The following is a 72,089-nucleotide window of genomic DNA, read 5'->3' as shown; positions in this document are numbered from 1 at the left end:
ACAAGGCACTGAATGATCTTGCAACACTGTACCTTTGTAAAATTTTGGGTGTTTTATGATCTGCCGTGCTTACTTTCATTTAAAGATGCAGGATATTTGTTGGTACTTCAAGTAATAAAGGCTACAGCAGAGGGCAGAGCTCTTTCTAACAAAGCCCCACAGGAAACCCTCATGTCTGTATCACCCTCTCTATATTTTAGTTATGCTTTCAAAGCTAGTTATGGTTTCAAAGTGAGTCCCTACCAGCACTTTCCACATTATGTACATATGTTTTAACAGTCACATAATTAGAAACATACCTAATATTTCTCTACCATTCTCTCTCTCTCTCTCTCTCTCTCTCTCTCTCTCTCTCTCTCTCTCAAGCTATAATTCTTCTTTCTTGACCTGCCTGATCTATCCTGATGCCCTACATCTGGTTGGAGACTTGTTGCTTGGTAGTTCACACTGCTGCTGGGAATAGTTCTGCATAGACAGCCCATGACCTATGAGACTGCTGGGAACTGCTCACATCTCAGGGAATTTTCCTTGCCACATTGCCCCAACCTTACTCAATGGGGATTGTATGTAAACTTTGTAATTTTTCTTTTGTGTATTTATATTTCAAATAAATAGAATTGAATCATGTACAGCAGTAAAATGCCATTGTGTGATTATTAACTCCAGTCTTTCATTTAAACTTCCCTGTTATAATATATGTTATATGTGATGGTGGCACAAGCACCACTGCACTAAAACAACAGAAAAATCCTTCTTCACCCCCTACTCACATGGAGTGCATGAAGCAGTAAGGGTTCAGCTGTCAACTTGCAAAAGATAAGCACCTAGGCCAGCAACGCTAAATTAGATTGCAAGGTCAGGCAGCAAAATGACAGCAGAGGGCTAGGCTCTGCAGCCAGAACGAGGTAAGCCATGATACGGGTGGAAGTAACAGCATGTTTTTCTCTGTATTCTCCTTACCAGAATCTGCTGTATGAAAGGACGCCTCATTCTGACTGCAGCTCGTCAGCCATGCCAAGACCACTCTCGCCACCTCCAGCATCTGACGATGACCCCCTTCTGCACCCCAGAGCAGCAGGAAAGTCTCTTTTTCCTCAGCCACTGAAGCTAGCAGAAGCAATGCTAGATATGGTATCCACAATGCTAAACACCATTCTTTGGGCAAACATTACTTTGTTTCAAAAATAATGTTACAAAATATTGTTACAAAATAATGACATTTTGTTACAAGATAATGACATACCTGTTTAGTGGCAACTAGGTCTCCTCGGTCCATACTAAAAATAAAACAGACTCAATTAAACCTGCTGTAACATATGTTTAATGTGTTGTTCTGTATTTTATGTCTTTTATTTTGTAACCTGTTTCTTGGGTCTTGCTTCCCTTGCCCTCATGTTCTCCTGCCTTTTCTATATGCCATGTTCTGATGTAGTCATGTTTATACTGTTCCCATTTTCACTTGGTTGGTTGTTGTTCATTTATGTTTATTGTGTGTGTTTTTGTTTCCATTTCCGTTACTTTGTGTTTTGTTCAGTGGTGGGAAGTAACGGAGTGTAGTATTTTCGTTTGTAATTATATGCGTATGACATGCATCGAGGTGAGAGGAAGGAAACAGGTAAGCAGACTGTTTACTCTCTTTTTAACAACGGCCACGCCGGCCACAACCTTCAAACACACAGAACAGCACACACTACCCCCAGAAATCCCTCCGCCTCTAAGCGGGCACTATTTAACATTAGTATATGTGCGCTGTACAATATACTACATCCTCCTTTCTTATAATAAAAAAAATCAAAAGCTTATCTTTAGCAGGGAAGATGTATAAGATGTAAAATGTAACTTGGCTGAAATAATATTTCAATGTGTATCAGTCTGGGTTACATTAAACTTAAACTGAAATGAACCATTGCATACCATTGCATTTCTACCATGCCCTCTTTATATATATATATATATTGGTTGTGGACATATACATATGTATATATATATATATATATATATATATATATATATATATATATATATATATATATATATATATATATATATATATACATATGTATATGTCCACAACCAATATATATATATATATATATATATATATATATATATATATATATATATATATATATACAACACAAGCCCAGTATTGTATGCACTCATTGGCTTAACACAGGAGCGACCGGGGTGCTGTCCGGGGTAGGAGCGACCGGGGTGCTGTCTATCTCATCCTCAAGACTCTCCGGTTCAGTGTACACCTGAATGTCGTTAGGTGTCTTCCTCAGGTGTCTCCTGTTGCGTCTGTACTGTTGTCCTGAAGATGTTACTATGTTGTAGGAACGCGGTTCAGCACGCGTCGCCATGACAACAGCAGGACGCCATCCTCGTTCATTTTGCATGTGAACAGTCCCACCTGACGGCAGCAACGGAAGTTTCTTTGTGCCTCTGTCGTAATAAGCACGCTGTCTTCTTTGGAGGTCCTGAAGAGTAGAATGTGCATTAGTTGGTACTGCAGGCTGGAGCACTGTGCTTGAGCTGGGTAAAGTGCTTCTCAGGACCCTGCCCATAAGCAGTTGTGCTGGAGAATAACCCATACCTGTGACAGGTGTGTTCCTGAGAGTTAGAAGAGCTAGAAATGGGTCAGTGTTGGTTTGTTTGGCTTTCTTCAACAGATCTTTAACAGTCTTCACAGTTCTCTCAGCCAGGCCATTTGACTGCAAACTTTCTCATTTCTTGGCTTGCAAAAGGCATATGGTCGCACACAATCTCTTTAGGTATACCCATTCTGGCAAATACCAATTTCATCTTGTTAAACAACTGTGTGTGTAATCTTGTCTCTGATGTTTAGTACTTCCGGGTATTTGGAAAAATAATCCACAACCAGAAGAAATGAGTGACCATCGATTTCGAATATGTCAGCTCCTACTTTCAGCCAAGGAAGCTCTGGGATTTCATGAGAGATCATCAGCTCCCTCTGATGGCGAGGCTGGAACTGCTGGCATGTTGCACATGACATTTTTTCAATGTCTCTTGTCATACCTGGCCAATACCAGTGTATAGAATAATTCTGTCTCCCGCAAACATTATTCCTTCTCTTACTGACACCGAGTGCCTAATAGGCCAGTACTGTATCACGTTTTTGTCAACTTGTTTTCTGTGATGTGGCCAAACGTGACTGTGAATGTCCAGCAATATTTGTAACATGACGACCTTTTGTGTCTCATGCTTTAACTGAATCAGTCTCTGGGCTCAGGGCCTCTGTTGGCTCAAGGGCATAGATCACTTTTTCGTCAAATATATCATCCTGTCTCTGTTGCTCATGTGTCGTTGCTCGTGAGAGTGTGTCTGCTATCAGTAGCTCTCTACCTGGCGTATAGATTACATTCAGGTCATAGTGTTGCAGCTGAAGTAGCATCTGCTGAAGTCTGGACGGAGATGTTCCAAGTGGCTTTCTTAAGATTGTTTCCAAAGGTTTGTGATCCGACTGCACATTAACCTTGACTCCATAGGCATACTGATGAAAACGTTTCACTGAAAACACGATAGCCAGAAGCTCCTTCTCTATCTGTGCATAGTTTTTCTTTGTGTCAGTTAAAGCTCTGGATGCATAGGCAATAGGATGTCCCTTTTGCATTAGACATGCACCTAAACCGTCCTTGGATGCATCTGCTTGTATCACGACAGCTTTCTTTGGGTCAAAGAATTTAAGAACCGTGGCTGTTACAAGACCATTTTTTAGTTTCTTTACAGCTTCCTCATGTTCATGTTACCATTGCCATACACTGTCCTTGATCAGCAGTTGTCTCAGTGGCGCTGTGGCTGTTGCTTCTCCGGGTATGTATTGTGCGAGATACTTGATCATCCCAAGCATGCGTTGCAGTGCAGGTCTGTCTGTGGGGGATGGCATGTCAACAACTGCCTTAACTTTTGCAGTGTCAACTTTGACACCCTCTGATGTTACAACATGACCCATGTATTTGATACTGTTTACCTTGTATTGGATCTTCTCTTTGTTGAATTTGACGTTAGCTTCTTTTGCTCTAATCATCACTTTTTGCAGAATTTTGTCATGTTCATTTTCTGTGGATGCAGCAATAATCATGTCATCAGCAATTATATGAACACCCGTGATGTCCCCAAATGTCTCACAGTCTCACTTCACTGGCCGACTTAATCCCAAATGGAAGGTGCTTAAACCTATAGCGTCCCCATGGCGTGTTGAAAGTGCACAATAGTGACGACTCCTTGTCAAGCTTTATTTACCAATAGCCGTCCTTCTCATCCAGCACCATGAAGATTTTCTTACCAGCAAGCTTGCACAACCCCTCATCTGCTGTGGGAATTGAGAATTCTGTCTCAAAATTGCCTTATTTAAGTTAGTAGGGTCTAGGCAAACCCTCAGATTCTTCTTGTCTTTCTTTTCAGTAATCACAAGACTATTGACCCATGTTGTTGGCTCAATCACTTGTTCAATAACATCAGTTTTTAGCAGGTCATCAAGTGTGTCTCTCAGTCTATCCATAACTGCCAGTGGTACAGTATTTCCTGCAGCCATGTATGACAGGAGTGACTGTAGGATCAATGTGAATGTGATGTTCTCCTGAGAACTCACCAAGTCCTTCAAAGACAGTTGCATATTGCTTTAGCAGCTCGTCTTTTGTAGTTGGGTACTTGACTGCGAGCGTATCAATGTCCATCCTTTTTATTAGACCTAATGCTTCACATGCATCCTTGCCTAGGATAGCTGTGTCTGAGTGGTTTGACACATAAAACAGCTGGTTGGATTTGGTTTGAGCATTGGAGCACTCCAGGGAGATTGTTCCTTCTGGTTTCAGTTTAACTCCACCGTACGCCACCAATACTGTATTTGTCGGTTTCAGTCACAGGTTTATTCCTTTTTTCACATTTGACTTTGCTCCTCAGTGTTTTGTACACCGCCTGTGGTAGTACATTTGTTTCTGCTCCTGTGTCTAACTTAAACTTAACACACATGTTTCCTACATCTATGTCTGCATACCAGGAATTGTCTCTTTTAGCGCTCATGTGGTCTATGTTCACTGTCCCAATGAAAAGTGAATCTATTTCTGAGCTCAAAATATGCATTTTTAACTTATGTGTTGCTTTTGTAGACTCACACATCTTTGCGTAATGATTGAGCTTACCACACTTTCGGCACGCGACTCCAAGTGCTGGGCAAAGCCATGGTTGATGTGATTTTCCACATTTCCTGCACACTTGACCCTTTAAGTTCTTGCTATCACTTTGTACCAATGGTTTTCTTCCTTGTTTCCACTGTTGGTTGTCTTTGGTCTTGTGCAGTGCATGTATTGCTCTTTCTTGTGTCGTAGTACTCATTGCTTGTATTTGTGCTTTGGCAGTCTCCGCTGCTCTGCAGATATCAATCGCTCTCTCAAGCATGAGATCAGACTCTCTTAACAGCCTTTCTTTGAGCCTTGTTTCATTTAAACTGAATACAATCTTGTCTCTGATCATGTCATTTTCTGATGCACCGAATACACAGTCCTTGCTTCTCAAGTCACATATTTCTCAATGGCAACTGACTCTGCCATGGGATGAGCCCAAAACTGATGTCTTTCAAACACAGTGTTTTTCTTTGGCTGGCAAAATGTTTTGAATGCATATAAAATATCATCCACATTTAGTTCTGCTTCATCCGCCTGTGCAATATTTAGCGTGTTGTATACATCGAGAGCATCCTCTCCGAGTGCATGCAGTAAGACCTGTACTTTAGCTTCCTTTTCAGCAGCACCACTACCAGTCATGTATATTTGGAAACGTTGTTCCCATCTTCTCCAGTTTTCGCTTATATTGGCCGTTAACACGAGCGGGGACAGTAGTTTAAACTGATCCATCTCTTTACCATTTCCAAGCGTAGCAGCCTGCTCGCTCCACGTTGGCTTAGCAATTAGCAAAAGTCCGTGTCTAACTTCGGCAAACAAAATCGGCGCACTGGACCACTTCTGACACCATGTAGTATTTTCGTTTGTAATTATATGCGTATGACATGCATTAAGGTGAGAGGAAGGAAACAGGTAAGCAGACTGTTTACTCTTTATTTAACAACGGCCACGCCGGCCACAACCTTCATCAGTCAAACACACAGAACAGAACACGCTACCCCCAGAAATCCCTCCGCCTCTAAGCGGGCACTATTTAACATTAGTATATGTGCGCTGTACAATAGTAAAAATACTTCGTTACTTTACTTATGTAAATTTTTCTGGTATCAGTACTTTACTTCACTATTTATTTTTCAGACAACTTTTTACTTTTACTCATTACATTTTTACACAAATATCTGTACTTTTTACTTCTTATATTTTCAAAACAGACTCGTTACTTTTAGTATTTTTCTTCTCATTGAGCGCTGTTTCCAGCCTATCATCCTATCATTGTGTGGCTTTTTCACCATGTGACTGGTGTACTGTATTATTTACTGGCTATCAGACATAGACTAAGGATAGCAGAGCTAACAATGAGCAGCACGCCTACAAAAGGAATGGCTAATGTTAATTCAGAGGGAGTCAACGATGTTAAAATAACTAACAGCGAGGACATTTATGAACACCCATGGCCATATATGAGGGAGATGTTTGAAATAATCGGTGTCGAAAAGGATTCCTGGCGAATGCGTTGCGAATTGTGTCAACCAGGGGTGGTTCTAGACCTTTTTTAGGGTGGCTTCAGCCCCTCTGTCTGTAATCTCAGCCACCCTAAAACTATAAGTATAACTTTTACTTTTATAAATAAACAATAAAAATTACGTTAAAATGCAGGAGATGTCATTGATGGGAAAGAAATTTATTTATCAGTTTGATCCAAGAGCGATTTTTTTTTTACTTTGCTTTTATTCCATACTTTTACAGTCTTTTACAGTGTTGTAGTCTTTCAAAAGTGTGTCTTCAGCTGTCTGCTTTATTTGAACGGAAAATCACAGGTATGCGCAGCGTGTACGCGCAGTCAGAGCTGGAGGCGTTTATCTATAATGTTAATCGGCGGAAAGGCGCAAACCAAAAGCAGTGAAATTTCACTATTCTTATTACCAGAGTTGTCATATAATATATAATACAGAACTCTTCTTGTTTTAAATTCTCACTGAGGGCTAAGCCCCCCTAAAGATGAAATCCTAGAACCGCCCCTAGTGTCAACCCAAAAAACACGAAGTGCTTAATTTAATTAACATAAATTTTGTCATTTGTAAAACATAACAATAATTTTGAGTTGTTTTCAAGGACAGAGCTGGAATCTCCCTACAGTTTGGGATAAGGCCTTGGTGATACACTTGGTATACATTATATTTCCAAAACCCCACCTTTCCTATAAGTGGTTGTTTTCTGATCTCATCCATACTGAACACCTTTGGGATGAACGTGAACGCTGACTCCACCCTACCTCACCTACATCAGTGCCTGCCTTTCGTAACACTCTTGTGGCTGATGAACACAAATATCCATCAGCACACTCCAAAATTTTATATACATATACATACACACACACACACACACACACACACACACACACACACACACACTATATATATATATATATATATATTGGTGTTGCAGAGGAGGAACACGGTGCTAATGTAAAGCCCGCTCATGTCGTGCATGACCTGTCAATGCCTGCTGAAAAATCCAGCATAAACCAGCATGAATTCCATGCTGGTCCAGGCTGGTTTTTACTGGTTCATGCTGGTCAGTGCTTGTATAGTGCTGGTATAGTGTTGGTATAGCTGGGTGGCCAGCATAGTCATGGTGTTATCAAGCAAAACGGGGCTGGTGTAGCTGTTTAACCAGTATGATCTTGCTGGAATGAGCTTTATGGGAACAACCTTTATTTTTGCTTGTGTATGTTTCTATGTAACACATTAATATAAGATTAAAACACAATATATTGGAATATATTTAATTGTAAGTGTGTTATTTCTTTTGCTCCCTCTTCTGGATAAAGAACTGAAATAACAAAGCTCAAAAAGCTTTGAATAACAAAGAATAAAAACATTTAAAAATCGTTTGTTAGGGATTAAAGTGTCTCCACAAATTAAATATATATATATATACACACACATACATATATGAAGAAAGCCATGTAAATGACAGGAATATCCAGAATGGATATACTTTATTAAAAAGTGAATTGCAATTCTCTAGAAAATTGTCTTGGTCTTTATTTAGCTATGAATATGCACTAAGAAATGTGATATGTAACAAACGGGATTTGTTGTGGTCTTGCTGGGATTATACTAGCATCATAGACAAGATATGTTTACCAGCACACCAGCATCCCAGGCTGGTCAGCCTGCACACCAGCATCCCAGGCTGGTCGGCCACACACCAGCATCCCAGGCTGGTCGACCAGCACACCAGCATCCCAGGCTGGTCGGCCAGCACACCAGCAACCAGCACCTAATGCTGGACCAGCATACCACCATCCCAAGTTGGTCCCAGCATGCAAAACATACCTTATGCTAGACCAGCATTGCTGGTTTTTTTAGAGGGGGAACCACCTCTCACTCAACATTGACCAGACCAAGGAGCTGGTGCTGGATTTCAGGAGACAGAGGAGTGAATACAAACCTATCACCATCAACAAGACACCTGTGGAGCGGGTGAGTAGCTTTAAGTTTCTCGGCATCGACATCGGAGAGGATCTAACCTGGGCCATACACACTGACGCAGTACTGAAGAAGGCACATCAACGCCTCTTCTTCCTGAGACGGCTGAGGAAGTTTGGAATGAGCCCCAGCATCCTCAGAACATTCTACACCTGCACTATAGAGAGCATCCTGACGGGCTCCATCACTGCCTGGTTTGGAAACAGCACCGCTGGTAACCGTAAAGCTCTGAAAAGGGTCGCCAGCCACATTGTTGGAGGTGAGCTTCCCTACCTCCAGGATATCTACACAAGGCGGTGTATAAGAAAGGCCCGGAGGATCATCAGTGACTCCAGCCAATCATCCCACAGACTGCTCTCTCTGCTCCCCTCAGGAAGTCGTCTCCGCAGCATCCGATCCTGCACCAGTCGACTGAGGGATAGCTTTTTCCTTCAGGCTATCAGACTAATTAACAGTCTGATACTAATACACCCTACCCCATACTTTCACAATATGGTATGCTACACACTGCACCTTAACTTCGGACTATCCACACTGGACTATACATTCACACTGCACTAGACACACTGGACTATACACACACACTGCATTTAATGACATAATCCATGTGTTACCACTAGATACCATCCGACGCACATCCATGTCACTTCTGTACCTGTACAATCTGTTTTGCACCTTATAGTATTTTATATATAATATATTTGCATATACAATCTGTACCTGTACAATCTGTTTTGCACCTTATAGTATTTTATATATAGTATATTTACATGCCCAATAGTACACTGTGTGTACTGACATGTATGAGCATATTGCACATGTTCATTTGCTGATTCCATTATCTGTTTGTTAATTGTACATATTGTACACACATTGTACCGGCTATATGTATGAGCATACTTTCTCCTGTGGATTTCATTGTTAATTGTTCATATTGTACACACATAATGCACTAACTATATGTATGAGTAAATTGCACATTTTCACATGTCAACTCATCTATATCTTTATCTGTATATCTGTACAACTGTTCTGCAATTTCTGGAGTTTGCTCCTAAGAATTTCACTCACCAAGGCACATGTGCTGTGGTGATGTGACAATAAAAAGTGACTTGACTTGAATATATCAACACCCCTGACTGCCACTGGAGATGCTCCCTCAACATCCTCCACCAAAAAGGTGGTGGTGATTGCTAATTCTGAAAGAGACTTACCCACAGTGGTACTGTACCTTCCCAAACATCTTATTTGGCATCAGACTCCACATGTGACAGATCCCCATCTTTTGGTTCTAGCTCCATCCAAAACAACCTCGATGATTCATCAGTGGCCTGATGTGGACCTGTGTTGGGCAAGATGCCCAGTTCCTCTTTATCAATTCAATTCTATTTATTTGTCCACTTCTATTTACAATTACATTGACTCAAAGCACTTTTACAGAAGTATTGAAATAGAAGAAAAAATGTAAGTTTAAAATTAAGTTACTATACAGTACTGTGCAAAAGTTTCAGGCATTTGTGAAAAAATGCTGTAAACAAAGAATGCTTTCAGAAATATAAATAATGATTATTTATTGTCAATTTACAAAATGCAAAATGACCAAAGAAAAGAAAAATTTAAATCAAATCAATATTTGGTGTTACTAACTTTTGCCTTCAAACCAGCATAAATTCTTATAGGTACACTTGCAAAATGTCAGGGATTTTGTAGGATATAGTCAGGTGTATGATCAACCAATTAAACCAAACAGGTGCTAATGATCATCAAGGTCACACATACAGTAGGTTGAAACCCAGTCATAAACTGAAACAGAAACAGCTGTGTAGGAGGCTTTTAACTGGGTGAGGAACAGACAAACTCTGCTACCAAGGTGAGGTTTTGAAAGACAGTTTCATGTCATAGCAAGATTGAGCACAGCAACAAGGTAGTTATACTGCATCAACAAGGTCTCTCCCACCCTGCTGAAAATTCTGGTCATTGCTGGTATAGTGCTGGTATAGCTGGGTGGCCAGCATGATCTTGCTGGAATGAGCTTTATGGGAACAACCTTTATTTTTGCTTGTGTATGTTTCTATTTAACACATTAATATAAGATTAAAACACAATATATTGGAATGTATTTAATTATAAGTGTGCTATTTCTTTTGCTCTCTCTTTTGAATAAAGAACTGAAATAACAAAGCTCAAAAAGCTTTGAATAACAAAGAATAAAAACATTTAAAAATTGTTCGTTTGGGATTAAAGTGTCTCCACAAATTAAATATAGTAATACCAACAAATAGTTTTTGAAAGATGTTCACGTGCACATGTTCCAGATCATCATATTTTTGCCACCATAATTAGGATTTTGTTTTGGGGTAAATAAAAAGCTTCCGCTTCTACACGACGAATCTGCTGATCACTGGGATTCAGAATGTTTGCATACATGAGGTACCTGGATGACGGCTGCACGAAGGAAACTTAATGCAGCAGATGAAAGACACATCAAGCAAATTACCCTTTGAAATTGGAAGATGTCCAGCAGTGCCATCAGCTCCCAGGTACACCCATCAACTGTCTGGAGAAGTCTGGCCAGAAGTGGTCTTCATGGAAGAGTTGCAGACAAAAAGCCATACAGTACCTCCGACGTGTGAACAAGGCCAAGTGACTCGAGTATGCACAAAAACATAGGAACTGGGGTGCAGAAAAATGGCAGCAGCAGCTCTGGACTGATGTGTCAAAGTTTGAAATATTTGGTTGTAACAGAAGGCAGGTTGTTCGTTGAAGGACTGGAGAGCGATACAATAATGAGTGTCTGCAGGAAACAGTGGAGCATGCTGGAGGTTCCTTGAACATTTGGGGCTGCATTTCTGCAAATGGAGTTGGAGATTTGGTCAGGATTATTGGTGTTCTCAATGCTGAGAAATACAGGCAGACACTTATCTAACATGCAATACCATCAGGGAGGAATATGATTGGCCCCAAATTTATTCTGCAGCAGGACAAAGACCCCAAACATACAGCCAAAGTCATTAAAAACTATCTTTAGCGTAATGAAGAACAGGAAGTACTGGAAGTGATGGCATGGCCCCCACAGAGCCCTGATCTCAACATCACTGAGTGTGTCTGGGATTACATGAAGAGACAAAAGGATGTGAGAAAGCCTGCATCCACAGAAGATCTGTGGTTAGTTCTCCAAGATGTTTGGAACAACCTACCAGCCGAGTTCCTTCAAAAACTGTGTGCAAGTGTACCATAGAAGTATTGCTGCTGTTTTTAAGGCAAAGTCTTTTTTGATTTTTAACACACTTTTACTTACATAGGTCATATTATACATGTAATCAGAGTGACTAAATAAATAGTTAAGTATAGATCATTTTAATAAATTAGATTAAATATAGAAATGAAAGTGTGAATAAATAACAAGGTAATACACAACTTATGTTTTAAGACAGAAAATGCAACCTGGAGCTCATCATCTTTTAGACAACAAAGTGCTTTTCTATGGCACCAGATTTTTCCAAACAATTTTTAGGTTTTTTTTTAGTTTATAAAACTGAAAATCAACTAAAATCCTGCACATTATCATTGCTGTTGATAAAACATTGTGGCTGTCTTTCTGTTCTATCTTGTTTCTCCCGCTTGTGTAAATTGCCATTTTTGCTTGGCCCACAATAAAATTTTAAAGTTGACATTCTGTGTATTTTAGTCCTAGAATAAAATTTTGCACTTAAAACGTCTATTAAAAATGTTAAAAACAGTTTGCAGGAGGTTACAAAGTGGTTTTAATTGGGAGCATTGTGTAAAAGTGTGAAAAATGGTGTCCCCCTGGACACAAAATAATCATTGCCAAATAAAATCATTGCCATGCAGGATTCTTCACTGTATATCTCCAAATCTCTTACTTAATGGTGGCTTGTACAGTACTCTGTACAAGGCCTACTCTCGCAGACGCTCTCATCCACATAGCAGAGGTCACAATCCCAATAACCTCATCTACCCTCCTCTGTTGTGTAAGTCTCAAACAGTAGTGGTAGGTGGGCTCTGGAATTGTCAGTCGGTAAAGAAAGCTGATTTTATCTCTGTTTTAACTTCCCATTACTCCTTTGATTTCCTGCTCTAACAGAAACCTGGATATCCCCACAGAACACTGCTACACCAGCTGCTTTATCCTCTGCCTATGCTTTCTCTCACTCACCACGAGAAACAGGCAGGGGTGGTGGTACAGGTTTATTGTTGTCAAAGAAATGGTGCTTTAAACCTTTACTCTTCTCTAATTTAACCATCTCTTCTTTTGAATTTCATGCCATTTCAGTTACCTCTCCTATCAACCTTGTTATCATTGTTGTCTACCGCCCTCCTGGTCCCCTAGGAGACTTCCTGGAAGAAATGGACTCACTGCTTAGTGCTTTCCCTTCAGATAGCTCCCCCCTGACAGTGCTTGGTGACTTCAACCTCCCCTCTGACAAGCTACATTCTTCTTCCCTCCTGTCTCTTCTCGACTCTTTCTCCCTCACACTCAACAGCTACATCCCCACACACAAAGGAGGCAATGTCCTGGACCTGGTTTTCACCCGTCCTTCTCCAGCTACAGATGTGACTGCTACCCCACTCCACGTCTCTGATCATCACCTGGTATCCTTCACCATCACTCTACCTATCTTACCTAAAACTACCTCTCACCCGATCGCTCTTACTCGTCGCAACATTCACTCTGTCTCAACTTCATCTGTAGCTTCTGGCACTCTTTCTTCCCTTCCTGATGCTAAGTCTTTTTCCTCACTACCCTTAGACTCAGCCACAGATACTTTCCTCTCATCTCTTTCCTCAACTATGGACTTCCTCTGCCCTATGTTCACTAAATGCAAGAAAACTTCTTGTTCTGCTCCTTGGCTTTCAGATGTGCTGCGCAACAATCGAAGAGAGCTAAGATCATCAGAGAAATCACAACTTGATGCAGATCTTGATTTTTACAGAACACTTCTTGTCAAGTTCTCCTCAGATGTGACTTCTGCCAAGACTTCCTTCTACAAGGAAAAGCTTGAAGCTTCCTCACATGACCCTCGGAAATTCCACAACATCATCTCTTCTCTGCTCAACCCCCCGGCTCCACCTTCTTCATCCTCCCTGACTGCAGAAGACTTTGCTTCTTTCTACCAGGAGAAGATTGAGGAAATCTGCCGGACCTTCACTTCAGCCCCGACTGCACTTACATCTCAGAGTATGGATTCCCCTACACCTTCGTTGTCACATTTTTCAACTGTGGCAGCAGAAGAGATTTTACAACTCATCCAGTCCTGCAATCCTACCACCTGCCCATTGGATCCACTCCCTACCACTATGCTCCAGACCATCTCACAAGACCTCTTGCCCTTCGTTTCCACTATCGTCAATAGATCCATAGCGTCATAGCCAAACTATCATCCGTCCTTATCCTCCTTGACCTTTCAGCAGCGTTTGATACGGTCAACCACAAGACTCTCTTATCCTGCCTCAAGAGTCTTGGGATTTGCGGATCAGCTTGGGAATGGTTTGCCTCCTACCTGGAAGGACGCTCATATCAAGTAACATGGAGGGGAGTGACATCTGCTCCACGCAGACTCTCCACTGGCGTCCCACAGGGCTCAGTACTTGGTCCTCTTCTTTTCTCCTTGTATACTCACTCTCTTGGTGAAGTTATTTCATCACATGGGTTCTCTTACCACTGCTATGCTGATGATACACAACTTATCTTCTCTTTCCCACCCTCAGATGCCACAGCTTCTGACCGGATCTCAGCATGTCTGGCAGAAATTTCATCATGGATGACTACTCATCAGTTAAAGCTCAATCCTAGCAAAACTGAACTGCTGTTCATCCCAGGTGATTCATCCCCAGGTCACGATCTTGCTATATCCTTGCACAACGATCTGATCTCCCCTTCAGCCACAGCTCGCAACCTTGGGGTAACCATGGACAATCAACTGTCCTTTTCCTCTCATGTTGCTAATGTGACTCGCTCATGTCGGTTTCTTCTCTACAACATTAGAAGGATTCGGCCATTTTTGTCCACACAGACTGCCCAGGTACTTGTTCAGTCTCTTGTCATTTCTAGACTGGATTACTGCAATGCACTGCTGGCAGGTCTACCTATGAACGCAATCCGTCCTCTGCAAATGATCCAAAATGCTGCTGCTCGGCTTGTTTTCAACCTGCCAAAGTTCTCGCATACCACCCCGCTGCTGCGATCCCTCCACTGGCTTCCGGTAGCTGCACGCATCCGGTTCAAAACACTGATGCTGGCCTACAAAGCCAAAAATGGACCAGCTCCCTCTTACCTCAAAGCCCTAATCATTCCTCGCACTGCACCCCGTAACCTCCGATCTACCAGCACTGCTCGACTGGTTCCACCATCTCTCAGGGTAAGAGGCAAGTATACTACAAGACTCTTCTCTGTACTGGCACCAAGGTGGTGGAATGAACTTCCCATAGAGGTCTGGACAGCCGAGTCACTGGCTATTTTCAAGCGGCGGTTGAAGACCTACTTATTCAGGAAACACTTCAACTAGCACTTCTTTCCTTATCCTTTGCATTTAAAAAAAAAAAAAAAAACCTTTGACACTTTTTCATTGTAACTTTGAACAAATGTTTTAAACTCATGGTATCTTAAGTATGTAACCTAGTGAACCAGCATTAATGTATTCAGTGTTAGAGATTTAAGCACTTATGTACGTCGCTCTGGATAAGGGCGTCTGCCAAATGCTGTAAATGTAAATGTAAATGTACTCTCCACTGTAGTCACTCTTCATTGCCCAGCCCAAGGACAGAGCACCAGGGTGAGTGGCGAGTTGCATGGATGAGGGGTTCTTCTAGCAGCCAGTTTAAAGATTCTGTGGTGATGGTTCTCTGTATCTTAAAAAGTCTCCACATTTTAAAAAGATAATTAGAAAGCTGGGTGGCACGGTGGCTAAGTGGGTAGCACGTTTGCCACACACCTCCAGGGTCAGGGTTCGATTCCCGCCTCCGCCTTGTGTGTGCGCACAGAGTTTGCATGTTCTCCCCGTGCCTCGGGGGTTTCCTCAGGGTACTCCAGTTTCCTCCCCCGGTCCAAAGAAATGCATGGTAGGTTAATTGGCATCTCTGTAAAATTGTCCGTAGTGTGTGAGTGAATGAGAGTGTGTGTGTGCGCCCTGCGATGGGTTGGCACTCCATCCAGGGTGTATCCTGCCTTGATGCCCGATGACGCTTGAGATAGGCACATGCTCCCCGTGACCCGAGATAGTTCGGATAAAGTGGTAGAAAATGAGTGAGTGAGAATTAGAAAGAGGTGGACTAATTTAGAGGTGGTCAAGTTTCGTGGGTTCATTGAAAACAAGGGTTTGTAGAGTCCTATGCCACCAAAAAATTTTAAAAATAGTACTTGTCACAGGTTTCCAACTAAAAAACATTGAACTAGTTAAATGTTGTGTCAATCATCTGTATGGTGTGGACTTTATCAGCAATCAGATCTGTGCTGAACTCTGAACTCAGCAATCAGATCTGTGTCTGGCGAGAGTTTGCGATGACCCATTAGTTCCTCAGGAGCTCTCGGTTGCACTATTATAAACTGTTGTAGAAAGGACATTATTTACATTTACATTATTTACTGTCCAGTGTCACCCAAATGAGGATGGGTTCCCTTTTTAGCCTGATTCTTCTCAAGGTTTCTTCCTCATATCATCTCAGGGAGTTTTTCCTTGTCGCCTTCACCTCGGGCTTGCTCATTAGGTATAGATATAGTATTTTGCATTTTATATGAAATTTTTAAAATTAATTTTAAACTTTAATTGTGTAGATTTATTTATTTTTATCCTTATGTTTTATTATTATTATATATTTATTTCTTTATTTCTCTATAATTCTGGTTAATTTGTGCCAAAGTGAAGATGCAAAGATGCCACTAGGTTGTTAATAATTAGCATGCATACCAACTCATGGGAACGTGAACCCCCAGCTTCAATCCCCTTCTTAACCTGTATACAGTGTTCAAAAAAAGAACCACCATGCTGTTCATTCGGGATGCTGCGACCACAAACTCATGCTCAACCATCTCTCCAACAGTGAGGCTATACTCCACACTAGCACTGGTCGTCACTCTTACACAGTGGTGTGATTGTGTCATAAAACCGAGTGCCCAGGGCCACCATGCTGTCCAGCTAGATGCTGACACTGATGCCTAGAGCTTTCTCTAAATCCAGATAAGTTGGTGTATTGAGATGTTAGAATAAATAAATAAATAAATAAATAAATAAATAAATAAATAAACAGAAGATAGATAACTGAAAAAAAATGTAGGTGTAACAAATGTGACAAGCAGGGTCACACACTACAAGCTCTGCCCAACATGAAATTAATAAACAAATTTATACAATTAATACAGTAGATATTCTTAGCTAACGTATATTTTTGCTTCCCAGGCAATGTTAATCTAGATTTTTTAATATATACTGGTAATGTTAGCATGCTTTTGATAGTTACTAGCCTAATTTGCTGCAGAAAATAGCCTAAGGTTATATTCAACCAGCACAACCTTTTTCAGTCTTCTTCAACCACCCTTTGTAAATGCAGTGTTACATCTAAGTAATGCATTGTGCATGAGAGAAACGGATAGCTAACTCTTAGTTGAACCAGCCCTAAATTATGATTTTAAATATATATTTTCTTTGTTAACAGGCAAAATGCTATTGCAAGTTCAATTCGGGGAAGAGCAGAAATTCGTCATTCCACAGACACAAGAATCCTTTACAGCCAAAACTGTACATTTTTTTTTTTTTTCAAGCTGTCTGAGCTGACATTCATAGCCTTCTTGAAAGAAGGTGAGTACATTAGGTTAAAGCCTATACATCATGCAATGACAAAGTAATACAGCTTTAACCTATTATGTTGTGATATCTAGTTAGGTCAATAATAATTTCTGTTGTGCATTATATTTTTAGTTACAAAAAAATACAAGAGGCAAACTTAAATATGAACTTTGATTCTTGTGAGAAGGGAATGCATGTTTTTTATTATTATTTTTTAAACAGCGTGTCTAAAATTCAACATAGCAGAAAGCAGGCAGCCAGACATTAAGGTGTATGACCAGTCAGACACAGAAGTTGACAGGTTTTTGAATAAATAGTGAAGGATTCACCTGGAACTCTGAGAATCAAGCTGGGCAATGGAGGACTTGGTATTCATTTAGACAATTCACAAATTAGTTCGTTTAGTTTAAAGGCCGGAATGAGAATATATATCGTCTTAAAATACCGGTAATGTTTTTTGCAATATGTTTTTGTACAAATTTCATAATGGACAGGTGCCTCACAATCATCATCATGCTCGAGTTCATCTGATGACACCGTCATCCTGAATTTCACGATGCGTGACCCTGTTGAAGAGGAAGCCGCTGCTGAAGGAATCCAGCCTAAAAGGCCATGCCACATAAACTATGAGGCAAAAGTGGTAAGTGGTGGAAATTGCTAAGTCCAAGTTACTTAAATTGTTAAGTCCAATCTGAATGTTGTTTCACCATGGGAAGTGTCCTTTAGATAACTATTTTTTCCATCATTATTACATATGGTTTTACAATAACAGAAAGCACATTTTATTCCTCCTATAGTTGATTGAAAAAAATCTTAGCATCTATCTATATCTAACTATCTACAACATCGGCATGGGGGAAACAAAGGAGACTCCTAGAGTTGCAGAGTTGCGGGCAAGAATGGTGCATTAATGTTTTCTTATGAAGTGTTTTCTTTGCAAAAGTGAAAAGTTTTGGAAGTCCAAACAAGCACTTTAAGGTAATTCATGGGCTATATACAGGCAGGACCCTTTTTCTGAAGTGTGCCATATTGCTTTCTCTGGTAAACATTTTTATGATGTTATACATGTTTCTGTTTTCTGACAAGTCAATGGGTTTGCAATGATGTTGTAATTCTTTAAATTCAATGACATTGAAATGCCTTTTTTTTCTTCAATAAATTTGTTATGAGAGCCATGATGGCTCCCTCTGCTGGTCTGCAGAGGACATTGCCGTACTTTCTCATCAGGACTCGACTTCCCACAATCCATTGCACCACCACCTGTTTGTAATCACCTGGGGTCTCATTTATAAAGCATGCGTACTCACAAAACCGGGGTGGAAACGTGCGTACGCCAGTTTTCGCGCAAAGGTTGTGATCTATAAAAAACAAACTTGACGGGAAAATGTGCGTACCTTTACGCAAACTTTGAGACGTGCGTACGCACATTCTGGAGACAAAGGGAATTGTCGACACAGATGGTGAGGTCGTGAACTGAAGTTAGATTGTAGAAAATTCATGTGAGAAGAACAATTATAAGAATTAATGACATTAAATTTTCACTCCATTTCATACGTTATATCCACATTATCATGAAGACTAAATGTTATTTGTGCCGATTGTTTTAGGCTATATACATCTAGTAAAATCCAAACGTAATTCAAAATGGATTAAAAATAAAATAATAATAATAATCAGCGCTACTCCATGCAGGGTGTATCCTGCCTTGATGCCCAGTGACGCATGAGGATAGGCACAGGCTTCCCGTGACCCGAGTAGTTCGGATAAGCTTTAGAAGATGAATGAATGAATGAATGAATGAATAATCAGCGCTGCCTTACAGTCACATTGTCCACAATGGGAGCGCAGGAGGAGATGGCGCGACTATAGAGAACTGCAGAGCACAGTGTAAAAACAAAATATTTTGTGGTATACTTAATATGGGTAGTCAATACATCAGGTTCCCCTACACTGTGTGAGAACAGGCCGAAATTAAAATGCAATTTTGCAGCAATGTCTGGCGCAATTGACTGCGCTCATGTTGCTATAAGGGCACCATCTGCAAATGAATTTGCTTATGTTAACAGAAAGCATGTGCATTCTATTAATGTGCAAATCATATGTGACTCCAACATGACCCTCACAAACATTGTGGCACGCTGGCCTGGTTCAACACATGATTCTTTTATCTTGACACATAACAGTGTAGGGAACAGACTAAATGCAGGCGCAGTAGCTACGTGATGACTGTCTTCTTGGTGAGTTTAGCAATATTAAAAAGTAGAAAATGTAACAATTTTGTTTTTAATATAATTATAACCTGCAGGCGACAATGGCTACCCCTGAGACGCTGGCTCCTCATCCCATTTTTTTGTGTTATTGTGCTTGATTTTATTTATTTATTATGCTTTATATATTTATATATTTATATATTGCAGACAGGGATTCCGGCAAGAATAGCTATGACGGCATAAGTAAAATGGAGAGCCAGAAGGTGACACAGACATGAGGGCTTCCTGGGATGTAATGCGTCCCACCACTCCACAGTTTGCAAACCTGAGCGACTTGCGATGGTGGGAAGGCGACAGCATCCAGACATCCCAGTTCATCAAACACTCTATGCCCATGAACCCTCCAGATCTGCTCTTTAGCTAAGAATAGCTATTCATAAAAAGCTAGACTAGACAAATGTGTTTTCAGCCTGGACTTAAACAGTGAGTCCCGAACACTGATTAATAGGCTGTTGCATAACTGTAGTGCTCTGTAAGAAAAAAGCTATGCTGTAGCCTATTGTACTGGAGGTACTACCAAATAGCTTGCACCTTTTGAAGTTCAAAGTAAGCATGAACAAGGTTCACTCAGGTAACTGTGGTGTGAGACCATTTTGTGCTTTATAGGTTATTAATAGTATTTTATAATCAAACTACAGTTTGATTGGGAGCCAATTCAATGTGGATAAAATAGGGGTGATATGTTCATATCTTCTGGTTCTAGTTAGGACTCTAGCTGCTGTGTTCTAGACAAACTTGAGTTTGTTTATGCTCCTACTGTAACATCCAAACAGTAAAGCATTGCAATAATTTAACTCAGCTGTAATAAATGCATGAACTTATCTTAGCAATATTTCTGAGATGAAAAAAGGCTGCCCTTGTGATATTATTTATGTGAACTTAAAATGAGTGTCAATAATCACACCAAGGTCTTTTACTGCGGAACATGATGAAATAGAAAGACCACGCAGAGTTACTCTGTAATCAGAGTAATAGTAAAAGCACTTCTATCTTGTCAGAATTAATCAGGAGGAATTTAGTAAGCGTCCACTGTCTGCTGTCGTTCACATAATCTTAAATCTTATTAAGCTGGTGTCTCACATCTGATAGCAATATCATGTTTACAAATAATTGCACTGGGGGGAAACATATAAATAAAGTGAGGGGTGTACTGACTTCTGTGAGACACTGTATATCATTTCATATGACAACAATAAAGAAATGACACTTTGCTACAATGTAAATTAGTGTGTGTACAGCTTGTATAACAGTGTAAACTTTCTGTCCCCTCAAAATAACTCAACACACAGCTCAGGTTTGTTGATTAATGTCTAAACTGCTGGCCACAAAAGTGAGTACACCCCTAAGTGAAAATATCTAAATTGGGCCCAAAGTGTCAATATTTTGTTTGGCCACCATTATTTTCCAGCACCACCTTAACCTTCTTGGGCATGGAGTTCACCAGAGCATCACGGGTGCCACTGGAGTCCTCTTCCACTCCTCCATGATGACATCACGTTGCTGGTGGATGTTAGAGACCTTGAGCTCCTCCACCTTCCGATTGAGGATGCCCCACAGATGCTCAATAGGGTTTAGGTCTGGAGACAGCTCAGATAGTCCATCACCTTTACCCTCAGCTTCTTTAGCAAGGCAGTGGTCATCCTGGAGGTGTGTTTGGGTTAGTTATGATGTTGGAATACTGCCCTGCAGCTCAGTCTCTGAAAGGAGGGGATCATGCTCTGCAGCACACTTGTTTGGGGCAAGTCGTGGCCTAATGGTTAGAGAGTCTGAATCCTAATCCTTAGGTTGTGGGTTCGAGTCTCGGGCCGGCCACGACTGAGGTGCCCTTGAGCAAGGAACCGAACCCCCAACTGCTCCCCGGGCACAGCAGCATAAATGGCTGCCCACTGGGTGTGTGTTCATGTTGTGTATGTGTTCACTGCTGTGTGTGTGCACTTTGGACGGGTCAAATGCGGAGAACGAATTCTGAGTATGGGTCACCATACTTAGCAGTATGTCACGTCACTTTTGTCTTTGTACTCCTAACCTGGTTGCCGCCACACACGATTGACACCATCTGAACCAAATAAGTATCTTGGTCTCATCAGACCACAGGACATGGTACCAGTAATCCATGTCCTAAGTCTGCTTGTCTTTCATCTTGTGCATCATCTTTAAAAGAGGCTTCCTCCTGGAATGACCATTTGATTCTAAACTTCTTTGGTCGACCATGGCGAGGCCTGTTCTGAGTGGAACCGGACCTGTTAAACCGCTGTAGGGTCTTGGTCACCATGCTGCAGCTCAGTTTCCGGGTCTTGGAATTCTTCTTAAAGCCAACGCCATCTTTATGTAGAACAACAATTCTTTTTTTCAGATCCTCAAAGATTTCTTTGCCATGAGGTGCCATGTTGATCTTCCAGTGACCAGTATGAGAGCGAAAATGAAAAGTGAGAGTGATAACACCAAATTTAACACACCTGCTCCCCATTTACACTTGAGACCTTGTAACACTAACAAGTCACATGACACCGGGGAGAGAAAATGGATAATTGGGCACAATTTGGACATTTTCACTTAGAAGTGTACTCACTTTTGTGGCTAGAGGTGAAGACATTAATGGCTGTGCGTTGAGTTATTTTGTGGGACAGCAAATTTACACTGTTATACGAGCTGTACACTACTTTACATTTTAGCAAAGTGTCATTTCTTCAGTGATGTAACATGAAAAGATATAATAAAATATTTATAGAAATGTGAAGAGTGTAATCACTTCTGTGAGATACTGTATATGGAGAAAAACAATGGGCCTAAAATAGAACCTTGTGGAGCACTAGCTTAGTATGTTTATAGTCAACATTTAGATCTACGAACTGATAGCATTAAGTAAAATAAGACCTGGGCCAGGAGAGTGCTGTTCCTTTAACACCAACAACATGTTCTAGCCCATCAAGTACACTAAGATCAAGTAACATCAGCAACCCTGATCAGAGGCATGAAACCCGGTCATATACACCTTTAACCAGTGCTGTCTATGTGCAATAATGAGGCCTAAATCTTGACTGATACGTTTCACGAAAATTATTCCCTTGTAGGTATGAGAATAACTGCTGAAAAGGTTTGATATTGGCCTGTAGTTGGGATGAGGTCAAGTTTTTTAATCGGAGATTTGATTACCGCTATCTTAAAAGACTTTGTCACATAGCCAGTGCTAAGGAAAGAATTTATTTCTCTTTGGCTCTCAACGAAGGCGGTCGCATTTTCTCTCCCTCTCCTCCCCCTTACTTTCTCTGCTTTGCTCCTCTCATCTTGTCTATTGTCTTATACTTTGAGAGACTCTCTCCACAATGCTCTCCGACCTAAAAATCTGAATATCATGGATTTGATAAACTGGTCTCTCAACGCAATTGTCACCATCTTCTCAACGAGAAGCTTGGGTTTGGGGGAACCTGACTGCCCTGCCGGAACGTTCGCAGCTGGCTATACAATGGATGTGTGGGAGAGGTGGCGGGTCTGGCGGCTTTTTCCGTGGAGGACTTTGAAAATATCTACCTATTCGGAACCATTAAAACAGGTTTTCTGCTGATTGGATTAGGCATTGCCCTGGTTTATGGAGAAATTCAGAAAACGGCAACAGCTGTCCAAAGCCTCACAAGGCTGCCTGTCATGATTGAAGCAGTTGGCAGAGCAGTCAGCACTGAGACTGGGACTATTAACCAAAATATGGATAACATTATAGAGAAGCTCACGGCTTTGGAAAGGCAAATGGATTGATTCAGAGACCAGAATGGACTAAAAGAGTAGTCGTGTAAATTGGAATGTGACTTGCCCCAAGACCAAACAATCCCAATCTTATCAGCTCCCCTCAACCAGCACTGGCCTCAGCCAAGGCCGTTGTTGGAACAACAACTCCCCCGGAAGAGCACTGCAGTGAGACGCTCTTGTGTTCCTCCCCCTACTTCCACAGACACCTGCTGATTGTTGACTCTGTCTGGGACCTGATCAAGGCTGTCTCCATGGCAATTTGCTGTATATCGCTATGACAATCTTGAGGACTGAGGCACTTAGATTTGATGCTGGAAGCAGCGACTCTGAAGGGTTACACATTCACATACGCAAATATATAAAGATATGCATTCACCCCCCACCCCACACCTTCACCACTTTGTAACGCCAGTCTGACAAGTGGGTCTGTGACCAGCACCGAGAATGGCTGCAGGACCATATGGCTGCTTGCCTGTGCTGGGTTAAATTCACCCCCCACTCCCCTCACCTGTTGCAAGTCATGTGTTTTTCATGACGTACTGATTATGTGCTTATGTTGCTGAGGTGTTTTCCTGTTCCCACACTGTACTCCCCATAGTCTGGGGGTTGTTTTTTTTCTACTCCCCTCCCTCATGTTATGCTGTATTTTTTTTTCAATCCCCTGTCTTCCTGTCCTGTCCCCCCTTGTCATATTGTATGTATTCTATGTATGGACAGGTTGATGGCTAATTTCGCTGGTACCTGTGACCAGTGACAATAAAGGCTACTACTACTACTACCATTATTGTTGAAATAGGTTGAGTAGCTAAGAATAATGTGGGTAAAGGATCCAGTATGCAGATGGATAATTTTGTAGACGAAATCAGTGAAATTAAGTCAGTCTCTTGAAGGGGAGTAAAACAGTCTAAGTGCTGAACAGAAATATTATATACAGCATTATCAATCAAATTGTTTGGTATTAACTTAATGGTCTATATTTTCTGCCTGATGTTCTAAATTTTTCCATTGAAATAATTCATGAAGTCACTATTGCTACAAATAGATAGGTGTTTTTATTCCTAGTTAATTTTACCACAGTATTAAATAAAACTTTAGGATTATTTTTGTTATCTTCAGTTAGGCTGGAGAAGTACACTGATCTGGCAGCGCTCAGAGAATTTTTGCAGCTATGAAGGCTTTCCTTCCATGATAATTGAAATACTGATAATTTAGTTTAATGCCATTTATGTTCTAATTTCCTAGATTATTGTTTTAAAGTTTGTGCGTGGTCACTGTTCCAGGGTGCTAATGTTTTCTCTTGTGTAATTGAATGTGTAATTACTTTCCTTATAAGTGGAGTTAGAATATCTAAGATGGTGCACCGGTCATTAATGATAATTCTGGAAGACTGTTGGTACCTCTTTCTGCAGTAACAGACGTAAATGTATGTTTCACATGGTGATGTGACAAATTGCAAATATTGCGTCCGAGGCACACTTTAAATGAAAACACATAATGGTCTGACATAGCTTCAGACTGAGGTATCTATCTCAGGCATCATCGGGCATCAAGGCAGGATACACCCTGGACGGAGTGCCAACCCATCGCAAGGCACACACACACTCTCATTCACTCACGCAATCACACACTACGGACAATTTTCCAGAGATGCAAATCAACCTACCATGCATGTCTTTGGACCGGGGGAGGAAACTGGAGTACCCGTAGGAAACCCCCGAGGCACAGGGAGAACATGCAAACTCTACACACACATGGAGGAGGCAGGAATCGAACCCCCAACCCTGGAGGTGTGAGGCAAACGTGCTAACCACTAAGCCATCATGCCCCCCGGTTTGGATTTTGTTTTTCCTTAATAATAAAAACCTTCCTTTTAAAGTGTTTACTTGTTATCTTTGACTAATATTTAAATTTGTTTGGTGATCAGAAACATTAAAGTGTGACAAACATGCAAAAAAATAAAAAAAATCAGGAAGGGACCAACACCTTTTCACATTACTGTATATAGCAGTGACAACGCACTGGCAATTTGGTAAGTTCTACCTGGCCGATACTGAATCACAAAGTCAAAAGAAGCCAATTTGGCTGCTTAGCTCTGCTTGGTTTACCCAAGCTTGGCTGTGGCCAAATGACTCAATGTATTGTTATTCTTGTACAATAAACTTACAGTGTGTCGTAACAAATATTGCCAGAACTTTTCAGCCATGGCCAACTTTATATAACCAATATAGCCAATTTTGAGACCTCCTTGAAGTTGGCACCCCATGAAAAGAAATAATCACCAAAACTATGCCATTCGTCTGTGCTGCGTTTGTGCTGATTTGTGCTGCAAAAACGAACGTTTGTGCTGGTTTGGTGTTTGAGATATTAAACATTATTTTTTTGACCGTGTGACGTCACTTTCCACCCCACATCGCCCAAATCGCTCAAAACCGGCTTAGTTTGTTTGTGCTCGATTTGTGCCCATTTGTGCCGTTAGAACAAACACTGTATCTGTTTTCCTTCCTGAGATATAACCAAAATATTTTCGGGAACTGTGACGTCACTCTCCACCCCAGTCTAAATCACAACTAGTTTCATTCGTTTGTGCTTGATTTGTGCCAGTTTGTGCCATTGAAATGAACGTCAAGTACAGTATACAGTATTTCCCCTTCTTAGAAATAACAAAAACAGTTTCGAGCTGTGACATCACTCTCACCCCGTGCCGTCCAAATCTCTCCAAACCGGTGGCTAATTTGCTTCCTTAAAAATAGCAAACAGAATAAAATAGCGGGTCTAAGGTGAGTAGAAGATTTTAATTTAAATCTTAATAGCCATCCTTCACCTCAGCACATTGACACAGAAAATGCACACATAGCTCACCCTATAGAAACTGTGTCTGTTCCCCGAGCAGTGAGATCCAAAAGTAAATACACGAGAAGTTCTCGAAATAATCTTACTGTAATTAGACCAGAAAAATGCCAAAGTAACAAACAAAAACAGTTCTTAAGGTTTGGACTTCTGAACACTAGATCTCTTGCACCCAAAGCACTTATTGTAAATGAAATGATCTTAGATAATAGCCTTACTGCACTCTGCCTCACCGAAACGTGGATTAAACCAAATGAATACATCAGTCTAAACGAGTCTACACCATCAGGATATATCTATAAGCACGAACCTCGTCTGACTGCTCGTGGAGGTGGTGTCGCCACTATCCTTAGTGATTACCTCACTGTTACCCAGAGAACACAGCATAGATTTAGTTCTTTTGAAGTGCTCGTCCTTAATGTTACACTATCGCACATGCACACGAAGAAATCCCTGATGTCTCTTGCTCTAGCGACCGTGTAAAGACCCCCATGGCCCTACACAGTTTTTCTTAGAAAATTCACAGATTTTCTCTCAGACCTATTAGTTAAATTTGACAAAACATTAATTGTAGGAGACTTTAACATTCATGTTGACGACACAAACGACGCTTTAGGACTCACATTTATGGACTTACTAAACTCACTTGGGCTCAAACAAAACATCACTAGTGCAACTCATCGACGTAACCACACACTAGATTTAATAATATCACACAGAATAGAAGTCACTGATATAGATATCATACCTCAAAGTGATGACATCACAGACCATTACCTCATAATGTACACACTACCTATAGAACAGACTAACTGTTTCTCACCACGTTATCGACTCGGTAGAACCATTATTTCGACCACCAAAGACAGATTCACAAATAACCTGCCTGATCTGTCTGGACTTCTTAATGTACCCTCAAACTCAAACAACCTAGATGCAATGACTAACAGCATAGACGCTATATTCACTAGCACATTAGACACTGTTGCCCCAGTCAGATTACAGAAGGTTAGAGATAAAACACTTGCACCATGGTATAATAGTCATACTCACACCCTCAAGAGGGAGACCCGTAACCTCGAACGGAAATGGAGAAAAACTAAATTAGAGGTGTTTAGAATTGCATATATGGACAGTATGTCCAGCTACAGACAGGCTCTAAAAGCTGCTAGGGCTGAGCACGTGAGCAAACTCATAGAAAATAACCAGAACAATCCCAGGTTTTTATTTAGCACAGTGGCTAGTTTAACAAAAAATCAGAAATCTGAACACACTATTCCATCACATTTCAGTAGTGAGGACTTTATGAGATTCTTCACTGATAAAATCGAAAGTATCAGGAATAAAATAGGTGACGCTCAACATATGAGAGCAACCAGTGACACAATCTCACCTAAAGCTTTGCACAGCTTTACAAGTACAGGACAGGAAGAGTTAGATTACTACAGCTAAATCAACAACATGTTCACTAGACCCCATCCCAACTAAACTACTGAAAGAAGTGTTACATAAAGCTGGTGAGCCTCTTCTTAATATCATTAACTCCTCGTTATCTTTAGGTTACGTCCCGAAGTCTTTTAAGTTGGCAGTTATTAGGCCACTCATCAAAAAACCTAACTTAGACCCTAATGAACTATCAAATTACAGACCTATCTCACACCTTCCATTTATGTCTAAAATACTTGAAAAGGTTGTGTCTGTTCAACTGAGCTCCTTCTTACAGGAGAGCAAAATCCTTGAAGAGTTTCAGTCAGGTTTCAGGCCCCATCATAGCACAGAAACTGCACTTGTTAAAGTTACAAACGACTTGTTCTTAGCTTCGGACCAAGACTGTATGTCACTATTAGTTCTACTTGACCTTAGTGCTACATTCGACACTATAGATCACAACATTCTTCTAGATCGCTTACAATATTACACAGGTATTCATGGTCAGACTTTAAGCTGGTTTAGATCCTACCTGTCTGACCGATACCATTTTGTAGAATTAAATGGTGAATCCTCCAGTTTACTACCAGTTAATTATGGGGTCCCTCAAGGATCAGTTCTAGGACCTCTGCTTTTCTCTATATACATGCTTCCATTAGGGAACATTATTAGAAGACATGGGATTAGTTTCCATTGTTATGCTGATGACACACAGTTATATATCTCATCAAAACCAGATGAAATAGCCACAGTGTCCAAATTAACTCAGTGCCTTAGAGAGATAAAAGACTGGATGAGCTGCATCTTTCTATTGTTAAACTCCGATAAGACAGAAATACTACTCATAGGTCCAAAAACCAGTGCACATAAACTCTCACAACTTAACTCCCATTTAGAGGGATGTACTGTTACTAGTAGCTCGACAGTGAAAGACCTCGGTGTTATATTAGACAGTAACTTGTCTTTTAAAAATCATATCGCCCATACTACCAAAACAGCCTTCTTCCACCTTAGAAACATTGCCAAGCTGAGAAACATCCTGTCTGTATCTGATGCTGAGAAACTAGTTCATGCGTTCATGACCTCTAGACTGGACTATTGTAATGCATTACTAGGTGGTTGTCCTGCATCTTTAATAAATAGGTTACAGTTAGTCCAAAATGCAGCTGCCAGAGTTCTCACTAGGACAAGAAAGTATGACCATATAACCCCAATTTTATCATCTCTACACTGGCTACCTGTTAAGTATAGAATTGACTACAAACTGCTGCTACTTACGTACAAGGCTCTTAATGGTTTAGCTCCCATGTATCTAACTAGTCTTCTAACACGTTACAATCCTTCACGCTCTCTGAGATCACAAAACTCAGGGCTTCTGGTAGTTCCCAGAATATCTAAGTCTACTAAAGGTGGTAGAGCATTTTCTTATTTAGCTCCCAAACTTTGGAATAGTCTTCCTGAAGGTATTCGGGGCGCAGACACACTTTCCCAGTTTAAATGTAGATTAAAAACTCATCTCTTTAGTCAGGCGTACACATAATACATCCCATAATATCATGCACCAGTACATCAGACCAGCACATTTTTATGAACAGCAGATATGCTAATCCCTTTCCACTGCTTCTCTTTTTGTACCCATCCCGAGGCATCCAGACACTGTACCAGCTCCCAACGTCCTCTGTGGGACGAAGCCTTTGGACGTCCACTGAGCCGAGGCCGACTCTAAGAATCCTGAGACATCTCCAGTTAGACTCTGTGGTACTCAGGAGATCAGAAGTCCTTGAACCTCACACCAATACAACATTTAACTGACTGTATATTACAATCACACCCCAGTGTCACCCATATGAGGATGGGTTCCCCCTTGAGTCCGGTTCCTCTCAAGGTTTCTTCCTTTACCAATTTAAGGGAGTTTTTCCTTGCCACTGCTGCCTGAGTCATCTCAGACTTGCTCATAGGGGAATAAATACATGCACACTGAACTATATACATCTAATAATAATCTAGAATTTTTATTCTGTTAATTCTTATTTCTTTTATTCTTCTGCTCTGTGTTTATGTTCTGTAAAGCTGCTTTGAGACAATGTCTATTGTAAAAAGCGCTATACAAATAAACTTGAATTGAATTGAATTGAATAGATATGGTAGCGTACACCAGAGACATCCATTTATGTGTCAGAAAACATGGGGTGGAAAGTGACGTCACACAGTCAAAAAATATTATGTTTAATATCTCAAACACCAAACCAGCACAAACGTTTGTTTTTGCGGCACAAATCAGCACAAATGTAGCAAAAATGAATGGCATAGTTTTGGTGATTATTTCTTTTTATGGGGTGCCAACTTCACGGAGGTAATTTTGAGCCCATTAGATGCTCTGAGCTACAGCCAGTGCAAGACTGCAACCGATCCTGGCCCCAAGGTTCAAACAACAGCTAAAAACAAATCTCTGTAATAGTGGACACCATGGAACTAGTATTAATCAAACAGGATATTGGAATTCTCCAGAAGTGGCAAAAGTACACACATCCTTTACTCAAGTAGTACAGATACTCATTTTTTTAAAAGACTCCAGTAAAAGTAGAAGTAGTGACTACACTCTTTTACTCAAGTTAAAGTAAAGAAGTATGAGCTCTGACATGTACTTAAGTAAAAAATCGCCGTTACTACTACCTGTTTAGTGTCATGCTGGTAACTGGACGTCATGTTTTATATATATATATATGCGTGTGTATGTATATGAATATATAGTTTTGGAGTGTGCTGATGGATATTTGTGTTCATCAGCCACAAGATTGTTACAAAAGGCAGGCCCTGATGTAGGTGAGGTAGGGTGGAGTCAGCGTTCACGTTCATCCCAAAGGTGTTCAGTAGGGATGAGATCAGAAAACAACCACATATAGCAGGAAAGGTCAGGTGACCCAATACATTTGGAAATATAATGTATACCAAGTGTATCACCAAGACCATATCCCAAACTGTAGGGAGATTCCAGCTCTGTCCTTGAAAACAACTAAAAATTATTGTTATGTTTTACAAATGACAAAATTAATGTTAATTAAATTAAGCACTTCGTGTTTTTTGGGTTGACACCAGGGGCGGTTCTAGGATTTCATCTTTAGGGGGGTTTAGCCCTCAGTGAGAATTTAAAACAAGAAGAGTTCTATATTATATATTATATGACAACTCTGGTAATAAGAATAGTGAAATTTCACTGCTTTTGGTTTGCGTCTTTGCGTCTTTCCGCCGATTAACGTTATAGATAAACGCCTCCAGCTCTGACTATGCGTGCACGCTGTGCGTACCTGTGCTAACCCTATCCCTAACCCTAACCCTAGCCAGTAAATAATACAGTACACCAGTCACATGGTGGAAAAGCCGCACAATGATAGGATGATAGGCTGGAAACAGCGCTCAATGAGAAGAAAAGTAACAAGTCTGTTTTGAAAATGTAAGAAGTAAAAAGTACAGATATTTGTGTAAAAATGGAATGAATAAAAGTAAAAAGTTGTCCAAAAAATAAATAGTGGAGTAAAGTACTGATACCAGAAAAATTTACTTAAGTACAGTAACAAAGTATTTTTACCCCGTTACTTCCCACCTCTGGAATTCTCACAAAATTAACAACAAAATGTGTACATGAGGAGATCAAATGGGCTACCAACTCATTACCATTAAAACCATGAGAGCCATGAGCAGCCCCTACCGAACTGTGGCTCTGCAGCCAGGTGAGAATTAGTTTTTCGATGGATTAATATGATGTGCCGACTCTGGGATGCTGGACATTGATGCACACTCACGAGTAAATGACCTGGTTATTGGCACTGTCTACAAAGCACTGGAGCAGTATGAAACATATGACCGCATGCAGAGGTGGTGTAATTACAAGCCAAGGCTTGCGTAAGGCTGATGCAGCAGCTCGTGCAGCTTGCTTAAATCAGAAGATTGTCCTCCTCTAACAGAGACTAACCCAGGAACTAAACCTCCCTGAACCCCATTTTGTATCACATTTAATGGAGGTACTGGCTCCGATCTCTTCTGGCATCCCCTCTCTTTCCCAGTAAACTGGTTCCCCAAAGAGCTTTAACAATGTTGCATCAGGCTGGTGTTTTATTAATTGCATCAACTCTTAATGAAGAGCATTATGTAAACTGATCCCACACAATAACATTTGTGTTTGACATAGGATGGGGCAAACAGCTTTTCACTCTTTCAAAAAGGCTTATCGATGACAAGAAGAACTCTAATAATGTTTCCCTCTTGTGCTGCCGACATGAGAAAAAGGCATTTTGTAATGCAATAAAGTCTGTGCACCCATATAGCTCACGCAAAGGTGAGATTTATGTGGATCACTCTTATTGGCACTCCCGATACACCCAATATTTAATCTCATCCTTAGCCTCCCCTTCAAGCTGATCAAACAAGAAAAAGGCCTGCATGGTGGTTGATACATAATGTACACGCTTACATGCTTTAGCTTCTTTGACCCACACTTCAATGCCGATCCCTGACCTACCATTAAAAATTAGAAAGCATTGTTGTCTTGAACACATAAATCATTTGACAGGGCATACTTATATCCACTGACTGAGATGTAATCGGCCATGCCATACTCACAAATGCTGCCCCAGGATTGGGCAACTCAGCTGGTGTTCGCTCCTGCCACAGTCTCTCTTTGTCTACTTACAACTGGGCCACCAAAACCACAAAGAAAAACAAGAAAGTAAAACAACAAAAAATAATTTGAATGACATGATGGCTTTGGTGGCTAAACACGTTAACATCCACCGCTCTCAGATTAAATTTAATGTTATACCTTTGACTATTCTGAAGAATGAGTAAAATGAGAGGGAATGTTGAGAGGAAGCGGTGAATATTGTAAAGCAGGAAATAGCATAGTTTAAAAAAAGGATGAGGTGAGGAAGGCTCAGAGATGAATCAAGAGTGGAACGGCTGTTGGTCCTGATGACATCCCGGATAATTTTGTTTGCGCTTGGCATTGTGATTTGTAGTGAGACAGGCCAGCACATCAGTGGGACAGCCGAGGTTGGCTGTTTTGGGGACAAGGTCAGAATGGCTAGTTTGAGATAGTATGGACATGTGGGAAGAAGGAGAGTGGCTATATTATATAGAAGTGAGGCAATACTAGGTAGGGGAACTTCCTTGTGATGCCTGAAGCTCTTCGCACACACACACCAATTTAATGGCTCGGGAAGGACACTTGACAGAGTGATTACGAGAATACGTAACCTGGTATACTTCCCTTTTGAGGGAACTTAATGCTGTGTCAGGGCTGACGCTATGAGAACACCAATACCCACGCCTCCACGCATCGGTCAATTACTGTGCCAGAGGCCGTGAGAAAGCACAAGCATACTGGGAACAGAAAATCAATAGCCCTGCAGGACCTGATCGGACAACCTGCCATCCTGGGCACATTATGGAAATATCCTAACCACTGAGGCGCTGTCATGATCAGCACACCTGCCTCACCTCCGCACCCACAACGGAGAGAATCGTCTCCGGAGTACTAAGCGCTCCCGGACTACACTTCCCATTACACCCCGCTCAACCTAATCAGGGTGCCAGCTGTTCTCCATCAGCTGACGCACTTAAATAAGCAAACGAACTTGATCCCATTGCGAAGTCTCGACTTGCTCCCGCAGTCATTCTGAGCATTTCTCTGATTGTTTGTTCCGATTGTTTTGACTTTGTTTCTGTTACCTGTCTCTTCGATTGTTCGCTGCATGCCCTGACCTTCTGCCTATCCCTCGAGTCCGATTCCGCCATTTCTCTGATATTGTGTTTGCCGTGCTTGACCCTGCCTGCCTACTCTGTCGAGATTAATAAATACGCTGCAAATGGATCCATACGACTCCGCCTCGTTACAGGCGCTGAGTTAAAAGTGATTTTATTTGCATTTTAATTCATTTAATGCAGCCAGGTGTTGCTTTAATCTTGTGATATCGACGATGATTTTCCAGGAGAATTTGAATGTCTTATGTTGTTTTGACATGGCTGAATTTAGTAAAAGTATCTGACCATTTAGTAAATACTACATGGTTTATTCAGATTCATTTTGTAAATATGAAATTAGATTGTACAGAATGTATGTTACATTTAAGTAAATTTAACAGACAACAAAATTCCTTTTTTTTTGAGTGTACCCTGCTAAGGAAAGCATTTACATTTAGAAGTGGTTTGGTTGCTACTGGTATCATCTGTTTGAAGAATCATGTAGGTGAGGGATATATTATGCAAGCTGTTATTTTGAAAGGAATTAGCTAAATTAAATTTGTCTCATGAAGGGGAATTAAATGTTTGTATCACTAATATGATCTTTGTTAATAGTTTATTAATAGTTTCCTTATATTTTGTTAAGAAAATGTGTGTGGATCTTTACAAGCCTAGCATGAATACAATTATATCTAGATTAAAACTATACAATTATATCTAGATATAATGTTAATATAATAGCATGAGTAAAATGATACCTAAATTAAATCTAAATTTGATATAATGACACTTATTCTGCAGACAATCATGCTTAAGTGCCATCTCTGACATAATTTACTATGTGGACTAACATAGAAAGAGAAAAGGAAAACAAGAACGCAGCAAAAAGTCTACTAATTGACCTACATAAAGCCCAGCTGAGTGAGCTGGCACATAACAAACAAGAGAATCAAGAGAAATAAGTTGCTGCAAAACCAGTAGCTGTAATAGTAACACTAGTTGCGACAATAGCAGCTTCACCATCAATACCAGTACCAGAACCAGCACCAGCTCCACAGCAGAAGAACTTAATTATGTACTAATACTCACCAAACATGATGAGCTATAATACCACTGGAACCCAGTACATCCCACAACAATGGAGATGGGGACTAGAAAGGGGTCATGGCATAACATGATTTCAGAGACCACCCACCCATATAGTGGAATCCCTGGATGATGAATGGAAATAGAAGGGAATGCTGCAACTGTAATGATCCAAGACATATACTGTAAAGCGGGAGGGTCAATGCGCAATACTAAAATCAAGCAGGACCAATGGGAGGCCTGAGAGGCACCCCCCTTGCAAGGACCAAGAGAACGGATGGGCTCTTAATATCATGCTCAGGTGCCGGTACCAGCTGGAGGGAACCCCATGGGTTATATTGGATTAATGGTAACAATGGGAAAAGAAGTACAAGCACCATTCTTAATTTGACACTGGGCCAACTTTACTATCATAGGAAAGGAAGGTTTGAAGCTCTCCCTTACCAGTAAGGCAATAAAAAACGATAGTCTTCTGAGGAAAAACGCAGATTTTATGGTTTACAGAGCCCCAGTGGATGACCGTGGAAGATACAAGCCCCATCATGCTACTTTCCAGACACACCAATGAACCTGCTGGGAAGAGATGTAAATTAGTTGCAAATATACACTGTGGACACAGGGATATGGGTCATACTGCCAGTGGTGTTGACTCAGCATTATGTAGTAATAAGCGAAGTTGAAGAACATACAGTGCTCAGCATAAATGAGCACCCCCTTTGAAATTTAACATTTTGCACAATATCTCAGTGAACACAAAAACAGTTTCCAAAACGTTGACAAAACTAAGTTTAATGAAGAATGTGTGGCATAAATTGAAACATAAAATATGTAATGTAAATATGTAATTCCAATATGTAAACTTTACTTTGAACTAGTAGCCTCAAACGTAAGTGTTAGGTGTAGTGGACAAAATAATCAAGCAGTAATAATAACAATATAATCAAACAACAATAATAATAATAATCACTCAGAGAAATTGGGAGAGGTATAAAAGAAGTTTTATTGAAACAAAAGGGCCTAGTCAATGTGAGTGTAAAAGCAGCTAGAGATAAGAGAAGTAGAATTAAAGGAAATAACAGAAGTATCAGAGAGAGGAGATCCAGGCACAGGAATATCACCTTCAACGCGGAAGGGAGAAAATAATGGGGAAGTAACTGAAACCGAGAGAAACAGCAGTAGCGGGGTCATGGCAAATGAAAGTGAAAGTGACGTGATATATGGCTAAGTATGGTGACCCATGCTCAGAATTTGTTCTCTGCGTTTAACCCATCCAAAGTACACACACACACACACACCATGAACACACGGAGCAATGGGCAGCCATTTATGCTGCGACGCCCGGGGAGCAGTTGGGGGGAATTCGGTGCCTTGCTCAAGGGCACCTCAGTCGTGGCCGGCCCGAGACTTGAACCCACAACCTTAGGGTTAGGAGTCAGACTCTCTAACCATTAGGCCACGATTCCCGTGGCTTAATGAACCCATCAAATGCCCCACATGCACAGTGAACATCCCATAAATGCAGTGGAGCCTGAGTGCATTGAGTAATGGATGGAAATGGAAATAGTGAGAACATGGTGAGAAATAGTCACAGTTGTAGAAGAATGTTTTTTATTGGGCAGCTATAGCTTAATGTTCTGGGTGGAGAGCCATACCATTTGACCAGAGTTGTAGGGTGAGGGCATTGACATTGTTCGGCCTAAATATCTTTCTATAATCTTATGTGGGCATTCTCCCAGAGCTCCCAGTAGTGGTCAAACCAATTTTTCCATGGCTGGAATGTCCAAAGGGTCTACTGACAAGGGAATGAAAGGGGGTTGGCAACTCCATGCATTGCAAAGGGCTGCAGATCATAAATGAATGAGTCAGTGAGTTCTGCATATACTTGCTCAACCACTGTTGCTCTCTACTACAGTGGGTCCACAGGAACTACCCCAACCCTTGGTTGACTTGTTACACTTGTTATCGAGAAGTGAGGCAAATGTTAATCCCCAGACACTGGAAAAAGGCCCGCCACACTCTATAGAACTGGTCTCCCTTATCTGACACAATGTCCTCAGGGATGCCTTAGTTTAGAACGACATAGTTCAGAAGGAACTTGCCTCAAAAAATAGGGATGGGGAACAGCCGTCAGCTGAGATGTCTAGAAAAAAGACTAAAAATACACAGAGGCCACTCCTAACACCCAAAATGGTTGTCAGGAATCATCCCAGACTTTTGGCCATGTGCAGTTGTTGTTGTTGTTCCGTTTCACGTGCCTGTGTGACAAGTGTGTTCCTAACTCATTATTTAATTTTCAATAGTCTGTTATATTAATGGTTAGATTAGAATGTATATTAACTTTGTCACTGCTAAAAAATAGACAGCGAGTAATATTAAGAAGTGGAATGCAGATAATGCTGATCCTTGTCTGTATGGGTTGATTATTCGTCGATGTGTTGGTGATGCCTCGGGGCTTCTGTAGGGGGAGGGGAATTGTACGGTGGCCGAGAAGTGCAAAACAAAACAACAAATCCGAAAACACATTAACAAATCCGAAAAACAAATTAACAAATCCGAAAACACATTAACAAATCCGAAAACACATTAACAAATCTGAAAACAAATTAACAAATCTGAAAACAAATTAACAAATCTGAAAACACATTAACAAATCCGAAAACACAACAACAATTCAGACAACCCGGAAACGGTAGGTATAGTTTGCGAATGGAAACTTACCGATCACTGGACAAGACACCTGTCACTCAAGGTATACATGAAGTTCAACAGTCTGCCACAGGGAAAAGTTGGAATAGATGGATGGAATGGATTACTGTGGATTAATTTTGTTATTTTCTTATATTTAAACTGAGAATTTTACACATTACACATAAGATTCTATACCTGTATATCTTGAGTGACAGGTGTCTCGTCTGATGATCGGTAAGTTTCCATTCACAAATGATACCTACCGTTTTCGGGTTGTCTAAATTGTCGTTGTGTTTTCAGATTTGTTAATGTGTTTTCAGAATTGTTAATGTGTTTTCGGATGTGTTAATGTGTTCTGCATTTCTACAACACCATAGAATCGCCTGCGCACGCGCCTCTTCCTCATTCAATACAGATGAGTGAAGGCAAGAGTTGCGTGTGTGTGTGTGTTTCTTCAACCTTCTCCCATTACTTTTTCCCTTTTTAAGGTAGTTACCAATCACAAAGCAATGTAGATCTTAACACCATGCTAATAATACACTTCGTTATGGCATTGTGGTTTTATATGAGTAAAAGAGATGTTTTTGCATTGTTTAAAGAGTTCCGTGTTAACTGAGATGTGTAGTTTATGCTAGCAGCCGGAGACCTCATTGCTCCGTCGTCTCAGAGTCCCACAATATACGAGTGTTTACTGTTTTTTAACACTATAAGGATAAGCTCATGTCATGCTGAGACAATGAATACTGTTAACAATATGATTAATTTTAGTGTTATGTGAGAACTCATTTAAAAAAGAGTGTTTAAAATGTCATTTGATAACTTTGTTTAAAACAATTCACCTTTCAAACTGTAAATTAGTTAAAATGATAATCTAGAAAGCATTAAGAAGGTGCTTGTGACATTGGTTCTAAATCCGATGGGTGCACGAATGTTGAAATGCATGTTTTCTTATATACATTGTTAAAAGCTCATTCAATACAGACGAGTGAAGGCATTTGTGTAGTCACAGCGTTTAGCTCAGGAGTTATTACTGGAGTAAGTACTGTTGATTTATAGCCAAAAACATCGGAAACGCCAAACCAGCGGAGCCTTAGCATACATTAAACTGTATTGTTAAACTGAGGAAAATATTAGCTAATTTGACCCCTTCCTCAATTAAACTAATAACTAAACGCTTAATAACATGCAATATTGACACATAATGCTGCATATTTCAATTATATGACTGTAAAGTGATAATCACTTACCTGAATGTAGCTTACACAGTCGTGAGGAAAGCAGAAATGCCGCCTAGTGATGGCCAGTTCGTGAACGAATCGTTCTTTTGAACCAGTTCTTTTTAGTGAACTGGATGAACCGGTTCACCAAATCGGACTGATTCGTTCTAAACAGTTCGCGTCTTGAGTCAGCGCTGATCCACAAGTTACTAAAGTTACTCACTTTCGGTCATGTCTGACAGTCGGTCCGACTCTAAATAAACTAATATCCCGGAGTATATGTAACTCCTGTACACTGAACTGACATATTTTGCTGAGAGAACTGTGAGCGCGAGCTGTTGATACTGCGCATGCGTGAACTGATGAACTAGTACAGCGAATCATCAGTACACTGAACGAACTGTTTCTTTCGGACGCGTCCGAGAACCAATGAGCTGTTGATACTGCGCATGCTTGAATAACTGAACTGATACAGCGAATCACCAGTACACTGAACTGAGAACTGTTTCTTTCGGACGCGTCCGAGAACCGATGAACTAGTACAGCGAATCATCAGTACACTGAACTGAGAACTGTTTCGGACGCGTCCGACATACTGTTGATGCTGCGCATGCGTGAACCTTCAGAGCAAATTATACATATTGGGATATGCATAGTAACTAGTCATAGGCTATTAAACATTTTTATTAAAAAAAATCAATATATGTCACTCAATATATGTCAGTTAATTTTACTATTGACTATTGTGCAGGTTAGTCTGTATTTTTATATGCCACTTTTTGTAAGCTGATGAAGATTAGTTTATTAACTTTATATCTTTAAGACACGTAAAACATCCACGTTTGCACATAAATGCCTGTACTGCGTGTTTTAGTTGCAAAACTTAAATGTAAGAAACGTATTCAACTAAAGTTATGATTACAAAGAACTTTTCGAATGTGTTAAATTGATTGTATTAATATCTGCCTGCAGTGGGATAATGGAATTTGCGTCATTACGTCATAGTGAATGACGTCATTACGTCAGGACGTAAAAGAACTGGTGAACTGGATTTTTGAACTGGTTCATTAAATCGAACTGTCCGAAAGAACCGGTTCATGGAAAAGAACCTAACTTCCCATCACTAATGCCGCCCACTGCCCAAGTCTCAGTCACATTCGCGCCGTAGTCTCACTCCACCAATAGGAGGGAAGATGCATAGCAACCTAAGGTGTGGGACGGAGGATGTCCGCCGCACTTGATTTCAGGTGTCCTGTGCTTTTCCACGTATAAGCCAAAAGTTTACCACAAGTCCGTGTTTCTCACTGTGTGCCATAGCTCAACCACATATGGTTCTCATGTGTTCATTGTTATCTGGGCCATATACCTCAAAATGAGTTGTGAACCAAGAGAGCATTTCCCGCCGATTTTAAAGTTATGGCAAAACAAATATGGCCACAATTTGGCCCATATCTGTATAGCCAAGCCACATCTAGGCCATATGTGCCAGATAATACCCACATGTGGCCCAAATGTAATTGCTATCTGGGAAGTTGATAGTCACTGGAAATTGGCGGCGCTTACCTTTCTTCACTGGGGTAATATTTTCCAAAACAAATGCTTGTAAAAAATCCTCAAGAGTCTAAGGAACTGGAATATGTAAGCCTTTTAATCCAAAACGCTTTAATCCAAAACGCGTTTCTGACCGAAATGTGTAAACAACAATCCACTTCCGTCCTTTGTTTTCGGCTCTCACTTTATTTTCCAAAACAAATGCTTGTAAAAAATCCCCAAGAGTCTAAGGAACTGGAATATGTAAGCCTTTTAATCCAAAACGCTTTAATCCAAAACGCGTTTCTGACCGAAAAATGTACTTCCGTCCTAGTTCTGTACTTCCAACGTTGTGTCATCTGACAGATTCACTGGTGTCTGCTGCCCTCTTTTGGATGTTAGCACATCTACAGAGAGATTCCCCATTCAAGTCTATGGGGAAAAAAACACCCCTTTGAACTTCCATACTGGGAATTCTGGAATTCTGATCGCTTACAAAATAGATAGCACACCTCTCCTCAATGAGCCGGTCGATTTGACACCTCATTTAATGGGTCTAGGACAAAAGCTGCGGGACAAGTTACGTGCCAAAAAAGTGTCCGGAATAATAATAATAATAATAATAATAATAATAATAATAATAATAATAATAATAAGTATGCAAGAGAATAAGAATGTGCTTTAGCAAGCACATTAATAATAATAATAATAATAATAATAATAATAATAATAATAATAAGTATGCAAGAGAATAAGAATGAAGCACATTAATTAATGACACCTTCAGTATATGCTGACACAAAACTAGTCTCTTTAAACCTCAAATAACAATTTTACAACATTGGAGCCTATTTGTTGGTACACATTAAAATGGCGACACCAAAATGATTTTATATATATATCATGGAGTATATATATATATATATATATATATATATACACGTATATATATATATATATATATATATATATATATACGTATATATATATATATATATATATATATATATATATATATATATATATATATATATATATATATACTCCATGATAATATTCTAATAATCCTAATTGCTGCAGTAGGTTCCGTTTGAGAGAAACAAGTTCACTGACAGTGTCCTGAAGTGATGACCTTTCGTGTAAATGAAGATGACAGTCAAACAGGAGGATTGGTGTAGCCTAGTCATGAAACTAAAATGATCTACAACACTGGCTATCAGATGATGCTAATGGTGGCTGAAGTCTTGTAGCAGTAATAGTATTTTTCTTCTCATCTTAAGCAGCCCCTCCATAACTTTATTCAATTTATTAGACAGATTCCCTGAAACCTTCCTAGAAAAGGGAAGGTGTTTATTACACTCTTCTTCTAATATTGGTATGCACACTTTGCTCCTACACCAAGGAATAAAGGTCATTTGATAACAATAACATTTGTTTTTCACATATCAAATTCCCCTACCAGTACCAGTCCAGAGTCCTTTCATGAGCCACATTAAGACAAACATCATGAGATGTATTATATGCAGTATAAAATAAGTAATAAGAAAATATAAATTGTATTTTCTAATAAATTTCCACAATTTTCCTATTCTCACATACACACACAGCCTAAATCCATCCTCATTGCCCTTTTTTTATTCAAAGACACACACACAAACACATACACTCTTAAACAATTAAGGCCCTTCATTCACTCTCATACCTTCTAACACACTATTGTTCACTTATGTTTTCATGCAACTAAAATAAATACTTAGTAAGATGTCTCTGCTGATTAATAAGTTATTTATTATAAGCTTTATTGTGTGGGTGGTGCCACAGTTCCTGGGTCCTCATTTTAATCCTGACTTTGTGTGATGTAGGTCACCACTGCAGGCATGATAGAATCCAATGTGGAAGTTTATTAAAAACTTCAACAGGCAAAAAGTAGAAAAAAATGTAAATGATAATTAAAATACTGAAACGTGCAAAGGTCAAAACATGGGTAGACTGTCAGCAAGCACACAAATCCAAAACAGAATGCAAATAACATTGAAGCAGTAAATAGAAAACAGGTCAAACACAATAATGCAATATAGACATTAATGACGGCTTGTGATGTTACAGATGGGTGCATGGAGTTCAAATTTAATTCCAAGGCTTTGAATGTATATGTTGGCTATATGAAATAAACAGTGTAAATGTAACAGTTATATCAAATAGAACATGTGTACATTTCAATCAAATATATTCAGTGAACAGATTTGAGTGTAATTTAATAGTCAAGGCCCACACTCACAGGTACCATAATTCTAATTGTGTTCACCCGTGTTTTATTACATTGGTTGGATACTGAAACTGGCCAATAACATTGAGGATTCACATATATGTGTGGCTTTTTGGACAATCTTTACTTGGAAAATCACATCCAATGCACCTTTTCACTTTCTTATCACTTTCTTATTTCATTCCTTGTTGTTTCCTGACTTTAAACAGCTAACGGAGGAAACACTCGTCAGACCTTTTTAATATTCCGAACTCATTCAAGTTAAAGATATGTAATCTTTAAGTATGGCAAACATTCAGCTTGTCCAGTGTATGAGCTGCAGGATGTTTAGCAATTCTTCCTCCATTATTAGCTTTAATTTTATTAACTTACTAACTTCCTTCTGCTTAACCCTGACAAGACAGAAGTGTTTTTTTTCTAGGAAGCCAGGTAGCCAGAAGTAAGCTTTCTGATTACAGAGTAACTCTTGATGCTCTTTCTATTTTATCACATGCAGCAGTAAAAGACTTTTTAAAGACTCTTTAAAGCTCACATAAATAAAATCACAAGGGTAGCCTTCTGTCATCTCAAAAATATTGCTAAGATAATAAATATGATGTCAATACATGATGCAGAAACACTAGTTCATGCATTCTTTACCTCTAGGTTACATTATTGTAATGCTTTACTGTCTGGATTTTCCAGTAGGAGAATACTATTACTGACCTATAAAGCATTCAATGCTCACACGCCACAGTACAGTACCTGAGTGATCTTTTGTTTTTTTTCTATGATCCCTTACACCTACTTCGATCAAAAGTACAACAGGCTACAAGTGGGGCAGAGCTTTTTCTTAGAGATCCCTACAGTTATGGAACAGCCTTTCAATTAGTGTTCGGGGACTCAGACACAGTCTTATTGTTTATGTCCAGGCTAAAAACACATTTGTTTAGTCTAGCTTTTTATGAATAGCTTTTCTTAGGTAAAGGAGCAGATCTGGAGGATTCATGGGCTGAGAGTGTTTGCTGAATTGGGATGTCTGGTTGCTGTCACCTGTAGGAAAATAATTTTAAGTCATTGTTTATTTGCTTTTATTTCTAGTATAGATCTTGTTTTATCACGTAGAAGCTAAATCATGTGACAATGATAGTTAATGTCAAACTTCCTGTCACAAAAGTTTTGGAAAGGTAACTCAGGATATCATCTGTCTCTTTTTGTGCCTGAGTCAAGAAGGAATGCCAAGCATAAGAGGTGAACTTATTCCTATGATAATGAAGTGGTCTGAGTAAGACTGTATGCTAATGGGATTAAGGGTGGGTGAAATTCCTGAGACTGGTGTGGGGCTATTACATCCTTTCATGCTTTGATTGCCACCAGATTGTTTTGTTTTTTATCTGAAGGGACTGCCCTTAAAATGTGTATAATTACAATGCATTATAACTTTGTCAGACTTTATTACTGCAGTGCCTGTGCCAGTACATTCTGACTTGAAGACTCTCGTTTATCGCGTCTCTACAATAAAGACTTGTCATGAACGCAGGATAAAAGCGGACCCAAATGCAGGATAGCAAAACAAACGGGGTTTAATAACAAAGGAAACACAAAACACGACACGGACTAGAGACAGGACAAGACAACAGTAGATTCTCTGCAAGACTACTGCACATGTAAATCCAAGTCACCTGGGGTCTCATTTCTAAAACTGTGTGTAGGATCCCTACTAAAAGTTTACATGCGCCCAAAAGCCAAAAATCGCGTACGCAAAAAAATATTCCGAGTTATAAATCCGTGCGTACGCACACCTGAAAAAAATATTCCCGCAGATGTGCGTACGTGAACCAGCCTCATATCCCACCCTGTACACGGCCATTTTTACATGCCCATTACATGCTCCACAACTGCGTGGGCACGAGAGTGGACCTCGTTATAATGAGTTTCCTCTCTGCACTGCGGGTTTAAAAATGGGGTAAGGAGCCAGCATCTCAGGAGGTAGCCACTGTTGCCTGCAGGTTATAATCATGTTAAAAGCAACATTGTTATAATTATATTAAAAAAAAATTGTTACAGTTTCTACTTTTTAATATTGTTAAACTCACCAAAAAGCCAGCCATCACATACTGCGTCTGTATTTAGTCTGTTCCCTACACTGCTATGTGTCATGATAAAGGAATCATGTGTTGAACCAGGCCAGCGTGCCACAATGTTTGTGAGGGTCATGTTGGAGTCAGCCCTGTGATGGGTTGGCACTCCATCCAGGGTGTATCCTGCCTTGATGCCCGATGATGCCTGAGACACAGGCTCCCTGTGACCCGAGTAGTTTGGATAAGCGGTAGAAAATGAATGAATGAATGAATGTTGGAATCACATATGATTACACATTAAGCAAATTAATTTTCAGATGGTGCCCTTATAGCAACATGGGTGCAGTCAATTGCGCTGATTACATTTGGGAAACCAGGAAACCAGACATTGCAAATTGTATTTTAATTTCGGCCTGTTCTTGCACAGTGTAGGGGAACCTGATGTATCGACTACCCATATTAAGTATACCATTCAAAACGACAGATATTATGGCACTCAGGGATGGCTTTGATATACCAGGCCTAAAGGTGAGATGATAGATTCCAATATAATTATTTCATATACAAAAAGGTCTTAGAGACAAAGTGAGGATTACTTATAGTTTTTTACATAAATAATTTACCTGTCTGCCAATTCCCGATGGAAAAAGCCGGTTGCCAAGAACCCCAGAGTGGTGAGAACTTGTATTTGGACTGGGATGGCATGGTTCCGGCATGTTGCCCTCTCTAATACGGGACCCAATTCAGCACATAGATCCAAGAGCACAGCTCTAGGGAGTCTAAATCGCCAGTCATCATCATGGTCCCTGAAAACTCGTTCTCTCCTTATTCTGCCATTGGCGTAATAATCCAACAGTGCCAGCATTGCCATCATGAAGCATTACATACCCGGGTCACCGGAGGATTTATATGTTTCTAGCAATTAGTCTGATCGTTAACACCTTAACAAAATCACAGAATTAATTTGTGGGCAAAAATATAAGATGAAAATGTTATACTGAACACATGCTTCTTCATGACGGTTTTCTAATGAACAGTTAGGACTGATGATGAGTAGTGATTTTGCTTCATGACTGTATTTGCAGACTTTGACATTTTATGATATATGTACATTAAGGGAAATCTTTCGTTTTTACACTGGGTTCTGCAGTTCTCTAATAAAAGGGTATTTCATGCTATTCTGTATCACATGTAGTCGCGCCATCTCCTCCTGCGCTCCCGTTGTGGACAATGTGACTGTAAGGCAGCGCTGATTATTATTATTTATTTATTTTTTAATACATTTTGAATTACGTTTAGATTTTACTAGATGTATATATCCTAAAGCAATCGGCACAAATAACATTGTTGAATTTAATCTTCATGATAATGTGGATATAACATGAAATGGAGTAAAAAATTAAATGTTTACCAAACCTGTCTTTCACCCCTGTGTACCTGGTTACTGAATTAGTTTTTTTCTATCCTTCACTATGATTTTCTCTACCCTGATTGGATGCTGTTCCGAGCCTGATTGACCTGTGCTTGTTTTGGCCCTGCTCTTTACCTGACACTTGCTGCAGTGTTTGTTAAGCTTGTTTTTTTTTCTAGTTCTATTTTTTTTAATACTTCTAATTTTGTGACATTACAATAACTTTAATAAACAACCTGCATATGCACCGAAGAAGCAAGTCTACCTTCTTGATATTGTAGCTTTGATAAACAGATAGATAGATAGATAGATAGATAGATAGATAGATAGATAGATAGATAGATAGATATACTTTGACATTAAAAAAGTTATACTTTTTACATTTTAGATGTCATAAAATTGATGCTAAACATGATTGATGTAAACATGTTAGCTTGATCATTTGACACATTGAACACTACTCGCTTCTATTTAAAGAATGCAAATGCATGTTCATAAAAAGGTTAATAAAAATGAAAAATAGGTGACAAGGAGTAAACAAAGTAAACAGTCACAAATATATGTGCTGGCAAAAAGAGTGGAGACAGTAAAAAAAAAAAGCCACACCAGCTGCCCGACAAGGTAAGGAGGAGCGGGGCGGCATCTGCGGTTGGCCCAGCAAGCGTAGCTCCAGGAGGATCTCAACAAGGTGAGGCAAGCTCTCCTCCAGACTCGACGACAGCATCTCACGAGGGCCAAGGCCGAAGGAACTGAGGCTTCAAGCTCCTGAGAGGAGAACAATGGGGGCTGACAAAAATTGGAGGTAAACTGGGGTCCTCTGTCAGAGACTATATTCCAGGGAATGCCACGGAGCCGGAAAATGTGTTGGAGGAGGAGCAACGCCGTTTCTTTGCCCGAAGGAAGTCTGGTCAGGGGAACAAAATGGACGGGCTTAGAGAAGCGATCGACGACAGAGAGGATAGTGGAGTAGCCATCAGAAAGAGGAAGACCAGTGACAAAATCAAGCGAAATATGAGACCAAGGTCTGCAAGGGATCGGCAGAGGTCACAGGAGGTCGGCTGGGCGAGATCGGGAGCTCTTGTGTTGAGCACATACAGGGCAGGCCGCGACAAAGTCCCATGCGTCACGTCTGAGCAAGGACCACCAGAAACGTCGCTGGAGAACTGATAGGGTCCGAGGGAAACCGGGGTGACAGAAAAGCCTGGAGTTGTGACACCACTGGAGAACTTGGGAACAGAGCTGATCAGGAACATAGAGTTTGCCTTCCGGACAGTCAGTAGAAATCGGCAGGTTAGACACGGCTTGCTGAACTCTTCTCTTGATCCCGAGTCGGAGCGCCCGAACAGTGAAGGAGTGAGGTAGAATAGGCTCAGCGGTGGCCTCGGTGGGGTCAGGGGAGAACTGACGAGAAAGAGCATCTGGCTTCCTGTTCTTCATTCCCGGCCAATAAGACAACGCAAAGTTGATTCTGCCAAAGAAGAGTGCCCAACGTGCCTGTCGGGGTTTCAGTCTCTTGGCTGTCTGGAGATACTCGAGATTCTTATGGTCCATCCAGACCAGAAACGGTTGTTCTGCACCCTCCAACCAGTGCCCCATTGCTCCAGGGCGGGTTTGACTGCCAGTAGCTCACATTCGCCAATAGTGTAGTTCTGTTCGGGTGTGTGCTGTGTGGGTAAGTGACAATAGCAGTTGTGCCCACTCCTCAGGAATGGAGCTGCAGAACTTGCACTCACCCAACAGCTTCCTGTTTCCTATGTTATCAATCTGTTTCACTGAGGACAACTAATATGAAAAAAGGTCACTTTAAGCAACTTGGACCTCTCCCCAAAGCACTGAGAAAAGACAGCCCCTGCTCCACTCATTTCAGAGCCATCCAACTGAACAGCCTTGTTTCTTCAGGGTGTTTTACATAAACTCAAGATAATGCTTTTCTTATGGAGTCATGGCATGGTCTGCCGTTGGATTGCATGCTAGTGTTTGGGCCCTCCTTAATAGAGCATTGAATGGAAGGGAACTGGAGCTGAAGCCCCTAGTAAAAGTGTGAAAACTGGAAATGCTGCAGCACCATTACTGTCCTAGGCATGTGTCAGTCCACCATTGAAACCTTGTTCTGATAAACGTCTACTCCCTCGGGGGAGCTTATGTACCCAGTGTGACACTGGACAGTAAATAATGTAAATGCAAACAATGTAAATTCTACAACACTTTATAATAGTCAAACTGAGAGCTCTTGAGGAACTAATGGATCAGCTCAATCTCTGAGTTCACCATGGACCCAAACCTAATTCCTTCCTGCCAAAGTCTTAAAATGATTGCTGATAAAGACCAAACCATACAGCTGACTGATGCAACGATGGTTCAAAGAAGGCATGACAGTGACCGGGCAGCCCCTCCACAGTAATCTTATTTGTTTATTTGTGTTTTTCCCTTTAATGATTTAAATTTCATATACTGTTGAGCCTAAGCCTGTGACTCAAGTTCATTTAAATTCCCTATTCTTTAACCTTCCTTAAGGACCTTAACATTGATGGCTTACAAACTTATAATACTTACCTAACAAGCACGTAGTTTAAAAATAGTGATAACACAGATGCGATAGAACATGGCCACACAATCATGCAGTTAATTAGTAATAAGATCCCACTAAAAGCTGTATGTGCTAGTAAAGGTTGCACAACTATGCATTTGTCACTCATTTGAAGAGGAAGCAGAATGAGTAAGCCATTACTTATTTTTCTGTTGTGCGCTGTCTTGTTTTAGAAATTGGTTAAACAATGATAAACAATAAGAATTATTTCAGTGTTGAAAAATTGTAATTGTACTTTCTTAAACTGTTATTAAGTTATATATGTAAATATACATATCTTCTTCAGTGAATCTAGATGACACAGAGTTGAAAAATAGCAGCCTACATAATGGAAGTGGAGTGGACAACCTGGGATTTGAGGCAGAGGTAGGTAATTTACAATCTTAGGCTGTGATGTATACTTTACCTATTTACAAAAATAATGAAATGTCACCTACTTTTGGGTCTCTAGGAGGAAACTATATCAAATCACAACTTTCAGATAAGGGAGAAAGAATTAGAAAAAGAGTCAAAATCAAGGTGTGTATGGATAGAATAGCTATCGCATTCTATTGTTAAATGCCACTTTTATTTGACAAATAATATAATATATCAATCAATACATACATAAAGCACATGCTAAATAATTATTTTTGTTTGTGGACAATATAGCAAATTATTCAAACCCTTCATGGCTATTGAAAACTTTTTGAAGGCTCACTCTCGAATCTTCAAATACATTATCTTTGGGATACTTGGTGCAGGTACAAAATCCAAATCATTTCACTCTATTAATATCAATTTATTTCTGTGATACTAAGAGTTTTATATTTCATTTTACAACACAGGCTATGCGGCATACTTTGTTGCTGCATGCTGGTTAAACTTCCAGAAATCCATTGCTCTTGTTGTCCTGACCAGTGTGACAGTGTTTTTCACATTGTATGATTTTGTGAAAAGGTCCAAGGGAGATACTATAAAGCACTTCTTAAAGCCTGTGGTTGGATGCTTTAAAACTAACTTCAGGTGGATAAAATGGTAAGTATTGCACTTTGAACAGGAGTTGTTTTTTCTTTAAAATGTGAAATGGCAACACCCTCTTTACCTTTGCACTAGACAATAATTCTCAACCTTTCCTCAGTTGCCACACATATTCTTAAAATTCTTTATATTTTCCCAGACTCTTAAAACATAATTTCAAAAAGTCAGAAACATTTAGCATAATTAGCAGATGTTAGAAAGACAAAACAGGATTGTTTTCTTTTCTTGGTATGTTACAGGGTTTTTATCTTTCTGGTGGTAGGACTGTTGGTGACCTGGTTGGTACTTGACACAAGGCAAAACCCTGAGCAGCTTATTTCTTTTGCTGGTGTCTGTCTCTTTATCCTCGGGTTGTTCATCTTTTCTGCAAACAGATATGCAGTGAGCAGTGATATCAGAAATGCATACATCCTTGATATTGTCTGTAGATGTAGCTCTATTCTAAGTTTCACATTTCAGCTGCACTATTTAAATGCAGAAACACAAGCTCTCTCTCTCTGTCTCTGTCTCTCTCTCTCTCTCTCTCTCACACACACACACACACACACACACACACACACACACACACACACACACACACACTCTCTTTTTCTATGTGCTCAGCTCTCTTTCTACCCCTTTTGATCTCTGCTGCAGCTCACTGCAACAGGAAAAGTCATTAGTACTGCTACGTACATGTGCATCTCAATAAATTAAAATGACATGGAAAAATGTATTTATTTCAGAAATTCAACTCAGATAATTAATATAATACAGAAGTTTCACTATTTGAGTTGAATAACTGAAATAAATGAACTTTTTCATGATATTCTAATTTATTGAGATGCACCTGTATATACATGTACAATTAGTAGATAACCACTTACCTTTCTATATTCATTGACTATGCCCCTGCTTCTATTTAAAAATTTAATGTCAAACATATCACACTGACGTTATCTATTATTTAAACTTATAATTCCTACTTTTATGATTTTATTAAACTGCTTTTATGCCACAAATGCACACAAACCCTGGGTCTTTCTCAATAGGTACGCTGGAGGACAATCTTCTGGGGGCTTGGTTTACAGTTTGTCATGGGTCTGTTTGTCATAAGAACTGATCCTGGTTTCATAGCTTTCAACTGGCTGGGAGCACAAATCCAGGTTTAACAATATATTTCACTTATGAATCAATCTGTAAGAGTCTGTAAGTTATATACAGAATAACATATACAGTACATTTTTGTAAATATTTTATTACATCTTTTCATGTGACAACACAGAAGAAATGACACATTGCTACAATGTAAAATAGTGAGTGTACAGCTTGTTTAACAGTGTAAATTTGCTGTCCCCTCAAAATAACTCAACATGCAGCCATTAATGTCTAAACCGCTGGCCAAAAAGTGAGTACACCCCTTAGTGAAAATGTCAAAATTGGGCCCAATTAGCCAGTTTCTCTCCACATTGACTCGTTAGTGTTACAAGGTCTCAGGTGTGAATGGGGAGCAGGTTTGTTAAATTTGGTGTTGTCACTCTCACTCGCTCATCGGAAGTGGAAGTTCAACATGGCACCTCATGGAAAAAAACTCTCTGAGGATCTAAAAAAAAAAATATGGTCAGTGTCATATCCAGAGGTTGTGTAAAAAGGCATCTACCAGTTTCTGACACCAACTGGAAGAAGGTTTTCACCACATTTCAATGCAGTTCTTTCAGTTATATTTGAAGGGTTTCTTGCATGTGCAATCTGTTTCAAATCACCCCATGGGATCTCAATAGGATTTAAATCTGGTCTTTGACTTGTCCATTCCCGAAGTCTCTATTTTTTACTTTTCAGCCAGTCGTTGGTGGATTATCTGGTATGTTTTTGACATGTTGCAAGGTCCAGTTCCAGTTCAGCTTCAGTTTTTTGACAAATGGTCTCATATTCTTCAAGCACCTTCTGATTTAATATTTAAGGTGGATTATATGATGATGAGCTGGTTTATGCCAAACATGTCATCTGTTATGGTCTCCAAATAATTACATTTTAGACACATCTGTCCAAAGCACATTACTACAGAAGTCTTATCCTTTGTCTCTGTTCTTTCACAAACTTTTGTCTTGATCTCATGTTTTTCTTAGACAACAAAGTTTTCATCCTTGCACACCTCCCATTATAATTAAAGTTGTGCAGTTACAAACCAAACCAAATATCTGAGGCTTAAATAAGGCAAGCCCACTTCAAAATGTGCTGTAGAAAAATGCAAAATGCTTCTAATAATTTGCACCTGATATGATACACCTGTAGGTGATTTTATCCATTTTAAGTACAAATAACTGTGGGGGTTGAAATTACACCCTAAAGATCATTTAAAAACTATCTTTGTTTGGTTTTGTTTGTTTAGTTGCATTATTTGTTATGCCCAAATGTTTAATTATTTTAAAGAAAATACAGACTTTCATTTGGTGTCATATATATACTGTATATATATATATAAGTTTAAGCAGTATGAGGTGAAGATTAAAACATGAAACGGTAAAATTTTGTGAAATTTTCATTTAAAAAAACATTCACTGTTACAGATTTTGTACATTTTCACTAACATATTTACATTATTTGTTCATTTTTCAGACGTTTTTAAATTACACCCATTCTGGCTCAACTTTTGTATTTGGCAGTTTGGTAGATTCAGGCATCTTTGCGTTTCAGGTCAGTGATTATCAACTTTTTGCAGAATGCCAACTGAACTGATTTTTTGTTATCTATAAAGCAACTAAGACAGGATTCTGTCTATTTTTTTGTAGGCTTTGCCTATTGTGATATTTTTCAGCAGTATTATGTCAGTACTCTATTTCCTTGGTGTTATGCAATGGATCATCATTAAGGTGAGATTCAGTGTAATCTTCCAGTATCTAAGGTCCATGGAATAGGTGTAGTTGTGAACATTTTGTCTGTGTCTACAGATTTCCTGGATTATGCAGATAACAATGGGAACATCTCCTACAGAATCGCTGTCTGTTACAGGGAATATATTTGTTGGACAGGTAATATAATACATTATAATTTTAAATGTGAGTATTATAGCACTACTTCTCAGTATCATTATATGCACCAGTTAAAAAGGCAGTCTCTGTTTCAGAAAAATACATTCTGAGAAAATGCATGTATTCATTGTAATTACAAATGGATTTCAGTAAGCTTAAATCAAATTTGGGCTAATTGCTTTACAATAGGCTATGCTAAAACTTGACCTTATTTTTAGCACCATATAATATTAATAATGTAATTTCTTTATTTATTCTATTTATCTAAAATTAATTTAGCCATGAACTCGAATAAATTCCACTATTTTTTTCAGACAGAAGCACCGTTGCTAATTCGTCCCTATTTAAAAGACATGACCAATTCTGAGATCCATGCTGTCATTGTTGGAGGTTTTGCAACAATTGCTGGCAGTGTGATGGGAGCTTTCATTTCATTTGGGGTGAGAAATGTTGTCTACAATTATTATTTTTTTGAGTAATGATCCAGCACAGAAAAATGCACTTTATTATGAACACCTTTAGACTTTTTTGTTTATGGAGTTAAACAGACATAATGTGACAGCAGCAAAATTAATAAAATCTTGCAAATCCAAGTCATGAGCTTCAGTTATTGTTGACATTAAACATCAGAATGTGGACTTTTACCATGGCATGGTTACTGGTGAAAAGAGCTGGTTTGAATATTTCCAAAACAGTTGAACAATTTCAGTGAACAACATACTCGATAGTTCTCACAGAATAGTATAAAAACTGATTGGGTGACAGTTCTAAGAGTGGAAATGCCTTGTTGATGTTAAAGAGAGGTCTAAGAAAAATGGCTACCAGAAAAAATTTAATAACTCATATAATCACTCTTTACAAACACAGTGAGCAGAAAAGTATCACAATCTGCACAAACCATTGAACTTTGAGATGTATGGCCTACAACAGCAGAAGAATTTTAAGTTCCATTACTGTCAGCCAAAAACAACACTCTGAGGATATCATGGGCACAGGTTCAGCAAACTGAACATGTGAAGATTAAAACTTTTTTTAAAATCTGTGATAGTTTTGTTATTTGTACAATTCTCGGTAAACTGTAATAACTAGGAGATAAGTAGTTTCTGAAAATACTCAAAAGCCCACTGGGTGAATATCAATGCAAACTTCAACATCAATGTAAAAAAAAACTTACAATTTTAACTAATTCAGGTCTTTGTCTTTAATTCACGGCACAGATCACTTTTCACTATATTTGTGCTTGTTAAAAATTTAACCTCCCCAGATTGACGCATCCTCTTTGATTGCTGCATCTGTAATGGCTGCTCCATGTGCATTGGCCTTGTCCAAACTCTCATATCCTGAAACAGAAGATAGCAAATTTAAATCTGAAGACAATATCAAATTAGAAAGCGGGTGAGGTCCCATACAATTGTGACACATTAATGTTCCTAATATGTGAAAATTGTCCAAATAGCTGCATTTATGTCTGTCTGTTCTTGATTAGTGGTGAGCAGAATATTTTGGAGGCTGCTTCTGCTGGAGCATCTGCTTCTGTTGGGCTTGTGGCTAACATAGCTGCAAACTTGATTGGATTTCTTGCTATTTTGGCTTTCATCAATGCATCTTTGTCCTGGCTGGGAGGAATGGTGGGGTATCCACACATCACATTTGAGGTCCAATATCACTGCAATCACAATGTACTTCATTGTAATGGTTAATAAGTAATAAGTATGCCTAAAGTGACATTTGCCTCCAACACTTTAGCTCATCTGCTCATATGTATTCATGCCAGTGGCCTTCATGATGGGCATACCATTCAATGAGTGCTTCGTTGTGGCTGAACTTATTGGAACAAAACTGTTCCTTAATGAATTCATAGCTTACGAGAAGCTGGCAAACCTGAAAAACAACCGATTAAATGGCATCACGGAAGTGGGAAAATACATTTCAGTGAGTTGTTGTATTCTGTCTTTCTAAAGCCAACAATAAGAAATGCATTGTAATCTAATCATAGAATGCTGTGTTTCAAATGTAAATATAGTACTGTTTTAAATATTGGAACACTTTCTGAATTTAGAAAAGAAAATTTAGAAAACTTGTGAAAAAGAAATTTATTAAAATGTCTGTGTTTCTACTAAACGTTATATTTTAATTAAATTGAAACTTGAAAAATTGAAACACAGACATTAATACATTGTGTGGGAAAAAAAAGAAAACGAAAAAACAATTATAAAAATTCATAAAAATATTACATTTGATTATGTGATTGCCCAATGCATCCTTAAGTGCATAGTCTTTGTCATTTAAGGTCAGGTCAGAGATCATCAGCACCTATGCTCTGTGTGGTTTTGCCAACTTCAGTTCACTTGGCATTGTGATTGGAGGCATGTGTGAGTATTCATTTGCACATAAACAGCTATGCTAGGAAAATTTTACCTCATGATTGCTACAAGTTCATAAATGGGCATTCAGTGAAAGGAGTACAATAATCAAGTTTAGATTAAGCTTTTTTTCATAAAGCTCCAATAAGCTTTAGTGTCAGTTTTATATATGTAAAATATAATAGCATATATTAACTACTATATGAAGTTAATTCTTTGTTGATAAATTATTAGAGTATGATTAGCTTAAAAGTAAGATATATAGTGTTGCTTGAAATTTAATGAAACCATTTTATATATTTCTGCATAAATATGACCTAACACATCAAATGTTAGCAAAGGTCCTAAACGTAGAAAAAGTGACCTCAATCAAACAAATGAGACAAAAATATTATACTGGAAAATTATTATATAGGAAAAATAATATTAATATTATTAATATTATCTGTGAGTGGCAAATGTATGTGAACATCTGCTGTTAGCAGATAATTTGATTGTGAAATCAGAGTATGGTTGTGGAATTACAACCAGGTGTCACTAAAAGTCCTGTTTTATGTAAAGAAAAAGTGTCTTATTTATCTGTCTTTACAACTCTTCATCTCTTCACAACACATATTTGTGGAAGTGTTGTTGCTCATCTGGCTGAAAAGGTTACAAAATAATCTCTAGAGTTTTGACCACAAATCCACAGTCAGACAGATTATGTAAAAATAGAGGAAATTTAAGACTATTGCTACACTACCCTGGGGTCTCAGTTATAAAGCGTGCGTACGCAAAAAACGGGGCTGGAAACCTGCATACGCCAGTTTTCGCGCAAAGGTTGTGATCTATAAAAAAACAAACTTGACAGGAAAATGTGCGCACCTTTAAGCAAACTTTGAGACGTGCGTACGCACATTCTGGAGATAAAGGGAATTGGCGACACATATGGTGAGGTCGTGAACTGAAGTAAGATTGTAGAAAATTTATGTGAGAAGAACGATTATAAGAATTAATGACATTAAATATTCATACGTTATATCCACATATCATGAAGATTAAATCCGACTGTTATTTGTGCCAATTGTTCTAGTAAAATCCAAAAGTAATTCAAAATGTATTAAAAATAAAATAATAATAATAATAATCAGCGCTACTCCACCCAGGGTGCATCCTGCCTTGATGCCCAGTGACGCCTGAGGATAGGCACAGGCTCCCCGTGACCCGAGTAGTTCGGATAAGCGGTAGAAAATGAATGAATGAATGAATAATCAGCGCTGCCTTACAGTCACATTGTCCACAACGTGAGCACAGGAGGAGATGGCGCGACTACATGTGATACAGAATAGCATGAAATACCCTTTTATTAGAGAACTGCAGAACACAGTGTAAAAACAAAATATTTTATTTAATGTACTTATATCATAAAATGTCAAAGTCTGCAAATACAGTCATGAAGCACAATCGCTACTCGTCATCGGTCCTAACTATTACGGTGTTCATTACAAAACCATCATGAAGAAGTATGTGTTCACTATAACATTTTCGTCTTAAATTTTCGCCAACAAATTAATTCTGTGATTTTGTCAAGATGTTAACGATCAGTCTAATTGCTAGAAACATATAAATCCTCTGGTGACCAGGGTATGTAATGCTTCATGATGGCACTGCTGGCACTGTTGGAGGATTACGCCAATGGGAGAATAAGGAGAGAACAAGTTTTCAGGGACCATGATGATTTCCTGGCCCATTATGATGACTGGCTAATAAACCGATTTAGATTCCCTAGAGCTGTGCTCTTAGATATATGTGTTGAATTGGGTCCAGTATTAGAGAGGGCAGCATGCCAGAACCGGAACCATGCCATCCCAGTCTAAATACAAGTCCTCACCACTCTGGGGTTCTTGGCAACCGGCTGTTTCCAGCTGGAATTGGCAGACAGGTAAATTATTTATATAAAAAAACTATAAGTAATCCTCAACTTTGTGTCTAAAACCTTTTCATATATGAAATAATTCTATTGGAATCTATCATCTCACCCTATAGGTCTGGTATATCACAGCCTTCCCTGAGTGCCATAATATATGTCGTTTTGAATGGTATACTTAATATGGGTAGTCGGTACATCAGGTTCCCCTAACCTGTGCGAGAACAGGCCGAAATTAAAATGAAATTTTGCAGCAATGTCTGGTTTCCCAAATGTAATCGGTGCAATTGACTGCGCTCATGTTGCTATAAGGGCACCATCTGCAAATTAATTTGCTTATGTTAACAGAAAGCATGTGCATTCTATTAATGTGCAAATCATATGTGACTCCAACATGACCCTCACAAACATTGTGGAACGCTGGCCTGGTTCAACACATTATTCCTTTATCTTGACACACAACACTGTAGGGAACAGACTAAATGCAGGCACAGCAGCTACATGATGGCTGGCTTCTTGGTGAGTTTAACAATATTAAAAAGTAGAAAATGTAACAATTTTTTTTTTAATATAATTATAACAATGTTGCTTTTAATATAATTATAACCTGCAGGCGACAGTGGCTACCCCCTGAGACGCTGGCTCCTCACGCCATTTTTAAACACACAGAGCGCAGAGGAAACTCATTATAACGAGGTCCACTCTCGTGCCCGCGCAGTGATTTGCATTGACTATTTATGGTTAAAAATAGGCATGTACAGGGCGGGATTGAGGCTGGGTCACGTACGCATATCTGCGGGTGATCTGTGATTTATAAAGGGAACATTGCTTACAGGTGTGCGTATGCACGGTTTTATAAATTGGAATTTTATTTTAGCGTATGCCATTTTTGGCTTTTGGGCGTACATAAACTTTTAGTAGGGATCCTACGCACAGTTTTATAAATGAGACCCCTGGACTGTTCGAGTGTAATTGTCTATGAGGTCACAAATGAACCCAGGGCAACTTCTAAGCCAGTGGTCCCCGAACTTTTTATCGCCGCGGACCGGTCATCGTTTGATAATTTTACCGTGGCCCGCTAAGGCGGGGGTGGGGTTGGGGGTCATTGATTGTTTATATTTTAGATTGTTTTGATATTTTAATTTAATTGTTTTTAAACATGCCATCAAAATAAAATACAGTTACACCAAAAAATTAATATAATGTGTTAAAACATTTTAACTCACTAGAACGCTAAATCAATGGGAACCCTGAGCTTGTTTCTTTGCAATGAGACAGTTCCATCTGGGGGTAAAAGGAGACAATGTCACCCGAAATGTGTTGCTTATGTCCAGTATATTCCGTTGTTTTGTTTTGGTTGCTGTCACTCATGACTCGTGGTTCGGGTCCTGTGTCTGCCGAGGCAGCGCGGCGTCTTCAATCATGGGGTTCCCAAGTTGAGTTAGCGGAGGCGGAACAAGAGACGGGTGTTCCCCTTTCTCTTGCCCTCTCCCCTGACTCCGATCGCTCAGTTTCGCGTTCGGGAGCTCGCGCTGCGATTTCTCCCAACCCGGAAGACAGCATGCTGCTTTCCGCGTCCGGCTCTGAGGAGCTTGATGTCGAAGGGGAGGGGTTTTCCACCTCAGAACGGCCGTTCACGCCCTCTGTTCAGGTTGGCATGGCAGAGACCAGATTTCTTTCGCTAAGAGCGTTTTTTATCCCAGGGCGTGTAAATCGGGAGGCAGACTTCCTGTCGAGGCAGGTGCTGAGGCTCGGGGAGTGGCGTCTTCACCCTCACGTTGTGGAGCGAATCTGGCAGATTTTCGGCCGAGCGGAAGTGGATTTGTTCACCTCAGAGGAGTCGACCCACTGTCCACTGTGGTTCTTCCTCTCTCACCCGGCCCTGTTGGACCTGGATGCTCTGGTATGGACGTGGCCGAGGCTCCGTCTGTACGCCTTTCCCCCGGTAGCTCTGCTCCCGCAAGTCCTAGCCAGAGTGCGCCACGACCGGGTCAACCTTCTCCTAGTTGCCCCCGTTGGCCCTCTCGGGTTTGGTTCACGGACCTAGTCTCCCTCCTGAATGGCACTCCATGGGAGGTTCCCATCAGGAGGGATCTCCTCTCTCAGGCGCAGGGGGCAATTCTTCACCCCCGCCCCGAGATGTGGAAGCTTTGGGTCTGGCCCCTCAGGGGGACCAGCTCCTAGATGCAGGCCTCTCAACTGAGGTGACAGAGACTCTGCTAAATGCTAGGGCTCCCTCCACTAGGAAACTGTATGCTCTGAAGTGGAGGCTTTTTCGCCTCTGGTGTGACGAGCACTTTCAGTATCCAGTTCACTGCCCGGTTGGTACAGTGCTGGAGTTCCTGCAGTCTTGCTTTTCTCGGGGCCTGTCCCCGTCTACTCTAAAGGTGTACGTGGCTGCAGTTGCCGTGAACAAGAAACCTGTCCTTGGGGCCTCCTTGGGTAGGCACCCTTTGGTCTCTCGCTTTCTGCGTGGTGTCAGGCGGCTGAGGCCTTCCTCTAGGCCACGCCTTCCTTCCTGGGACCTCTCTGTGGTCCTGGAGGGGCTGCTGGAAGCCCCTTTTGAGCCCTTGGAGTCAGCCTCTGAGAAGTTTCTGACCCTGAAGTCGGCTCTGCTTCTTGCCTTGGCCTCTCTCAGGAGAGTCGGGGATTTGCAGGCTTTGTCGATCGCCCCGGCCTGCCTAGGGTTTGCCCCTGGCATGTCCAAGGCTATCCTGCACCCCAGGCCAGGATATGTCCCTAAGGTGACCAGGATGGCGGGATGTCCTATCATCCTGCAGGCCTACTGTCCCCCGCCCCATGAGTCGGCGGAGCAGGAGAGGCCTCACTTGCTTTGTCCGGTAAGGGCCCTGAGGACTTGCGTCCACCGCTCTAGCTCGTGGCATAACTCCTCCGCCCTTTTTGTCTGTTTTGGGGGCCGGAATAGGGGTAATCCGGTTTCCAAACAGCGCCTGGCGCACTGGGTGGTGGAGGCCATTACTCAGGCCTATGAGGTGCGCGGTCATGCCTCACCTCTTGGCATCAGGGCCCACTCCACTAGGGGTATCGCCTCATCCAGTGCCTTGGCCAGGGGTGTCCCCATTGAAGATATTTGTGCTGCGGCAGGATGGTCCTCTCCGCACACCTTTATCAGATTCTATGACCTGGACTTGGACCCCACTCCAGGGTCCCAGGTACTGCGGGGCCTATGATGTGCTGTTCCCAGTCTGCTCGTGCTCTCTCGCGGCCTCTGGCCCAATCATCGACCGGTGCGTGGCGGCATGGGTATTGGCATTCCCATAGCGTCAGCACTGACGCAGCGTCGAGTTCCCTCGAAAGGGAACTACACCAGGTTACGTACGTAACCCGGTTCCCTGAGAAGGGTACGAGACGCTGCGTTGCTGGCCACACCCCAGGCATCCGTTCGCGCTTCCTTCAGACAAAGAGAGCTGGAGCAGCGTGACGTAGATGCCCTTATATGGACTTACTGCCGAGTAATTACTCCGTCATGTGTCCTTTCCGAGCCATTAAATGGTGTGTGTGCACACAGAGCTTCAGACACAACTTCCTCAAAGAAGCATTCCCATAGTGTCAGCACTGACGCAGCGTCTCGTTCCCTTCTCAGGGAACCAGTTACATACGTAACCTGGTGTAGTTTTCAGGAACTTTTTTCTAAAACTGGTTAGAATTTTTCAATTTGACCAATTAGGCTTCAGTGATATAACCTAGAATAACCTAGAATTTTTATTCTGTTAATTCTTATTTCTTTTATTATTCGTTATTTCCTTTATCATTAATTATGTCTACCTTCTGCTCTATGTTTATGTTCTGTAAAGCTGCTTTGAGACAATGTCTATTGTAAAAAGCGCTATACAAATAAACTTGAATTGAATTGAATTGAAAGTGATATCTAAACTGGACTTAAACTTCAAGCTCATAATTAAATACCAAATTGTTAACCGCACTATTTGACATTTTATAACCTTTTATCTTAAAATGTTGTTTTAAAATGTTTTAAGAACCTGCAGGCATGGTGGTAAATATTAACTGCAAATTACAAAATGTAGTGATGCAGGAGAATCATGAGAATTATGCTTTACTAATGACCATGTAAATTTTTTTTTTGTCACAGCTACCATTTGTCCTTCAAGAAAAAGTGATATTTCTGCTTTAGTGCTAAGAGCCTTGCTCACAGGCACTTGTGTGTCCCTGGTTAATGCTTCTGTTGCTGGTAAGGATTATACACAAACACTTTAAATACAAATCAGTTGCGATTTCCCAACCTTTCACAACCATATCTCAGTTCTGTATAATATATTATGTATAAAAGTAGTCTTATCAGTGAGTCCGTATGGAGGTGCTAGGGAGGAACCCAAACGCAGCACAAAAGCTAAAGAAGAGAATTTAATGAATATAATGATAATACTCCAACATAGGACATGGTTCAGGTGAGAATCCACACAGGATGCAATGAAACAAAGAGAGAGGCATAAGCAGGGCAAAGTCACAGCACACACCTCATTGCAGATACATGGTGGTCTTTAACTCATGGGAGTTCCTGTCCATAAACAGGAAATAATCCATGCACGGGCAATAATAATCCACAGGGAAAAGAGAAGAGCAAAAATCATGACAAAGCTCGGACTGTAATATACTCCATCTGGCAAGAAAAATGCCAAAGCACAAAGCCAGAACAAATGCAGGCAGCAACGTGCACAACTAACGTTCGTAAACAAATAGGAAAAAGTAAATCCTACCTGGTAACAATCGACTCAGAACAACAGCAGCGAGACTACGAGCAATAACTAGAACAGGAGGTGAGTGGGAGGACTCACAATCTGTCTGGCGACCCGGAAGAGACATCACCAGTGAATGCCGAAAACTGAAACTCTGGTGGAATACGCTGACCGTACCCCTCCCTCCACAGGGCATCTCACGATGTTCCACCTGGCTGGTCAGAGTGCTCTCGATGAAACTGGGAGGTGAGGTAAGGGTCCAAGATGTGACGTGCTGGATTCCAGGAGCGCTCCTCTGGGCCATATCCCTCCCAGTCAACCAGGTACTGTACTCCTCTCCCACAATGTCTGGAGTGCTGGAGTCAACGGACCTTAAAAGCAGTGCCCACATCAATGACCCGGGCCGGAAGACGAGGTCTGGTGGAGGGAACCAGTACACAGGCCTGGACAGGTTTAAGTCTGGAGACATGAAACGTGGAGTGGATGCGCAACACCCTGGGGTTTATCAGCTTGGATATACAGAACGGGCAAACAAACCGGGGAGCAAGCATCCTGTATGCCAGCTTCAAGGGAAGGTCCTTAGTGGAAAGCCACACCCGTTGTCAGACACAGTATGAGGGATCTGGGCAGGCCTGCGGTTGGCCCAGTGAGCATAACTTTGGGAGGACTTAAGCAGGCGAGGCGAGTTCTCCTCCAGACCTAACAACAACGTCTCACAAGGGCCAAGGCGGAAGGAACCGAGGCTTCCAGACCCTGAGTGGAGAACAAAGGGGGTTGATAGCCATAGGCAGCCTGAAAAGGGTTGTGTGAATACTCAACCCATACCAAGTTGGAGGTCCAGGAAGAATGATCCTCGGCACAGAGGAGGCGAAGTCCCATGTCCAGCTCCTGATTGAGCCATTCTGTCTGTCCATTGTACTGGGGTGAAACCCCGAGGAGAGGCTAATGGACATGCCCAAGAGTTGGCAAAATTCCCTTCAAAATTTGGAGGTAAACTGGGGTTCCTGGGAATGCTATGGAGTTGGAAAGCATGCTGAAGAAAGAGCAAAGCCGTTTACTTGGCCAAAGGAAGTTTGGTCAGGGAAACAAAATGGGCGAGTTTAAAAAAGAGATCGACCACAGAGAGAATAGTGGAGTAGCCATTGGAAAGAGGGAGATTGGTGACAAAATCCAACAATATATGTGACCAAGGTTGGCAAAGAACCGGCATCGGCTTAAGGAGACTGGAAGAGAGAGATCGAGAGCTCTTGTGTTGAGCGCACACTGGGCAGGCAGCAACAAAGTCACGAGCATCATGTCTGAGTGAGGGCCACCCGAACCATTGCTGGAGAACCGATAAGGTCCGAGGGACCCCGGGGTGACAGAAAAGCCAGGAATTGAGACACCACTAGAGAACTTGGGACCGGAGGTGATCTGGAACATAGAGTTTGTAGGAATAGGCAAGTTGGACATGGCTTGCTGAACTCTTCTCTCTATCCCCAGTCAAAGGGTCCGAATAGCGACGGAGTATGGAAGAATATGTTCAGCAGCAGCCTCAATGGAATCAGGGGAGAACTGACAAGAGAGAGCACCCGGCTTCCCGTTCTTCGTTCCCGACCGGTAGGAAAGTTGAACTTCCCAAAGAAGTGGGCCCACCGAGCCTGTCTTGGTTTCAGCCTCTTGGCTGTCCAAAGGTACTCGAGGTTTTTGTGGTTTGTCCAGACCAAAAAAGGTTGTTCGTGCAGACGGTGAAAGACGACGAAAAAGTTGAAGTTTATTGTCCTTGGGGTCCCTCTGAGACAAAACAGCCCCAACACGGGTATCTGATGAGTCCACTTCCACCACGAATTGTCAAGTGGAGTCTGGCAGGGTGAGGATGGGGGCAGAGGTGAAGAGCTGCTTAAGTCATTTGAAGGCTTGCTTGGCTTGAGGTCTCCAGGAGTAGGATTGAAGGGGGGAAGTTAGCTGGTGCAAGGGTGCTGCAACTGAACTGTAAACCCAGATGAATCGCCGATAAAAATTGGCACATATCAGGAATTGCTGGAGGTGCCTATGTGTCCTGGGGTGAGGCCAATCCCTAACAGCCTTGATTCTGTCGGGATCCATCTGAACATTCTCTGCAGACAGAATGAAGCCCAAGAAAGAAGTCTTCGTCACATGGAATTCACATTTTTCAGCTTTCACAAATAATTGGTTATGTAAGAGCCTCTGAAGCACCGCACGGACATGACGGGTGTGTTCCTCGGGCATGTGGGAAAAGATGAGGATATCATCCAGGTACACAAAAATGAACCGATTTAGCATATCCCGTAAGACATCATTAACCAGCGCCTGGAACACCACTGGCGCATTAGTGAGGCCAAATGGCATTACCAGGTACTCGTAATTGCCAGTAGGAGTGTTGAACACTGTCGTCCATTCGTCACCCTTTCTGATACGGACTAGATGATTGGCATTCCGAAGTGAGCCTGGTGGAGAACATGGCCATCCAGGGCCCATACATGGAGAATGGTTGGTAGAGGTTCAGTCTCAATCCCCAGTTGCTGCACTAATTCCTCATCGAGGAACTCCGTGTCGGCTCCAGAGTCTAAGAAAACAGAAAGTTTGTGATCTTGGTCCTTTATAAAAAATCGGGCCTTCAGAAGTGGCTTGAGGGAGTCTGAGCACCAGTGGCTGGCCGCTTGCTCCTCCTTCAATGGTGAGCCCTGCCTTTTGCTGAACAAGAGATGGCGAAGTGGCCTGCCTTGCTATAGTAAAGACAGAGGTCATGGGCCTGGCACCGCTCCTTCTCCGCTGAGGATGTAAATACAGCATAAAAGTGCTTACTATGTATAATAAGCATATAATAACCATAAAACACTTTGAAGCATACTAAGAAGTAATGCATCAATAATTTTGGTCTCAGACTAAATATGAGTACAGATTCTTTGGAGCTTATTAATGGTGATATGTATACTGAGAACAAAAAGCTATTTCATATTAAGCAAATTGTGTTATTTGGAATTTTATATTCATTGTTTCTTATGTTTTGGCAATTGACATTGTGGCCATGCATATGTGTACATAAAGTATATTTATTAATTAAATTCAATTAAAATTATTTTTTTATAGAGCTTTTAATAATTGAAATTGTCTCAAAGCAGCTTAACAGAACATAAACATAACACAAAAGGTTAATATAAAGAATAATATTCAGTAAAAATCAAAGATTAATACATTTATATGTAGATATATTAAAAATATGTTTGTATTTATCCCTAATGAGCAAGTCCGAGGTGACTCAGGTGGCAAAAGGAAAAACTCACTTGAATGGTAAAGGAAAAAACCTTGAGAGGAACCGGACTCAAGGGGAACCCATCCTCATTTGGGTGACAGTGGAGGGTGTGATTATAAATATACAATTTTGGAATTAATGGTGGGCAATCTGGCAAAACATCCATTGCGCACTGGCTGAATCACAATTAATTTTGTGTTTTGTTTTTTCCATTTCTTTTTTCTCATTTATGCTCAAACAAGCATAGATACCTTATTTAAAATATGTTAAATAAAAAGTACATCAGCTATACTAATGTTAATAACCAAATTTTTAAAACTGCAATAAATAGAAACTTGTTTGACAGATGGGTAAGTATATAAATATGTATTTATATTTCAGCTGAATACATTTGCTATGTAGGTTTACGTTTTATTTAGCATGATATTAATTTTCATATGAATTAATTTATAATGCTGCACTTATTATTTCAAAGGAGTGTTCAGTAAGTTTTACTTTACAGGTAATATCATGCACAAAATCAGCTTGAAACAGGGTCATCTCATATGATCAACATGGGTGGATGAAAGGACACTTCATATCACAATGTAATAATAGATAACAGAGATTTTTTATTCAAGAAGAGTCATATATTCATATCAAGATTGTTATAACACCCACCTCCACCCAGAATCAATCATTATCAAGAACAATATACAGGGCTATTATTTTTTACTCCCTTGAAAGTTTTTGCAGCAGTGTTGTTTGGTGAAGTGTATGTTTAGAATTTTTTTTTTTTCATCAATTTAATATATTTCATCACAGAAGTCCTACTACAGGAAGGGGCTATAATACAGGTGTATTTAAGTAATTTTTGTTCAGCTAAATATAATTCATTGCTTACAAAAATTAGAAATATACTGTACAACTAAACAAGATGGCTGTGAACAATAAACAGTTATATTTGAATACATAGCTATTAGTGATTCTTCAGGGGGGCATGGTGGCTTAGTAGTTAGCACGTTCGCCTCACACCTCCAGGGTTGGGGGTTCGATTCCCGCCTCCGCCTTGTGTGTGCGGAGTTTGCATGTTCTGCCCTGGGGGTTTTCTCCGTGTACTCCGGTTTCCTCCCCCCGGTCCAAAGACATGCATGGTAGGTTGATTGGCATCTCTGGAAAATTGTCCGTAGTGTGCGATTGAGTGAATGAGGGTGTGTGTGTGTGCCTTGCGATGGGTTGGCACTCCGTCCAGGGTGTATCCTGCCTTGATGCCTGATGACGCCTGAGATAGGCACAGGTTCCCCGTGACCCGAGGTAGTTCGGATAAGCAGTAGAAAATGAGTGAGTGAGTGAGTGAGTGAGTGTATGAGTGAGTGAGTAGTGATTTCTTCAGAATAGGGATGGTATTAAACACAATTAAAAACACATTTTTATCTTCAGACATAAAAACTGAATATACTGTAGCTTAACAACAGTATCTCATGCTAGAAATAATCCTTTTTTTAAAGTATCTCTCCTCTCATCTCAAAGTTTTTCAACCATCAACCGTCTGCATTTGCAGCACTTTTAGAAATTTGCTGCAGATAGTGGTCAGTATGTTCATAACAATTGTATTCTCTGTCCACCTCTAGGCCTCCTTTCACATCCTCAACTAGATTGTATTGATGTTTTTACAAATTCTGTCTTCAACACCACTAATACCAAAATCCAAACTTGCTGTTATGACCTCTTTGAAAGGTAAGGTCAAAAATCACCTGCATAAGCAAGTAGGCAAATATTACCCATCCCACTTGAAATTTTAATAGGATGTATTTACCTAAATGCTTTGAGTATTAACTTGTAATCTTTGTGTTATAGTGCTGTGAAGAATGAAACAATGATTTCTTTCGAGGGATCTTGGACCCTGGTGAAAAATGCCACTCTTTATTTGATAGAGTGCTGCCATCTTTATAATGAAACTGTTTGCATTTAGGAAAACGTTAATTTTGTAAAGTGCAAAGATAATTGTTACGTATATCAAAATTCTGCTTAAGTATTCAATAAAAACTAATAAATAGATAAAACATTACATTTATTGTATGTATAGAAGTAGATCAAGTGTACTTTGTATTGTGGTATTGTTTTTAAATGAAACTAATAACTAAATAAAACTAATCAGAATGATTTTCAATAATAAAGTATAAGAGCTGATACTGTACTCAAACAAAATACATTTTAGAATGAATCACAGCAACACTATTCAACTGTAGTCATTTTTTTATTTTATTTTGTTTTATTTTATTATTTTGCGCATTTAATCGTACACCTGTCCAGTCCTAAATAATTATGACCTGACCATAAAATTTTCAGATAAACTTAACTAGTACTTAAGTTTAAGTAAGTTGAACTGAACGAATGAACAGAAGATGCTGTGCTTTATGCAGAACAAGAGGCAGTGTAGAGCTTTCTTTACTATTACCCCTTTTCCACCAAAAAGAACCGGGTGCTGGTTCAGAGCTAGTGCTGGTGATGGTTCAAAGTTGGTTCCACTGGCGAACCTTCTAAGAACCTGTTTGCCTTTCCATCGGTCAGAGATCCATCACAGAGCCGAGTCTGATGTCACTGTATATGTATCACTTTCCCCAGTAACTTTAGCGCAGCAGCATACACAAACACAACATCAACAATGTAGGATGTTGCTTTACTGTTAATGATCATGGCTTTGTGAACCTACAGTACATTGGCATCCAAACACGGCAAATCCAATGTGTAGGTGCATCTCCATGTAATTTGTATAAATGGAGGTTGTTATCGAGAAAGTACATAACATTATTTTATCGGTAACACAGAAAAAGTTTAGCCTTAGTATGTGGCTATCTACTGAAAGTCTTGAAAGAAAGTCTTCCTATCATGTGTGCTGATAATTGATCATATTGCGGTAAAGTAAAAGTGTATTAAACATTGGTATACTTAAGGTACATTATCAAAGGCGCTAACAGTAGCCCTGCCCAGTGCCCCTGACACAAGCAGTTCTTAAGTCTAGACCAGCAACATTTTCATGCTACTTAAGAACAACTTTCACTGGTTCAGAGCCAGTGCTTTGGCTGTCGAAAAAGAAAGAACTGGTTTTAAATTAGGGTCTGGCTCTGAACCAGTACTCAAACTGCCTCAATGGAAAAAGGGGCATATGTGAGTTCCCCAGTAATATGAAAACAGGGGAACTTGCTGTGGACCCACTCAATTTATGTCATACAAATGGTGATGGGGTGTGCTTCCAGTCCTGACTTCTAAATTCTACTTTTGTGCACTTTTTCTTGTTCATTTTGAGTGAAAGTTTCTTTTCCTGGCATCAATGCATCAGGGTGCATACCTCCTCGATGTAGGCTGTCTCATCATTGTCGGTGATCAGACCTACCACTGTTGTATCATCTGCAAATTTGGCGATGACATTGGGGCTGTATGTGGTCACACAGTTGAAGTTGTATGATTATAGGAGAGGACAGATAAGTCCTCTTAAGTCTTAAGTGTTGAGTGTCAGTGGAATTGGGGTTGGGTTTGCTTAAGTAGTCCGTATTCTAACATATGTGTTTGTTTTTGTCCAGGTAGGAGGGAATACTGTTGTAAGATGCTATGGTAAAAATTTTTAGCACTTTTTATTTGCAAAAAAGTTGCTACTAAAAATTGTCCGAATAAAAAACAGTCATTCAAGCATGTTACCTTAGGTTATTTTGGTATGGGAGCAATGGTGGACATTTTAAAACATTTGGGGACTACAGACAGAAGGATGGAGAAGTTAAGAAGATTTTTTTGTAATTTCTACCATACTGTATGTATATAGCAATACGGAATGAAATGATTCAATGTACAAAAAATATCACAGAAGTATGGCTAAAGAGTAAAAGAAAAAAAATTTATTATTGACATAGGTCTTTTTTTTTGTTGTGGTTCTGTCCCTTCTATTTTGTTTGATGTCCTGGAGCTTGTATTTTGGATTTGTCCCAGCCTTCCAGTGGTTCTGAGGAGCGTTTGGACTGGTGATCCTCCTTGAGACTGTTCTTGTATTTTCTATGAAAAAAGACCAGCTTGTGAATGGTAGGACATCAAATGACTTTTCTTTTCTTCTTGGATGGAGACATTTTTAATTTTTTTTCCTCATTGGCAGATACCAGAATGTTCACATCTCTCTACAGATGCAAAAAACAACACCTGTTTTTCCTTTGGAAAACTAAAAAAATATTGAAGGTTGAAATAGATGGAAACCTACAGTATTGTATTCTGTTGAATATTCTGTTATATATATATATATATATATATATATATATATATATATATATATATATATATATATATATATATATATATAACAGAATATTCAACAGAATACAATACTGTAATTTACATATATATATATATATATATATATATATATATATATATGTAAATTACATTAACTACTGTGTGTCGTGTAAGAACTTTATTTGCTGGAAAAACAAGGAAAGGTTTTTGAGACATAAAGAAAGATAACAGAAAATTAATGTGCCTATCTCATGCATCATCGGGCATCAAGGCAGGATACACCCTGGACGGAGTGCCAACCCATCGCAGGGCACACACACTCTCTCATTCATTCACACACACACACACACACACACACACACACACTACGGACAATTTTTCCGGAGATGCCAATCAACCTACCATGCATGTCTTTGGACCAGGGGAGGAAACCGGAGTACCCGGAGGAAACCCCCGAGAAACATGCAAACTACACACACAAGGCGGAGGCGGGAATCGACCCCCCAACCCTGGAGGTGTGAGGCGAACGTGCTATCCACTAAGCCACCGTGCCCCCCCCCCCCAACCAGAAAATTGAGTAACTGAAATTTGTGATTTTTTTTTTATTTTCACTCTTTCCAATTTCTTGAAACGACGTACCAGTTGAGTTCTGCAAAATACAAATTAAAAGTTAATCCTTCAGAGTCTTGTCCAGCAGTGAGTCTATTCTTCTGAGATTCTGGTCCATAGATTTGCATTACAGTCTCTATTCTTTAATTGCATAGAGTAAGTGCAACAATTTCATCAGTCAGCTTTGTGCTCGGGTTTTCTTCAGTGAACACAAAGATTTTGCCAGAAATCAATTTGTGTTAAGTCTGTAATGAGCTCAGAAATTACTCCGACCCATTAGTTCCTCAGGAGCTCTTGGTTGCACAATGTCACTCAACTATAAACCATTGTAGAAAGGACATTATTTACATGTACATCATTTATTGTCCAGTGTCAACCAAATAAAGATTGGTGTCATTCTGAGCCTGGTTCATGTCAAGGTTTCTTCCTCATATCATTTCAGGGAGATTTTTCTTGCCACTAATGCCTCAGGCTTGCTCATTAGGGATAGATGTTAGAGACAAATAGTAATAAGCTTTACAATTTTTATTCTACTTCTATGCTTCTATGAAGCTGCTGTGAGAGACAATGTCAATTGTTAAAAGTGCTACACAAATAAGTTGAATTCAATTCAATTCAGTGTTCTTGACGGGCTCCACAGAGGATCGTTCAGTGTTCAGCGGTGATTGGTTGCTCTTTGCCAAGAAACATCTCTTTTGTTTTGTCAACATTCAGAGACTGGTTGTTAGCTCTACACCAGGCTGTTAGCTCTTGCACCTCCTCTCCCTAAACTGAGTAATCAGTCTTGATAATGAGACCAACCACAGTTGTTGTAATCAGCAAACTTGTTGATGTGCTCCCTGTGGTGCAACATTTTCAAATAGCCAGACGCTGTTTGACGCCCCTGCACAAGTTCAAACACACCCCAGATTATGATTAAGCCTCCTCCACTGTGCCAAATAGAAAACAGTGGGATCTTCTTGTCAAGCACAAGATGTAAATAATTGTAATGTTTCTATAGATATATAAATGATCTGGATTTTTACCACCATGTTTCAGCAGTTAATTAATGACAGCCTGAATGCCCTCTTCCTTCTCAACAGAGAGGATATTGTTCACAATACACAGGGGTTGATGAACAATGGTTATCAACCTACATTGGTATCTGTATATTACATACTACATTGGAGTGCACGAATGGATAAAGAAACCTTCAACAAAATAGAAATTAAAGTAGCCAAACTCAGCGCTAGAAGGCCCAGCAGAAGCAGCAAGTTGGCCTGGGGACCCAGGTTCAGGATCTGATGGAGAAACTGGTGAAGTGTGAGAGATGGGGCAAATGTAGGAATGGGTGGAAGATGCAGGAGAGGGTAGAAGGGGCCAACATGAGGGCAAGCATCAGTTTGGGCACTCTGCTCTTTAGAATCACACGGAGGGGTTTGGGTGGATTCATTGAGAGTAAAGGGTTTTCTCACAATGTATGAATGAATGAAGGGTCACTGAGATGTTCCAAAAACTTGCCGAGCTCGCCTTCAAAATAAGAAATCTGCCAGTGACGGTATGATGTTAGAAGCCCAGCTGGCCTCCTGGAGGAGGTGGGATAAGCAGGCTGAATCATTTGGCCAGCTGGATAGGCCCGCTGAGACTGAGGATGTGGATCTAAGGGGAAAAAAAAAGGAAATGAGTAACTTTTAGCAGAAATAGTGGAACTAGTGCTTAAAATATGCATGAGCAAGCCAAGTCTGGGAAATAAATGACTGAGATCATGAGAACACAGTGTATTTGGCAAACTAGCAAAGAAGTACAAGCAAAAATTGCAATAGCTTAACAGTAGTAAGAGTTTCAAAGTACATTAATAGCAGTATGAGCAAAAAGGCTTTATCCATTATCAAATCTTGCAGAATTAACATGTAGTCAAATAATAACTGACAATATAGAATAAAATAAAAGAAGGTGAGAAAACCAACTCATTGTAAGCCAGCAAGCATAACTAGCTTGTTAGCTCGGATACGGCTAGTACAAGCTCTCGCATCTTCCACATTTTCATTTCATAAACTGGAGTGAGAGGCAGGGAGTTGACCTGCTCAGTCCAGTGGCTCGCTCCCACCCTGCTCTCCTCCATGTCCTTTCTCATCTTATAGAATCAAGTGATATACAATAAATAAATAAATAAATAAACAGGTTAAATAGTCCGCATCTAGCCGGCTAGCACAACTAGCCTATTAGCTCGGCTACCGCTACTACAATCTGTTGTACTTGCTCTGTAACACCATGCCGGTTACGTCTCTGCCTTTGAGCGCAGGTGAGGACGCATTGGAGCTGCACTTGGTAGAACTCCAGCTGGTTGCTGTGGAGAAGCAGATCCGCGAACTACAGGTGAAACAGGCCGAGCTGCGGGAGCGGAAAGCCGCGCTGGAAGCTCCCCGGTCGGTCGCTCACCTGTCTCAGGTAAACTCCCAGGAAGTAATTACCACTCCCTCCACCTCTACCCCGCGTGTTTCTCTGTCCAGGCCCAACACACCGATGAAGTGGCCTGCCCAGGAGCTGTTCACTCTGGCGCCAGGACACCGCAGGCCCTGGGTGCAGCAGCGGAGGACGCGTGCCAGTCCCCGGCCTAGGACCTCTCCCCCTCCACCACCGCCGGTCTTCGAGATCCCCACCCGAAACCGCTTCGCCCCC

General features: G+C 40.3%; 1 protein-coding gene across 1 annotated transcript; it reads left to right on the top strand.

Moving 5' to 3' along the window:
• The first annotated feature begins 48,358 nt into the window (after positions 1 to 48,358).
• Positions 48,359 to 66,785, top strand: slc28a1 (solute carrier family 28 member 1). The gene is made up of 18 exons (XM_027162037.2): positions 48,359 to 48,432; positions 48,590 to 48,669; positions 48,755 to 48,822; positions 48,955 to 49,046; positions 49,131 to 49,320; positions 49,563 to 49,704; positions 50,355 to 50,468; positions 51,919 to 51,996; positions 52,092 to 52,172; positions 52,251 to 52,331; positions 52,646 to 52,771; positions 53,596 to 53,726; positions 53,818 to 53,986; positions 54,078 to 54,263; positions 54,622 to 54,703; positions 60,712 to 60,810; positions 66,179 to 66,284; positions 66,405 to 66,785. The coding sequence occupies exons 1-18, from the start codon at positions 48,429 to 48,431 to the stop codon at positions 66,517 to 66,519; spliced, it is 1,944 nt and encodes a 647-aa protein (XP_027017838.1). The 5' UTR covers positions 48,359 to 48,428; the 3' UTR covers positions 66,520 to 66,785.
• Positions 66,786 to 72,089: the final 5,304 nt, after the last annotated feature.

Source organism: Tachysurus fulvidraco, chromosome 13, assembly GCF_022655615.1.
Source record: "Tachysurus fulvidraco isolate hzauxx_2018 chromosome 13, HZAU_PFXX_2.0, whole genome shotgun sequence".
Classification (NCBI taxonomy): Eukaryota; Metazoa; Chordata; class Actinopteri; order Siluriformes; family Bagridae; genus Tachysurus; species Tachysurus fulvidraco.
This window is presented reverse-complemented; position numbering and strand designations above follow the sequence as displayed.

Coding starts and splice junctions, on each gene's coding strand:
- slc28a1 (XM_027162037.2), top strand. Junction 49,321..49,562: donor AACTTCAGGTGGATAAAATG/GTAAGTATTGCA, acceptor GGTATGTTACAG/GGTTTTTATCTTTCTGGTGG. Junction 52,772..53,595: donor GAGCTTTCATTTCATTTGGG/GTGAGAAATGTT, acceptor TAACCTCCCCAG/ATTGACGCATCCTCTTTGAT.